Below are 72,089 nucleotides of genomic sequence, written 5' to 3'. Positions count from 1 at the left end.
AAACGTAGCAAAAACAATGTTTTTTTCATCATACCACCGACAAAAAAGTGGGATAAAATGCAATCAGAAAGTGATATGTAAATAGAAATGGTATCCCTGAAAAGATCATCTTGCCCCACAAAAACCGAGCCTTTATATATTTGTGTTTTAAAAATAAAAAAGCTATAGGTGTCTGAATAAAACGATGCAAAAACAATATTTTTTCTACCAAATAGTTGTTATTGTGTAAAAGCAGCAAAACATAAAAAAGCTACATAAATATGGTATTGTTGTAATTGTATTGAGTCAAAGAATAAAGCTGTTCAATCACTTTGACTACACTGTGCACTTACATTGGGCTTTACGTGTAAATCTCTGAAGTCTGTGATCCGGCGGTGTCCTTCTTTTTAAACATCCCCAAAAGCAGCATCAACAACAGTTTTGTGTACCTGTCCGTTTTGAAAAAACGGACACCACTGAACAGAGGCCAGATGAAGTCCAGAGTAACTGTGCTGCTTCATTATTGTGAATGGATCTATCGGGGGTTTCATCTGAATCACATATTTCAGAGATTTAGCTGGATACCCTGATGTAAGTGCTAAGGGTAAAGCACGGCATACATATGAACTGATCCAAAATGTTCTGTACCTCAAAATGCTGAACTATAGGGGGCTTCCACGTTACTGGTAGCACAACTACTCTGGAAAAACTCCATGGCTCCAACTCAAAAGAAATCTGGCAAAATCTATGCTCACAAATCCAAATGCACCCCTCCCTTCTGAATCCCACAATGAGCCTAAAACAGTTAGTGTCTACATGTTTGGCATTACTGTAGTGAGGAGAACCTGCCTAATTTACAGGGTCCATGTCTTTAGCAGCACAAATTGGGCACAATATCATGGACACTACAATGGCATATTTGCAATATTCATTCAGCAACATTCACTGCTTTTGACTTCATGGGTGTTTTCCAGAAACAATTGTCACCACACCATCGTGATCAGGTGAAATTGTGTAACAAATTGTATGATCCATTTTCTCTGGTTACCCTTGTGAAAATGAAAAATGTGGGCCTAAAGTAACATTTTTGTGGAGAATAACATAGTTTTCATTTTTTGTTTCCACATTCTTTTAATTCCTGTGACGCATCTGAAGGGTTAACAAACTTCTTAAATGAGGTTTTGAATACCTTGAATGGTGCAATTTTTAAAATGGTGTCACTTTTGGGCATTTATTTATATATATATATATGCCCCCAAAAGTCACTCAAATGTGAAGTGGTCCCTAATAAAATAGGTTTTGTAAATTTTGTTGGAAAAATTAACCCCTTTACGACCTATGAAGTATAGGTACATCATAGGCCGTCTCCCCCTTTTCAGGCACATGACATCGCAGTCCACCCTCAGCTTTTAATATGTTAAATGCCACTGTCAATCTCTGACAGCGGCATTTAACATGATCGCGCCGGAAGTGCGTCATTAGCTCTGCGCGATCGCGGGCCACCAATGGATTGGCATGACAGCCCGGGGTCTGCAAGAGGCCCCGGTGGTTGTCATTGCCGAACTGCTGTGAGTGCCACCCAGTGGCCGGCACTCATAGCAGATGAGCCCTGCTATGTGTAACACAAGCAATCAGATGATCTCAGCTTCTAGTCAAAATAAAACAATAAAAAAAACAAAAATACACATATTTGGTATTGCCACGTTCAGAATCACCCAATCTATTAATATATAAAAGTAATTAATCAGATCAGTAAACGGCATAATGAGAAAAAAATCGAAACGCCAGAGCTACGTTTTTTGGTCGCCGCAACATTGCAATAAAATGCAATAACGGCTGATCAAAACATCACATATATCCCAAAATGGTATCAATAAAAACATCAGCTCGGTGCGCAAAGATTAAGCCCTCACTTGGCCCCAGACCCCAAAATATGAAGACACTATGGGTCTTGCTGTTTTTTTTTCTTTTTTACAAACTTTGGATTTTTTCACCACATTGATAAAAAAGAGCCTATACATGTTTGGTATCTATGAACTTGTAATGACCTGGAGAATCATAATGGCAGGTCAGGTTTAGCATTTAGTGAGCATGGTAAAAAAAAAAAAAAAAAAAATTATGGAATTGCACTTTTTTTGCAATTTCACTGCACTTGGAATTTCTTTCCCATTTTCCAGTAGACTATATGGTAAAACCAATGGTGTCGTTCAAAAGTACAGCTTGTCCTGCAAAAAACTAGCCCTCACATGGCCATATTGATAGAAAAATAAAAAAGTTATGGCTCTGGGAAGAAGGGGAGCAAAAAACGAAAACGCAAAAATGGAAAAACCAAATGTGGTGAAGGGGTTAAAAATTGCTGCTAAACGTCTAACCCTTCTACATTTCTAACAAAAAATAAACATTTCAAAAATGATGCTGATGTAAAGTAGACATGTAGAAAAGTGTTACTTATTAATTGTTTACATTGATCTGTTTTAAGGGCATAAAAATTGAATTTTCGAAAATTGTGAACTTTTCAAAATTTTCAGAAAATTTCCAATTTTTTCATAAATGAATGCAAATCATATTGACCTAAATTTACCCCTTGTAAAAGGTACTGTACAATGTGTTGTGAAAAAAAACATTCTCAGAATCACTGGGATATGTTGAAGCATTCCAGAGTAATTAGCACAAAAAACTGACATTGGTCTGAACTGAAAAATTTGGCCTGGTCAAGAAGGGGAAAACAGGCTTTGGCGGTAAGGAGTTAATGCTTTCTATTTGCATTAGGAATTTATTATGGGTCATTTGGTCCTATTTTGATTCTCAAGCAAACAAGAACCTAGTGAAACTGTTTTTTTATTTATTTTTTACTTCCCCAAAAAAGTAGTAAAGGTTTTTTAATACAGTATATATATAGTAGTTCCATTAAAAAGTATAAAAGGTACAACTTATTGTATGTAAAACAAGGCATTAAGCTTGGAAAAATAAGAAGTTATGGCTCTCAGAACACAGTGATGGAAAAAAAAATTGCTGTGTCTGCTAAAACTTAAAGGGGTTGTCTGGTCAAAACCGATAAGTCTACAGTCACTCTGTGTAACTGCAGATTTATGAATCCCCCCAGCACACGCACTGTAGTGGACCCAGTAACGGAGGGCATGTATGAGTTATACATACCTCTGACCAGTGGGCGCGGCCTTGCTCTCCATACGCTTGTATTTATCAAGGCCGCGCCCTGTGGTCAGACACGCCCACTGGCCGTCGGTGTGACTAGATGGGGCATGACCTTCCTCAATACAAGTGTATGGACAGTGAGGCCACACCCACTGGCCAGGAGTATGTATAACTCATAAATACCCTCCGGTCCCGGGTCTGAAACCGACAAATCTCCGCAGCGCACAGTGCATGCGCTGGGAGGATTCATAAGTCTGCAGTCACACAGAGTGACTGCAGACTTATCGCTTTTGACTAGACAACCCCTTTAAGGTGTTTGTAGAATGCACAGTGATCAGTAGTGAGTAGTGGAGATGGTTGTGTGGGCAGTGGACTATGCAGCCGCTTCATTGCCGTATAATGTATGTGCTGGAATAGTGTTGCTTCATCTGTTACCATGTTAACTGCAGCATCAATTCTTCCATTTGTCCTCACGTTTATTTGTGAACCATGGTTACTGTGGCATCCAATTGAACGGGTCAATCATAGAAAGTGGAGCTTATATTACTGAGTGTTTTGTTAATATAATGGAAACCTATTTCATTTTTTAAGTGCATAACATATATAAGAGATGGCAGAGTTCATAAGAAAGCATGTATAGTAACCTGAGATAACTGAGGTATGCTGCGCTGTATGACTACCTATACAAAGAAAGTGCTTTTACTTAGCAGCATTCTAGTGAGTATCAAAGGGTTAAAGATGACAGACAGGTAAGTGTTTATGTAGCACCCTGAGGATTCGGCTGCTACAGGGGTATTGCACCTCAACCCAGAGGTGTGATATTCCACTCCCGGGTAAGGATGGAGTGTGGATCTGAGCTCGGTAGGCTGCATGCACTACATACATCCCATTTCCGAGGAGCAGACCGACGGTACTCCCACTTAGAAATGTGCAGGTACGACCGAGTCTGTTCCTGGCTGGAGTGGGAGGGGGGTGGAACATCCCAAGTAGTGTAGGGGCAGATAGGGGGAGCAGCCTGGGTAAAGATAGGAGCTCATTGGGTGCTGGTCACCTGAGCTCACACATAGAGGGTGTATATAAGGTGGGCACCAACTAAGAACAGGGTCAGTTGCAGAGAGAAAGTCAGCGAGCGGAGGAGAAGAGAGACCCAGAGTGAGAGAGGAGAGAGAGAGACCCAGAGGGGGAAACAGAAGAAAGGACTCTAAGACCCCAAATTAAATCCCTGGGTGAAGAGTCGGCACAGGGTACCGGAACCCAAGCTGATGGGGGCAAAAACACACCCCAGCCAGAGACCGGAGGCCGTGGGCAGCGTTTGCCACGGCCACCCACCACATCCACCACGAAGGCATACCACGTGGAGGGTCAGGGAACCCAAGGCCAAGGGTCTCCCAACAGAAGGCCCGAGGGAGCTGGACCTGGGTGGATCTCTAGTGGGGACGGCCAGAGGAAAGGACAGAAGGAGAGCTCAGGGTCACGCTCCGGACTTATTTGGGAGTTGGCTGGATCCAGAACCTGGTGGACGCAGCACGGCTCGGGAGGTCAATCGAAGCTGGAGTGACCAGAACATCAGCAGTGAGTAAACATCCTAAACTGCATAACCCGACTCTGTCTCTGATTGCCGTCTACACTGCATCACCACAACTCCCATCCTCTGCACCTGATCCCCCTGAGGCTATACCCCACCCGTTGGGGGTTATATCACCAAAGCTGCACCTACACCACCAGCCTCAGCGGACCCTGCTGCAGCGGCGGCCACAGTGACCGCAACACAACGGGTGGCGTAGTCGACAATAAAGAACTTATAACATCTGTATGACTGCCACATACAACTGAGTTTGACACCCTGGGCACGGACCGGGTCACAGCCACTCGGAAGACTACAACCCCCATCTGATCCGGCTCCGGATATTCCCCCTAAAAGAATATGGCCCAGGGGGCGCGTCAACTTTGGCGTAGTCGGCAGGATTACGTGCCCACAACACCCGGGTACTGCGTGCCTGAAGAAAAGTGCAAGTTTACCTCAAAAAGAAGTCTCCTGCCGGTTCCGGAGGGTCCCCGCCATCGGACCCCATCACCAGTCGATTCCAGCCGGTTGTCCGCCATTTACAGTGTTTTCCCGCCATCTGCAGAGTTTCCCGCCAAGGGGAAGCGATTCCCGCCATTTCCAAAGGTTTCCCGCCTTGGAAGAGCGGACGCCATTATGGGCGTGCCAGAGGGTGGCAAGAGGCCACCTCCCATCGTGGGCCAGGACCGAAAATGGCGCCAAAAGTGGAAACCGCCCCCACCAACAGAGACTGTGATGCTAGAGGTGTCTGTCAGCGTGAAAGAACAGCCCCTGGAGCTGACAGTCACCAAGTGGCCCCGGGACCGCCCTCGAAGGGGGAGGAGACGAAAGGAGAGAACAAAGATGGGTGCCGCTTGGAGCAGTCTGGAGCGAGCGCACCCGGAGGCAAGAAGCCTGGAGAGGAGTAGCAGAGAAGCTCACCCGGAGATGGCCAGAGAGCAGAGCAGCACCGGCCCGCTGGCCAGGAGCCTGCTGGAAGAAGAGCAGAGCAGCACCGACCCGTTGGTCAGGAGCCTGCTGGAAACCACGACCCCACTAGGCCTAGTGGAGGTCCTCGCACAGCTCCCCCGAGACCGGGAGTGTGCACAGACTGCCCTGGAGGGCCTCGCACGGAGGATGGCCCGGGTACAGCGAGAGACATTGGCGGAGTGGAGCCGAGAGATGGCCCAGCAAACCAAGACCCGGAGCACGCCAGCCAAGATGAGGAGACAGACCGCCTCTGAGGATGGCGCGGGAGGACCCAAGGCCGGAGACGGCGCCGAGAAGGGAGCCGAACGCATGGAGGCAGGTAAAGGGGACGTCTATACCCCAAACCAGGACACCGCTTACCTGCCCCAGCTCCCCGTCGCAGAGCCCGAAAGTCCCCCTGCTGTGCCCGAAAACGCCATGTCACCGACGCAGACTAGGCCCCAACCGGAAGCCGCCGCCGCGACCCCTGTGACGCCATGCGCACCGACCCCCAGCGTGGCAAAACAGGAAGTAACACCAGCCTGGTCGCAGGGCCTAGAATTCCCGGGCGTCGCATCACCAACAGCGCCCCCGACCTCCGCGGAGCCTCCGGCCTGGCCGCAAGGCCAGGTAGCCCAGGGCGCCGCCGTCCTGACGGTGCCCTTCACCTTCCAGGTGCCCCAGGCCTGGCCGCAAGGCCTGGGCAACCCGGGCGCCACCACCACCGCGCCCGCACCCGTAAAACCAAGGGTGCCGCGTCTGGGAGAGGACTTGTTTGCCCAGCACACGTGGCCGGACGGACAGCCTTTCATCTGGCCCCAGAGATATTATGAACTGGAGCACCAGAGGAGAGTTGGGGCCATGTGTGCACCCCTGATTCCGGCTCCGAAGCCCGTGATAAGGATCTCGCCCCCGCTTGAAGAGACCCAATTTGAGTGGGACCCCACCGGAGAAGACCTAATGGGGTTCACTCAAGAAACCAGGGCAGCTGCAGCGGAGCGTGCTGAGTGCTGCCGACAGCAGCTCGAGGAGTTTGCGAGGGAGCGGAGAGAGAGGCGGGTCCGGGAACAACAGGCCCAAATAAGGAGCGCCGAGCAGAAGAGCCGAACCAGGAGGGACCCCCGTGCAGCGCACAGTCCCCGCACCACCGGGACTGTAATTAAGTTCAACATGCAGCATGGGTGGGGCTTCATCAGAGACCACAACACCCCCGGCGACGTCTTTGTCACGCGCAGAGATGTGGAGTCCCATCTGCCGGAGGGGCACAGAGGTCGTGACCTTTATATCGGGGACGAGGTCACCTTTACCCGGCACAAGTGTGCCAAAGGACCTTACGCCCTCCATGTGCATCGCCTGACAGAGGAGGAGCTGCGATGTGAGGAGGAGGAGCAAGAGGATCCGGACGGGTCTGAAGCTGAGATCCCCAAAGAAGGAGCAGGAGGAAGACGTTGTTGAGTACAGCGGAGTAGGTGCTGTAAATAGTTACCCGATCGGGGTATAAAGAAACTGTTACTGCAAATATAGTCCCCGTTGGGACCAGCTGAGTGAACTGTTTACCCGTTTACCCTTAATCCCACAGGCTGAGGACTGTGAGCAGCCATTCCCTTTCCCTCCTTAACTGGCCGAGGACTGAGAGCGGCCATACCCTTGTATATAGTTGCGCGTCCTAAAGCGCCCCTACCGGTTTTATAGAAAAACCAGTTTTCTAGAAAGACTGTCGCACTTTACCCGGTCACACGTTGCACAGTGACCGGAGGAGGAGCCAGAGGCGACGAGAATGTTTATATGAAAAGTTTTTATATGATGTTTTATTATGTTGTTTTATGAAAAAAAAAAAAATGTATGTTTGTGGATGTTTTGTCTTACAGCCCGAGGACGTGCTGTGATTTACCAGGGGGGAATGTAGCACCCTGAGGATTCGGCTGCTACAGGGGTATTGCACCTCAACCCAGAGGTGTGATATTCCACTCCCGGGTAAGGATGGAGTGTGGATCTGAGCTCGGTAGGCTGCATGCACTACATACATCCCATTTCCGAGGAGCAGACCGACGGTACTCCCACTTAGAAATGTGCAGGTACGACCGAGTCTGTTCCTGGCTGGAGTGGGAGGGGGGTGGAACATCCCAAGTAGTGTAGGGGCAGATAGGGGGAGCAGCCTGGGTAAAGATAGGAGCTCATTGGGTGCTGGTCACCTGAGCTCACACATAGAGGGTGTATATAAGGTGGGCACCAACTAAGAACAGGGTCAGTTGCAGAGAGAAAGTCAGCGAGCGGAGGAGAAGAGAGACCCAGAGTGAGAGAGGAGAGAGAGAGACCCAGAGGGGGAAACAGAAGAAAGGACTCTAAGACCCCAAATTAAATCCCTGGGTGAAGAGTCGGCACAGGGTACCGGAACCCAAGCTGGTGGGGGCAAAAACACACCCCAGCCAGAGACCGGAGGCCATGGGCAGCGTTTGCCACGGCCACCCACCACATCCACCACGAAGGCATACCACGTGGAGGGTCAGGGAACCCAAGGCCAAGGGTCTCCCAACAGAAGGCCCGAGGGAGCTGGACCTGGGTGGATCTCTAGTGGGGACGGCCAGAGGAAAGGACAGAAGGAGAGCTCAGGGTCACGCTCCGGACTTATTTGGGAGTTGGCTGGATCCAGAACCTGGTGGACGCAGCACGGCTCGGGAGGTCACTCGAAGCTGGAGTGACCAGAACATCAGCAGTGAGTAAACATCCTAAACTGCATAACCCGACTCTGTCTCTGATTGCCGTCTACACTGCATCACCACAACTCCCATCCTCTGCACCTGATCCCCCTGAGGCTATACCCCACCCGTTGGGGGTTATATCACCAAAGCTGCACCTACACCACCAGCCTCAGCGGACCCTGCTGCAGCGGCGGCCACAGTGACCGCAACACAACGGGTGGCGTAGTCGACAATAAAGAACTTATAACATCTGTATGACTGCCACATACAACTGAGTTTGACACCCTGGGCACGGACCGGGTCACAGCCACTCGGAAGACTACAACCCCCATCTGATCCGGCTCCGGATATTCCCCCTAAAAGAATATGGCCCAGGGGGCGCGTCATTTACATGTAAAAGATGATAGCAGCTGCACAATTCTACCCGTTCACCTACAGTTATAATGAGTTTTTAAAGTAAAGAGAAACTCCACTTTCACAAAACTTTGACAAGTTATAAGCTTTCATCAGTAGGAGCTCAAATGCTGAGACCCCCATCAGTGGATGAACTTGGGGTTAGCTGAACAGAGGAGCTCAGCAAAAAGTATATGGGCCCGTTTCATCATTTGAAGTCACTTTGTTTTTGTCTTGCTGTATTCGCTGACGTTTTTTTGCACCAAATTTATCAAAATGGTGCTGTCACAGATGTGTCAGAAGTGACAGACAGTCGCCCTGCAGTGGGTTGCAGGAGATCTCTACTTTTGGCATTGCAGACACCTTCTTAGAGGCTCTAGGACCCAGCAGCTACCTTCCTCTGGCTAATTAACACCCTGGCCTGGGTGTATAAATACCTGCTGTGTCCCAGAGGGAGGTGCCGGCGATATTCATTACTCCTTGAAGACTTTAGCAAGAGCAGTACTTCTTCCTCTCTGGTGCTGAGGACGTGTGCGCATTTGTCTGGAGTCGTCTAAAGCTAAGCAATTTCCCCCTGTTTGTCCTTCCTTGTTGTCTTCAGTGGGAATCGACTAGTGCTCATCTCCTTCCTTCCCTAGCCTTAGCCAAACGCCAGGGAAAGACAGGGCGAGCGATGAGTGCGGTGATTGGTGAAGAGCCAATATAAGGACGTTAGGGGAGACAGGGTGATATTCTATCAGCCAGGAGGTCGCCACTTCCCTTTTCCCTTTGTGTTGCATTAAGTCTTTCCCACACCTTGCGTGACAGGTGCACACAGTTCATGAATTTTGCAAGGTCAAAAGTGTGTTCTCCTTTCCTGTACCTGGCCTGTATGGGTCTGCATACTATTTGTTTAACTGGATGGTAATACCCAGCAGACCATTCAGGATGGACAGCTAGGCATCCATCCTGAAAACAGCCACTGTCATATGTATACTTCTTGAGCATATGCAGTTGACATTGGTCACAAACGCAGTGTCCCTAGCCTAAAGCGTCAAATCATCCTGCAAAAAACAAGTCCTCAAACAGCGCCGTCACTGAAAATAAATAAAAAAGTTATTATTCTCAGAATATAGTGACACAATAGGTGTTTTTATTGTAAAAAAGTAGTTTAGGATCATACTTGGATAGGGCCTTTTTGCCCCATTCAATTTTCGACTATCTAGCCCTATTGGTATATATTTATACCTGTTTTAGTACTATATAGTATATTTTATACATGTTGTGCATGGACTGCACTTTGGGTCTGATTTTAATATTTCAAACAAAGTTTATTAGTTTTACCCCTCTGCTACTAATCGCCTGCTTATTTCAGAATCCTACAGGCCACTGTACCCTAGGGTCATCAGATGCATGGCAATGATTGGCACCTGCGATTACGATAGTGTGGGGTCGTTCTTGCCATAGGGGTCTTTTAACCCCATTTTAACCACTGTGAGGCAGTGACGGGGATCGTATATGAGGGACGGTATATATCCCCCAGAATGTGTACAGAGACCTATTAAACCCATTGAAGTGCATTGCAGTCATAGACACACCTGCGGCTGCAATGCAGGAATGAAGGTGAGCATTGACCTAGTCAGGCTATCTGGCTAAGGCAGATTAGTAAAACCCGGCAGGGCCTTCATTTCTTGGAGGAGGCTACAGGAAGGCAGTGGGACAGCCTCCTCCCTCCAACCCTGGTTTTCCAGTGGCTTTTGCCACAGGTCCTTTAAAAACCCTACATTAAGGATTAGCTTTGTTCAGTGTTGGGACCTGCTAGGAGTATAGCAGGAAAGCTCGGCGGGCCTGTGTGTATCTGAACCCACGCCTGGGAAGGCTCTGCAACCATCAGACTCTAAGCGGCCCGGCGTGGCGGTTGCCCACGGCAACTGTTATTTTTGGACTTCTGTTAACCCGGCGGCGAACCGGAGGACTTTCTGTTTACCTGTAATTTGCTGAATAAAAGCTGCTTATGTTGGACTTGCTTGGGTGACTGCCTCAGTTACTACAAGGTGTGAACACCGCTGCCTTATAGCTTGGTGGAGAATGCGGGCATTGTGACTGAGGCATACCCCACCGGCAGCTGCATGACCACAATCAGGCCTGCCACCTTTCAGCCCCAACCCGTGGACAAAATGGAGGAGCTGTTAAAGCAGCTGGTACTTACCCAGCAGCAGCAGTTGCAGTCTCAGCGGCGACAGCAGGAGCAGCACCTGAGTCTCCAACGGCAACAGCAGGAGCAGCACCTGAGTCTCCAGCGGCAACAGCAGGAGCGGGAGCAGCAGCATTACCAGCAGCAAAAAACAAATGAACTGTTGCTGCAACAGATTGCTGCCCTGCGGGAACCGGCCACAACACCGATTCCGGAACGTCGAGAGGCCCGGGACAAGGTTTGCTCAGCATTGAGGAAGATGGGACCAGAGGACGATGTGTAAGCCTTCCTGACCGTCTACAAATGCACAGCAGAGCTGGAAAACCTACCAGCCGGCCAGTGGGCGTAAGTGGTGGCTCCATTTTTGGTCAGCGATGCCCAGAAGGCCTACTTGGACCTCAGTCGAGAAGATGCCCAGGACTACCAGAGGCTCAAAGGTGAGATCCTTGCCCGGCTGGAGGTAAATACGTACGTGAGGGCTCAGCGTGTGTTTTCATGGGCCTTTGTGGAGACCCGGCCCGCCTGGTCTCAGGCTTATGACCTTTTGCAGCTGGTCAAGAGGTGGCTCCAGCCTGAGTCTTTGACTCCAGCCCAGATGGTGGAGAGGGTGGTGGTCGACCAGCTGGTGAGGACTCTGCCTGCCGCTATCCAACGTTGTGTGGTGCAACCTCGAGCGCTACTCGGCCACTCAGGACTTTATTCGGGACTCTGCCCCCTCGTGGCTGTCACACCGCTCCCTGTCAACCCAGGAACTGGGAAGGGGGTTGGGTCCCTCTGCTGAGGACAGTCAGCACTGTACCCGTGCTAAAGGGGTACCCCAGAGTGAGAGTAGCAGGAGACCGTTTCCCTCCCAAACGGTCATAAGAACTAACAGTGCCCCCACCATTAGGTGCTGGCGGTGTCAGGGGCCGGGACATGTGGTTGCTAACTGCCCCCTGACTATGGAGCCCATGGACTGCAGGTATAACCGCCGGGTCTCAATGTACGCCCAGACCGTCTGCACTGCGAGTGCCGACTCCTCGGACAGTGAACCCCAATTGTGCCAGGTACTGGTTAATGGGTACCCCACGGAGGTCCTCCTAGACTCGAGGAGCCTAGTGACTTTGGTCCATGGGTCGCTGGTGGCAGGAGACAACCCCAGTTGACGGACAGTCGGGATTGTGTGTATCCATGGGGACTTTCGAGAGTACTCAACCACGGAGGTAGTTTTGTCCACGCCATCTGGCGACATAAAACATGTGGTGTGGGTGGTTAAAACTCTTCCCTATGGGACTTTGTTGCGAAGAGACTTGCCCCTGTTCTGGATTCTGTGGAAAAACAAAATCCACTCTCCCCCAGTAAAATTTATTACAGGCGCTGTACCCGACGAACCCGAGTCAGGGGTACCTACAGTAGCGGGGTCCAACCTAGGGACAGAGTGTGACCCCGATTGGTCTCCCCTAGAGGTGCTGGCAGGAGAGGTCAAGGAGACCCTATCGATCTCCGAGCTGGAAGTGTCCCGGGGCACGTTTGAGACAGCTCAGTTACAGGTTCCCACCCTGACTCGGGCGCGGGAAAGGGTGTTAGAGGTAAATGGCGTAGCTCAACAGCCCGGTGCAGATACTGTATTTCCACACATGGTAGTCAATGGTGAGTTGCTCTATAGGGTTGAAAAAATCAGGGACGAGGTCATGGAACAGTTAGTGGTGGTACCTCAGTCATACCGTCGGCCGGTTCTGGAGATGGCACACACACACCTGCTGGGTGGACAATTAAGGGTTAAAAAGACGCAAGAACGTATGTTGCAGTGGTTCTTTTGACCTGGGATTTACGCTGAGATCCAAAAGTACTGCGAATTCAGCCCCGAATGTCAACTGACCACACCCACCGCCAGTTTCCGTAGCTCATTGGTACCTCTGCTAGTGATAGAGATACCTTTTGAGCGGATTGCAATGGACTTGGTAGGGTCCATTGTAAAATCCTTTCGTGGCCACCAACATATACTTGTGGTCATCGACTATGCTACCCGGTACCCGGAGGCTGTACAGCTATGCCATACCTCGGTGAAACTGATTGCACGGGAGCTGTTTGCCATGTTCTGTTGCCTTGGGCTACCTAAGGAGATCCTGACGGATCAAGGGACCCCTTTTATGTCCAAGGTAACGAGGGAACTGTGCAAACTGCTAAAAATAAAACAATTGCGCACCTCGGTGTACCACCCTCAAACCGACGGGCTAGTAGAACGGTTCAATAAAACCCTCAAGTCCATGTTAAAAAAGGTGGTTTCTAAGGACGGAAGGGATTGGGACATGTTGCTACCCTATTTGATGTTTGCCGTCCGTGAGGTACCCCAGGCTTTCACAGGGTTCTCTCCCTTTGAAGTTTTGTAAGGCAGACGTAGCCAAAGAGACATGGGAACAAAAGCCGACTCCACATAGGAGTATAATTGAGCACGTGGCTAGTATGCAGGACCAGATCGCGGCAGTCATGCCCATCGTGAAAGAACATCTGTTAGATGCCCAGGCAGCACAGAAGCGTACATATAATAAAAGAGCCACAGTCAGGTCTTTTAACAAGGGTGATCGGGTGTTAGTACTGGTACCCACAGCCAAGTGGCAAGGGCCATTTGAGGTTTGAGAAAAGGTGGGGGAGGTAAATTACCGGGTGTATCAGACCGGAAGAAGGAAACCAGAGCAGCTTTATCATGTAAACCTGCTAAAACCTTGGAAAGATCGAGAGTGTTTAGTTACAGACCTCACTTCGGGAATGCCGCCAGAGAATTCTCTACCTTCAGCCAGGGATGCGTCTAGGGGAGAGGTCAGGATAAGTGATGCTCTCACTAAAAAGCAGCAACGGGAGGCTCGCTCGCTGGTGCAGCAGAATACCGACGTGTTCTCAGAGCTACTGAGTAGGACTACGGTTCTCCAACATGACATTGTCACCGAACCTGGGGTAAGGATACGAATGAGACCGTACCGGGTATCCGAAGCCCGGAGGCAAGCCATCACGGCTGAGGTAAAACAAATGCTCCAGTTAGGCATCATCAAGGAATCATGGAGTGAGTGGGCTAGCCCCATCGTACTGATTCCGAAACCAGACGGATCGTTACTCTTCTGTAACGATTTCCGGAAATTAAATGAATTGTCAAAATTTGACCTATATCCAATGCCCAGGGTGGATGAGCTGATTGAGAGACTGGGGCAGGCCCAGTACTTTACCATGCTCGATCTCACCAAGGGTTACTGGCAGGTACATCTCACGGAATCGGCAAAGGAAAAGACCGCCTTCATAACTCCGGAGGGTCTATATCACTATATGGTCTTACCTTTTGGGTTACATGGGGCCCCGGCTACATTCCAGAGGCTGATGGACATAGTGCTCAAGCCTCATCAGGAGTACGCGTCCGCGTATCTAGATGATATTATCATCTTTAGCACCGACTGGCATACGTACCTATCCCAGGTACAAGCGGTGCTGGATTCGCTCAGAGCCGCGGGGTTAACGGCAAATCCAAAAAATGTGCGATAGGGCTAGAGGAAGCTCGATATTTGGGGTATGTGATTGGCCGAGGAGTTATCAAGCCTCAAATCAATAAAGTTGAGACCATAAAAAACTGGCCTAAACTGTCAAGTACAAAGCAGGTGAGGGTGTTCCTTGGCATCCTTGGGTAATACCGCCGGTTTATACCTAATTTTGCTGGCAGAACGGCGGCCCTTACCGATCTCTTGAAAGGAAAAAAATCGGTAATGGTTCGGTGGAACCCTCAGGTAGAAGAAGCCTTTCAGTACATGAAGTTGGCCCTGTGTGGACAGCCGGTCCTCATCAGCCCCAACTTCAAGGAAACCTTCATTGTACAGACAGATGCCTCGGAGTTAGGCCTAGGGGTGGTATTGTCACAAAAAGTGAATAGTGAGGAGCACCCGGTCACCTACTTGAGTAGAAAACTTATCCTGGCAGAGAAAAACTATAGCGTGGTAGAGAAAGAGTGTTTGGCTATTAAGTGGGCCTTGGAATCGCTACGTTATTATTTACTCGGGCGTCAGTTCCGCTGCTTCACGGACCACCCACTCTTGGTATGGATGAGGAACGCCAAGGAGAGGAATGCTTGAGTCACCAGGTGGTTTCTGTCACTGCAAAATTTCAGTTTCTCTGTAGAACATCGCCCTGGGAAGTCGCAGGCAAACGCGGATGCCCTGTCCCGAGTACCCTGTATGGTGACAAATGTTCAACCCCACAAGTTTGAACAGAGGGGGGGGATATGTGAGGCAGTGATGGGGATCGTATAGGAGGGATGGTATATATCCCCCAGAATGTGTACAGAGACCTATTAAACCCATTGAAGTGCATTGCAGTCACAGACACACCTGTGGCTGCAATGCAGGAATGAAGGTGAGCATTGACCTGGTCAGGCTATCTGGCTAAGGCAGATTAGTAAAATCCGGCAGGGCCTTCATTTCTTGGAGGAGGCTACAGGAAGGCAGTGGGGCGGCCTCCTCCCTCCAACCCGGGTTTTCAAGTGGCTCTTGCCACAGGTCCTTTAAAAACCCTACATTAAGGATTAGTGTTGTTCAGTGTTGGGACCTGCTAGGAGTATAGCAGGAAAGCTTGGCGGGCCTGTGTGTATCTGAACCAACGCCTGGGAAGGCTCAGCACCAGTCAGACTCTAAGCGGCCCAGCGTGGCTGTTGCCCATGGCAACCGTTATTTATGGACTTATGTTAACCCGGCTGCGAACCAGAGGACTTTCTGTTTACCCGTAAGTTGCTGAATAAAAGCTGTTTATGTTGGACTTGCTTGGGTGACTGCCCAGTTACTGCACGGTGTGAACACCGCCGCCTTACACCACTTAGATACCACTGTTGTGATTGACAGCAGTATTTAAGGGGTTAATCGGCCTTGATTAGTTCCAAAACAAGCTGGGGCCAATACCACAGGGTGCCAGCTGTCATGTACAGCTGTCACTTGCGGGAATTGCATGCATGGGGGGGGGGAGGCGCTATTCATTTATTCCTGACCAGTGGTGAGGAATAAGTTCCGTCAACTGCGGCCATTTTAATGCATATTGGCAGTTGTTAAAGAGTTAAAAGCAATGGCAATATTGTACCCTTGCATGTCCCCTCCTCCCTAAAAACTATACTAAATCAACAAGTCAGTAGAACTTAAACGTAACCTGTCATGTCAAAAAATGTTATTCTACAGATATAAAGTTACTCTGCAGGTTAATAGTGTTTTAATTTTTGTTTCATAAATTAATACTGCACAAGAAAATAAAAAAACTCTAATATATCTTTTCAGAGAAATTTGCTCCTTTCTCCACCTGGGTTAATATTTCACATTCAAAATTCTAAATTTACGGATAAAATCTGTATTCAGTGAAGACAGATTATATCTCAGTAAGGTAACAGAAGATGGCAGTTACTATTGATAAGATTCTATGTAGATGGGAGAGGGAAGGAGGAGGGAGGGAGCTCCAGCTTCTCCCTACTGTTCCCACCTTCCCTCTTCATAAAATTTCATCAGCAGCAATTTCTATCTAAGTAATGGGAAAATCTGTCTTCACACAATACAGATTTTACCTGTAAATTGATAATTTTGAGACTGAATGATCAGTCCTGGTGGAGAAAGGAGCAGATCTCTGTGATATAAGATATATCACAAAGTTTCTTATTTTCATGTGTACTATTGATTTATGAAATAAAAATTGAAACAACGGTTATTCTTAAAGCTGAGTGGCCACTACACTGACGGCTTGGATACTGGGAGGAAATTAACCTTATTCCTCCCGGCAGCCTCCGGATTTCAGTTATTGATGTACGGCCGGCATGGCTTCAGTCACTGCTTAGGACATGGTGAGTGGCGACTGTACTCACTCCCTGGCTCTGTACTGATACACATCTGTCCCGGCTGTGAATCAGTCAGAGCAGTGACTGAAGCAGCTTCGGCAGTGACTTTATGACTGAAAGCCGGAGGTTAATAACGTTTATTGACTTAACAGGTTCCCTTTAGTAAATTTACCATAAAATTGAGGCTTTGAAAATCATCATTCACTAAGCCAAAAACGAGCCCTCACATGTCTATATAGATGGAAAAATGTAGAATTCTATGACTCTGGAAATGCGATGTTGAAAATTATCCTTGGTCTCTAGAAGTGTTGGTCAAGGGGATTGTTTCATAAAAATAAAAAAGAGCAAAATGGACCCATGTAACACTCACTTATACAATCCTTGCTCTAAACAAAAAAATGGGGATTTTTACAACCCCTTTGAGGTTGGCCCGGTGACTAAGGAGTTACAATGATCAGGTTTTCAAGGGATAAACATTTGGAAAGGAGAAGGTGGAAATGATCACACAATCTCCTGCTAATTTGCACTGTATTGTGGTCTAAAAATAAAAAGTCAAAATCATTTTCAGACACTTTTTGCTGTTGGGTTTACATGAAATAGGACATGTCTCTTCACAATGTGCAGGAACGTTTATGAGAAAGCCTTGCACATGAATCATGGAGAGTAGTGGAGAAGACGGGTACAAAGCCCATGTGACGATATATACGATATGTAGTGAAAGTATAGTGAGGAAATCATGGAATCGAGTCCAAGGGGAGGAGATGTGTATAACTCAGTGAAGGAATTCACATCTGCTTGGGACAAACCCAAAACTATTCTAAGTATGAAAAAATTCAAGAAGAGAACATGGTGTGAATTTCCACAAATGTTTGGAAAGTAGAACTAAAGGAAGTCCCACCCAGCTCCCATCTGCCTTCAATATCAATATTTAGCTGAACTTCATATGGCACAGAAAGGGGGATAGATAACATTTCTCATTTCTCACTATATAAAACAAATGTACTAAAGTGGAGGGATTTTTTTACATACAGACCCATATATTGTATTCATGGATAACATTGGATATTAATAATTATAAGGATAGAAGACGGCATGTGTTATAGATTGCAGATATTTGGTGTACATTTTTTAATTTTAGTTAATTTGGAACATAGCAGTTAGTGTTCCATGTTTAAGGAATAAATAGAGACTATATAAGACTGCATTTTCCTATATAGAGGACCTTGGCAAATAGAATAACAAAATGTATACCATGAGCTATATCAGGGGCGGTCACTCACAGTTTGGAGCCCCTGTGCAAAAAATGTGTCTGGGCCCCTTTCATTTTTTGGACACCGAGCTACAGATATATATATATATATATATATATATATATATATATATATATATATATATATACATATATATATCAATCTATATATCTATCTATCTATATATATACTGTATATATATATATATATATATATATATATATATATATATATACACTGCTCAAAAATATAAAGGGAACACTTCAACAACAGAATATAACTCCAAGTAAATCAAACTTCTTTGAAATCAAACTGTCCACTTAGGAAGCAACACTGATTGACAATCAATTTCACATGCTGTTGTGCAAATGGAATAGACAATAGATGGAAATTATTGGCAATTATCAAGACCCACTCAATAAAGGAGTGGTTCTGCAGGTGGGGACTACAGACCACATCTCAGTACCAATGCTTTCTGGCTGATGTTTTGGTCACTTTTGAATGTTGGTTGTGCTTTCACACTCGTGGTAGCATGAGACGAACTCTACAACCCACAGAAGTTGCTCAGGTAGTGCAGGTCATCCAGCATGACACATCAATGCGAGCTGTGGCAAGAAGGTTTGCTGTGTCTGTCAGCATAGTGTCCAGAGGCTGGAGGCGCTACCAGGAGACAGGCCAGTACACCAGGAGACGTGGAGGGGGCCGTAGGAGGGCAACAACCCAGCAGCAGGACCGCTACCTCCGCCTTTGTGCAAGGAGAAATAGGAAGAGCACTGCCAAAGCCCTGCAAAATGACCTCCAGCAGGCCACAAATGTGCATGTGTCTGCACAAACGGTTAGAAACCAAGTACATGAGGGTGGTATGAGGGCCCGATATCCACAGATGGGGGTTGTGCCCACAGCCCAACACCATGCAGGACGCTTGGCATTTGCCACAGAACACCAGGATTGGCAAAGTCGCCACTGGCACCCTGTGCTCTTCACAGATGAAAGCAGGTTCACACTGAGCACATGTGACAGACGTGACAGAGTCTGGAGACGGCGTGGAGAGTGATCTGCTGCTTGCAACATCCTTCAGCATGACCGGTTCGGCAGTGGGTCAGTAATGGTGTGGGGTGGCATTTCTTTGGAGGGCCGCACAGCCCTCCATGTGCTCGCCAGAGGTAGTCTGACTGCTATTAGGTACCGAGATGAGATCCTCAGACCCCTTGTGAGACCATATGCTGGTGCGGTTGGCCCTGAGTTCCTCCTAATGCAGGACAATGCCGGACCTCATATGGCTGAAGTCAGCAGTTCCTGCAAGATGAAGGCATTGAAGCTATGGACTGGCTCGCCCGTTCCCCAGACCTGAATCCGATTGAGCACATCTGGGACATCATGTCTCGCTCCATCTGTGGCACCCCAGGGGTCTGGTTGCCACAGTAATAGAAATATTATGTCTGAGAGCAGATGGGAGGTTTCTCTGGTCAGGAGCCCTAAGCATGCAACACTGCCCGCCCAGACCTGGGAGGGGAGGAATCTGCCCTTATAAACTGGGTCTGGGGCGGGATTAGAGAGTTAGAGCTTGGAGAGGGAAAGATACAGCAGGAGCTCTGTAGGAGCAGGAGTGAGAGCCAGAGGCTGGAAGCTAGATAGCTCGCCTTGGCTGAAGACACTAAACCCGGACACGGAGTCCGAGGCTGTGGGGACATCCAGGTCCAGCAGCAGAATCCAACCGGCAGGGGATTCCAGGTCCTCTGGCCTTAGAAGCCCGGAGGCACGGTCACAAGCAAGGGACGATCACCGCCATCCCGGAGCGGAGGCTAACAAAAGGCCCCAAGTCACCAGCCATACGGGTGAGCACCGTGAGCACCACACGGTATACTCAGGGATGTGGGCTACTTGTAACCGCTTACAGCAAGGTAGCCAGGGAAGAGTGCAGATAGATGGGGAGGCCTACAACTCCGCCTGGCTAGGGGAGATCCTGCTTGCTCACAGACTAACCAGGCCTCTACTGCTAACCAGTACTCCCGGGAGGGTCTGCTTTATACCATCAGTAAAGACCCTGAACTGCGCCACACGTCTCTGTGTTTCATCGCCGCACCAGCACCATTAGTACTGGGACGCTCACACCATCACTCCCATCATCCACACTAGCTGCCCTGTGGCAATACTTCTCCCGTGGGGAGTTATCCCATACTCGGCTGCGCAAACAACATCAGCCTCAGCGGTCTGCAGCGCAGCGGCGGTCCTCACTGACCGCAATCCACGGGTGGCGTAGTCGGACATTTGTTATTACACTAAGACTGCCACTGGTTTGACCGCCCTGGGCACGGACCGGGTCACAGCCACGGAGGACTACAACCCCCAGCGATCCGGCTCCGGGTATCCCCTGCACAGCACAGGCCCAGGGGGCGCGTCACATCCACCAACGTCACATTGCACCACAGGTTGTCCAGGAGTTGGCGGATGCTTTAGTCCAGGTCTGGGAGGAGATCCCACAGGAGACCATCCGCAACCTCAACAGGAGCATGCCCAGGTGTTGTAGGGAGGTCATACAGGCACGTGGAGGCCACACACAATACTGAGCCTCATTTTGACTTGTTTTAAGGACATTGCATCAAAGTTGGATCAGCTTGTAGTGTGCTTTTCCACTTTAATTTTGGGGGTGACTCCAAATCCAGGCCTCCATTGGTTAATAAATTTGATTTCCATTGATGATTTTTGTGTGATTTTGTTGTCAACACATTCAACTTTGTACAGAACAAAGTATTTAATGAGAATATTTCATTCATTCAGATCTAGGATGTGTTATTTGAGTGTTCCCTTTATTTTTTGAGCAGTGTATATATATACAGTACATACATACATACACACATACACACGTAAATATATTTCTAAAGGTGATATTGACATGAAATTCTCACCGGATGTCGGTAACAAAACATTCACTCCACACAGGCGAAGAAATCAAACCACAGATGTCCTTAAATTAAGTTATGCGTAATGATGAGAAATAACGGAAAAAGTATTGAAAAAATGAAGAAAGAGAGGTGCTAAAAGCCATGGAAAGTCTGGAAAGTCATGACACTAACTGAAATCTATCAGTAATTAGAAAACAATCATGCCACTTAGTGAAGATACATACAGTGGCATGTAAAAGTTTCGACACCCTTAGTCAAAATTACTGTTATTGTGAACAGTTAGGCAAGTTGAAGATGAAATATGACGCATTTCCTTTATATTTTAGGCAGAAAATATAGTATATATATTTTTCCATCTTTTACATTTTAAAAATTCCAAAAAGGAAAATTAGCCTATGTAAAAGTTTAGCCACCCTGCTTGGTTAGTATCTAGTAGCACCACCTTTTTAAAGGATCACAGCTTGTAAACGCTTTTTGTAGCCAGACAAGAGTCTTTCAATTTTTGTTTAACCACTTCGCACCAGAGCCTATTTTTGCCTTCGTGACCGGGCCAATTTTTTCAATTCTGACCACTGTCAATTTATGAGGTAATAACTCTGGAACGCTTCAACGGATTCCCCTGATTCTGAGACTGTTTTTTCGTGACATATTGTATTTCATGATAGTGGTAAAATTTCTTCGATATCACTTGCGTTTATTTGTGAAAAAATCGGAAATTTGGCGAAAATTTTTTACATTTTGCAATTTTCAAACTTTGAATTTTCATGCCCTTAAATCAGAGAGATATATCACACAAAATAGTTAATAAATAACATTTCCCACATGTCTGCTTCACATTAGCACAATTTTGGAACCAAAATTTTTTTTTGTTAGGAAGCTATAAGGGTTAAAAGTTGACCAGCGATTTCTCATTTTTACAACAAAATTTACAAAAAACATTTTTTTAGGGACCACATCTTATTTGAAGTGACTTTGAGGGGCCTTTATGAGAGAAAATACCCAAAAGTGATACCATTCTAAAAACTGCACCCCTCAAGGTGCTCAAAACCACATTCAAGAAGTTTATTAACCCTTCAGGTGCTTCACAGGAATTTTTGGAATGTGGAAGAAAACAATGAACATTTAACTTTTTTTCACAAAACTGCTACTTTAACCTCAAATTTTTAATTTTCACAAGGGCAGCCAGAAAAAATGGACTCCAAAATTTGTTGTGCAATTTCTCCTGAGCACGCTGATACCCCATATGTGGTGCAAAGCCACTGTTTGGGCGCACGGCATGGCTCGGAAGGTAAGGAGCGCCATTTGACTTCTGGAATGGAAATTTGACTGGAATCGATAGCGGACGCCATGTTGCATTTGGAGAGCCCCTGAGGTGCCTAAACAGAGGAAACCCCCAACAAGTGACCCCATTTTGGAAACTAGACCCCTCAAGGAACTTATCTAGATGTGTGGTGAGCACCTTGAACCCCCAGGGGCTTCACAGAATTTTATAATGTTGAAGTGTGAAAATAAAAAAAAACATTTTTAACACAAAACTGCTACTTTAGCCTCAAATTTTTAATTTTCACAAGGCCTTCCAGAAAAAATGGACCCCAAAATGTGTTGTGCAATTTCTCCTGAGCACGCTGATACCCCATATGTGGTGCAAAGCCACTGTTTGGGCACACGGCATGGCTCGGAAGGTAAGGAGCGCCATTTGACTTTTGGAATGGAAATTTGACTGGAATCGATAGAGGACGCCATGTTGCATTTGGAGAGCCCCTGAGGTGCCTAAACAGAGGAAACCCCCAACAAGTGACCAAATTTTACAATCTACTCCTCTGTATAAATTAATCTAGTGGTGGGAAAATAAGTAGATAGGTAAATGGTCACTAAACCCATAGATGAATTCCCAGAGAGGTGTCATTTCCAAAATGGGGTCACTTCAGGGGGGGATTCTGATGTTTTGGCACTTTTCAGAGGCGCTAAGTATCAGAACTAAAGAATCCCCCCTGAAGTGATCCCATTTTGGAAATGACACCCCTCTGGGAATTCATCTATGGGTTTAGTGACCATTTTAACTCAATGGATGATTTCCAGAAGCAACCCCCTGGAAATTAAGTGAGCTCTACTCGAATGTGTCATTCACTAAATGAACCAAATGTTTGAATGACAAATTGGGACACATTTTTACAGTTTAAAAACGTGGTTCTGTGTGGAAGATTCTAAAGCAGTCAGTGACGCATAAAGCTGGCAATGATGGGCATTGTGGGCAATAGTAGCGGGTATCATGCCTCATTCCTCTCTTAGTACACACACAACATCTTTTCTGGGAGTTCCTTCTTGTTTCCGTTGCTGGAATAAGTGCAATAAAATGTCGCTCAGTGAGTCTTTTCACATCCTCAGATTCTAATGGATGAGCGGGGCTAACACTTTGAAAAACAAGATTTTCAATTACCTTTTCTTGATAATCCAGAAAAGGATCGGAATTTCCTGCTTTTTTGTACAACACAAAAGAATTGTATGTGGCCACCTGAAACAAATAAATAACCAACTTTTTATACCAGGTATAGGACTTTCTTGATACCTGGTATGTCTGTAGAACCTGGTCTGCAAGGTCCACACCCCCCATGTGTTTGTTGTAGTCAATGACTGACACAGGTTTTTGCTTCGGAGTGGTGGATCCTAGTTCTACGGTGGCCCTTGTGGCATCTGTGTGGATCGAGCTGAGGACAAAAATATCCCTCTTATCCCTATATTTCAGGGCAAGCAGCTCTCTGTTGCGTACAGCCCCTGACTGCCCCTTTTGAAACTTTTGGTTGATCAATGGTTGTGGAAACCCCTGACGGTTTTTACGGATGGTCCCACAAGCCCCGATGTTGTGTTCAACCAGACTTTTAAATAGGGGTATGCTGGTGTAATAATTGTCCACATATAGATTGTAGCCTTTTTGAAAAAATGGACTTCCCAAACAATTTTTCCAGATGTCCCCAGATAAGTAGGGCATCCTGGTGGGTTTAGTTGGCTATCTTTCCCCTCATATATGCGAAAAGCAGATGTGTATCCGGTTGAACTTTCGCACATTTTATAGATCTTTATTCCAAACCTTGCCCTTTTAGATGGGATAAATTGCTTGAGGTGCAGTCTTCCTTTGAATTTTACAAGGGACTCATCTATAGAAATATTTTGTGTTGGGGTATAGAGCCTTAAGAATTTTTCTGACAAATTTTCAATGATGGGTCTAATTTTATATAACCTGTCATGTTCTGGGGCATTTCTGGGCAGGCATTGACTATTTTCGTTAAAATGCCAAAACCGCATGAGCATTTCATAACGGGTCCTAGTAAGAACGACTGAAAACATAGGGGTGGCTTGAACAGGGTGGTTGGACCAGTAGGATCGAATGCTCGGTTTTTTAACAAGCCCCATGGCAAATGTAAGTCCTAAAAATTTTTTTATTTCCGGGACATTAGTTGGTGTCCATAAATTTGCCCTAGCATAGTAACATCGGGGATTCTGGCTTATGAATTGGGATGCATATAAATTTGTTTGCACGACAATATGCTCTAGCAAGCTGTCTGTAAAAAACAAATTAAAAAAATGAATTGGTCGAAAATCTTCCACCTCCACATTTATACCAGGAATGGCGTTGAAATCAGGGCTGAATGGAGCAGCCGAATCCGAAGCCTCCCATCTGGGAAATGCTAGATCATGTGGCAAAGCCCCTTGTACACTGGCGTGCGCCAATTCACTAGTAACAGGGACAGCGCTTGTACTGGGCAGTGTTCCCTGATTTGGAGACATTTCTCCAGTAGCGTTATTTGCCCCTATTGCTGTACTGGTCCTTGGGCTTGAGGATGGACCAGAATCACTGCTCATTTCTGAGCTCTCAGTGTCGCCGCTACTAAAGCCCTCAAAATCCATATCTCCATCTGAGACTGCACTGTCATCAGTGTCAGAACATAGCAGGGCATACACCTCCTCTGCGGTATAAGTCTGACGGGCCATTTTATTTTTATATTTTTTGACTGGACTGAACGGACCGGACTTTACGGACCGGACTGAACGGACGGGACCGGACTGGACTGACCGGACTGGACTGACCGGACTGGACTGACCGGACTGACTGACTGACTGACAGGACTGACTGATCTGACAGGACTGACTGACTGACAGGACTGACTGATCTGACAGGACTGACTGTTCTGACAGGACTGACTGACTGACTGACAGGACTGACTGATAGGACTGACTGATCTGACAGGACCGACTGACTGACAGGACTGACTGATCTGACAGGACTGACTGACTGACAGGACTGACTGATCTGACAGGACTGACTGACAGGACTGACTGATCTGACAGGACTGACTAACCCTAAACTTACTTTCTTTTTTTTTTTTTTTTTTTTCACTTTTACAGTGGCAAGGCTGACAGCTCTTGTCACACTGTTTCTCCTCTGCTCTCTCACTGAGATCGGAGGAGAAACAGTGTATTTATCAGCCAGATCGCCCGGGAAAGTTTGTTGCTAAAACAAATTTCCCTAGTGATCTCTCTGATTGGCTGGTGTGACGCTGACATCATCGAGACCTGAGCCAATCAGGTCTCCATGATGTCAGAGGTCACAGCACCGGGATCCCCCCACTGCTAAGGTATGTGTGGGGTCCCGATTGCCGACCACTGGCTGTCACTATCTTTTAAATGCCGCGATCGCTATGGATCGTGGCATCTAGAAGATAGGAACAGGTTAACATCATAGGGACCTGATCCAATCAGGTCCCCATGATGCCACATGTCAGAGCTATCGCTCTGAACCGGTACCGTAGCGCTTGCAGGACCCTGGGGGTCCTGAGTGCTGCGGGACCACCCACCGTTTTTAAACGTCGGCGCTGCACAGAGCCCAGCAAGCGCCGACGTTTATCTACAGTGGGGCGTCGCGAAGCGGTTAAGGGATTTTCATTCATTCATCCTTGGAAAATTCTTCCAGTTCTGTGAAATTCCTGGGTTGTCTTGTATGACCTGCTATTTTGAGGTCTAGCTACAGATTTTCAGTGATGAGGACCATTGTAAAACCTTCAGATTGCGCCTTTTGAGGTAGTCTATTGTGAATTTTGATGTGTGTTTAGGATCATCATTATCCATTTGTAGAAGCCAACCTCTTTTCAACTTCAGCTTTTTTACAGATGGAGTTTTGTTTGCATCAAGAATTGGTTGAAATTTCATTGAATCCATTCTTCCCTCTAACCGTGAAATATTCCCCGTGATATTAGCTGCAACACAACCCCAAAGTATGATTGATCCACCCCCATGCTTAATGGTTGGTGAGATGTTCTTTTCCTGAAATTCTGTGCCCTTTTTTCTCCACACATACCTTTGATCATGGTGGCAAAAGAGTTCTATTTTAACCTTATTGGTCCACAGTACTTGTTTCCAAAATTCATCAAAATGCTTGTTTAGATGTTCTTTTGCATACTTCTGATGCTCAATTTTAAGACGAGGAGACAGGAGAGGTTTTCTTCTGATGGCTCTTCTATGAAGACCATATTTGTGCAGGTGTCTCTAAACAGTAGAACAATGTATCACAACTCCAGATTCCGCTAAATCTTTCTGAAGGTCTTTTGCAGTCAAGCGGGGGTTCTGATTTGCCTCTCTAGCAATCCTACCAGCAGCTCTCCCTGAAATTTTGCTTGGTCTTCTAGACCTTATCTTGATCTACACTGTTAACTGCCATTTCTTAATCACATTTCGAACTGAGGAAAGGGCAACTTGAAAATGCTTTGCTGTCTTCTTATGGCCTTCTCCTGCTTTGTGGGCCTCCACCATTTTCATTTTCAGAGTGCCAGGCAGCTGCTTAGAAGGACCCATGGCAGCTGTTTTTGGCACAAAGTTAGAGGAGGCTGGGTTTCTATAAAACTGGGAAATTTGCATCACTTGGCCTTTCCTAATGATGATAGTGAACAAGTCAAAACCCTAACAGGCTAATTAAGGTCTGAAACCTTGGTCAAAGTTATCTGAGCACAAAAATCTTCAAGGGTGCCCAAACTTTTGCATTGGCCCATTTCATTTTTTGTAATATTTTTTTTTGCCTAAAATACAAAGGAAATGTGTCATCTTTAACTTTAGGACTTTTAGAGATAATTTCATCTTCAACTTGCTTAACTGTTCACAATAACAGTAATTTTGACCATGGGTGCCCAAACTTTTACATGCCACTGTATATATACATGTGTGTATATATATATATATACAGTTATATGAAAAAGTTTGGGCACCCCTATTAATCTTAAGCTTAATGTTTTCTTAAAATTGGTGTTTTTGCAACAGCTATTTTAGTTTGATATATGTAATAACTGTTGGACACAGTAATGTTTCTGCCTTGAAATGAGGTTTATTGTACTAACAGAAAATGTGCAATCTGCATTGAAACAAAATTTGACAGGTGCATAAGTATGGGCACCCTTATCATTTTCTTGTTTTAAATACTCCTACCTACTTTTTACTGACTTACTAAAGCACTTTTTTTGGTTTTGTAACCTCATTGAGCTTTGAACTTCATAGCCAGGTGTATGCAATAATGAGAAAAGCTACTTAAAGTGGCCACTTGCAAGTTGTTCTCCTGTTTGAATCTCCTCTGAAGAGTGGCATCATGGGCTCCTTAAAACAACTGTCAAATGATCTGAAAACAAAGATTATTCAACATAGTTGTTCAGGGGAAGGATACAAAAAGCTGTCTCAGAGATTTAACCTGCCAGTTTCCACTGTGAGGAACATAGTAAGGAAATGGAAGAACACAGGTACAGTTCTTGTTAACACCAGAAGTGGCAGGCCAAGAAAAACATCAGAAAGGCAGAGAAGAAGAATGGTGAGATCAGTCAAGGACAATCCTCAGACCACCTCCAGAGAGCTGCAGCATCAACTTGCTGCAGATGGTGTCACTGTGCATCGGTCAACTATACAACGCACTTTGCACAAGGAGAAGCTGTATGGGAGAGTGATGCGAAAGAAGCCGTTTCTGCAAGCACGCCACAAACAGAGTCGGCTGAGGTATGCAAAAGCACATTTGGAGAAGCCAATATCTTTTTGGAAGAAGGTCCTGTGGACTGATGAAACTAAGATTGAGTTGTTTGGTCATACAAAAAGGCGTTATGCATGGCGGCAAAAAAACACAGCATTCCAAGAAAAGCACTTGCTACCCACAGTAAAATTTGGTGGAGGTTCCATCATGCTTTGGGGCTGTGTGGCCAATGCCGGCACCGGGAATCTTGCTAAAGTTGAGGGACGCATGGATTCCACTTAGTATCAGCAGATTCTTGACAATAATGTTCAAGAATCAGTGATAAAGTTGAAGTTACGCAGGGGATGGATCTTTCAGCAAGGCAATGATCCAAAACACCGCTCCAAATCTACTCAGGCATTCATGCAGAGGAACAATTACAATGTTCTGGAATGGCCATCCCAGTCCCCAGACCTGAATATCATTGAACATCTGTGGGATCATTTGAAGAGGGCTGTCCATGCTCGGCGACCATCAAACTTAACTGAACTGGAATTGTTTTGTAAAGAGGAATGGTCAAAAATACCTTCATCCAGGATCCAGGAAATCATTAAAAGCTACAGGAAGCGACTAGAGGCTGTTATTTTTGCAAAAGGAGGATCTACTAAATATTAATGTCACTTTTCTGATGAGGTGCCCATACTTATGTACCTGTCAAATTTTGTTTGAATGCAGATTGCACATTTTCTGTTAGTACAATAAACCTCATTTCAAGGCAGAAACATTACTGTGTCCAACAGTTATTACATATATCAAACTGAAATAGCTGTTGCAAAAACACCAATTTTTATAAAACATTAAGCTTAAGATTAATAGGGGTGCCCAAACTTTTTCATATAACTGTATATATATATATATATATATATATATATATATATACACATATTTAAATATATATTGTGGAGTTTCTACTCACTTGGGTGCGCCGGGAGGCAAACAGGAAGCATGTTCCTTTAAATGTCCATGTCGGTTTATTACTTCATGAACCAGGCAAAAGCAAAAAGAATACAAACAGCCTTTAGTTCAGGCAAAAACAAAGTAAAGTGTCCTTAAGGCAAAAGATGGCACACAGGCGGGATAGCTCAGCCATCACTGTCTCAGTTGTGAGACCACAACACACAGGAGGCCTTCTCCCTCCAAACACACAGACCATGTGCCAAACAACGGCCTCCATTTTATATCTTAACCACACCCAGAGGTGAGGTGTGTGGGTATCTAGACCTACCCATCTCTCCAAATACCCATAACCCGGACCCAGGTGCACTAAACAGTCCTCTTAGTGCTTACGTGCACTACAGCAACATTCCGGGTTACATCACAGAGGACAGCCATCTCTGTGATACATACCTCCCATCAACTATGTGTCCGTTAGCCACCTTACAATATATATATGTAGCGCCCCGAGGGTTCGGCCGCTACAGGGGTATTGCACCTCTGACAGAGGTGTGATATTCCACTCCCGGGTAAGGATGGAGTATGGACCAGGGCTCAGGTAGCTGCATACAGCACACACACCCCATTTCCAAGGGACAGTTCAACGGTGCTCCCATTAGACAGTAATGCAGGCACGACAGACCATGTCCCTGGCTGGAGTGGGGAGGGGGGAGGAAAACCCAGTGATGTAGGAGCAGGAGGGGACGGTTCCTGAGCGTAGATAGGAGCCCATTGGTTGCTGGTCACCTGGGCTTATGTTCTAGAGGGAGGTATAAAAGGTGGGCACCATCTTAGATCAGGGTCAGTTCAGTCTGTTCAGTCAGAGGAGAAGACAGGGAGCAGAGGCTCTGTAGGAGCTCTGCTCAGGAGTGGGCCTAGAGAAAAGGCCGAGAAAGGAGGAAGAGAAGGAACAGGAGAAGAAGGAACAGAAAAGGAGGAGGAGAGATAGAGAAACAGAAGGGCTCAGGAACAAGAAGGTGGAAGGGACCCTAAGAACCCATGAGAATACCGGGTGAAAGATCAGGCAGATTAAGGGTACCGGATCCCAAGTTGGTGGAGGAGAAACTACCCTCAGCCCAAGATCGGACGTCGTGACCATTTATTGGTGCGACACCTCATCAAACCTGCTAGGAAGGCACCATAAAGGACAGCGGGGAACGGGGCCCACGTTTACCCGCGCAGATCCGCGGCAGCTGGACAAAGTGGGTCACTGGTGAGGCAGGCCAGAGAAAGGACAAAAGGGGGACCTGAGCCAAACTTCTGAACTGCCTGGGAGTTGACCGAGCCCCACACCTGTTGGACGCAGCACGGCTCGGGCGGTCACTACCTGTACAGAAGTGACCCGGAGCACATGAACTGTGAGTAAAAGACATTGGATTGCAGTACGTTGTCTGTGTACTTTCTCGCTTCTCCAGCACTACTGGTACTGGGACTCCCTGCACCATCACCCCCATCATCCATTGCACAACCCTGGGGCTACACTCTTCCCGTGGGGAGTTAAACAACCTCAGCTGCGTACACCATCAGCCTCAGGGGATGACCTTGCAGCGGCGGTTCATAATAACCGCAATCCACCGGTGGCGTAGTCGGACATTACCTAAAACACATCATAGACTACCACTGGTCTGACCACCCTGAGCCACGGGACCGGGTCGCCACTACTACTCGCAGCATTGCCTTGATGCCCGGTTCCGAGTGCCCCACGGCCCAGGGGGCGAGTCATATATATTTATAAAAAAATGCAAATGGTGCAGCACAAGCAAACTTTGAGAGAGATGGCAGGTGCAGAACCTAACAGGCATAACCAAACCTCAGATATATTCAATGAAGATAAAGGCAGCACTCCAATTGTTCAGTAGAAATTCTGTGTTTTATTGACACATAGTCATAGTGGCGACGTTTCGTTCCAAGTGTGAAACTTTTTCAAGCAGTGCAATATCCATCAAGTGAATACCATATAGGTGCATCAATTAAAATTACAATAATCATGATTATATGAATATCATAAAAATGTATACATACAATACATGATTATATATAAAAAATCATTAACATGTTCATAGTGAATCACATCAATTCATTGTCTTAGTGTATAACCATATATAAAGTGCTGATATCGTCAAAATGTCATTAATTAGTAATTTCATCCCACCTGTGTATGATTTAGATATGGTAATGTCTCACCCATCAATGTTATTATGACTGCGCCGTGTTTGGCGTCTCTGTATCCCTACTGCGTATGTCCGCAGCTCATGGGAACATGGGAGTGACTCGCAAGCCTATTGCGTACGTGCCATTTTGGAGTACTTTCTCTATAACATGAAGACATTCAACTAATGCACATGTCCACACCTATTTATTGCATCAATGGAAACTAAATTCATACAATTGTATTAAGGTATACCGTGATTTCAATAAGATATAACGCCATTCACTGCGCCTGCTCTCTAATTCATTAGGAATACTTAAAAAACATCTCAAAAGGATCAAATCAGCATCAATATATTATATTGTATAGTCAGTTATTTAACCCCTTTCTGACATGGGACGTATCCATACGTCCCTGTGGCCTGGTACTTACTGACATGTGACATATGGATACGTCCTGGCGATTTTACACGTACAGAGGCTGTGTGCGTGCGAACGCCACCAGATGTCTGCTGATTCTGACAGCTGACACCCGGCACTCAGTGCAGGGAGCGGTGCCTGCACTGCTCACGGCACTGTAACCCCTTAAATGCTGCGATCGCAGCATTTAGCGAGCAAGCAGAGGGACAGACGCCCCCCTGCTCTTGGATCGGAAACCCCGCGACGTCATCACGGGTCCCCGATCTTTGCCAAGGTGACCCATGGTGACATCCGGGTCACCAGGTACTAGCAATATAGTTAGATCATGCGAAGTGCATGATCTAGCTAACTTGTGTCTGCAGGGCTGACAGCTATAATACATAGCAATGATCCTGCACTGCTATACCTTATAACAGCGATCAGACTGCTGAAAGTGAAAGTCCCATAGTGGGGCTAAGTAAAAAAGTGAAAAAAAAAGTTATACATTTTTTTTAAAAAAAAATCACAAAATAATAAAATATAAATACAAACATATTATACCCATAAATAAATATTATTATGAAAAAAATAAAATAAACAATATAAGTACACATACAGTATTTGGTAACGCTGAATCGGGAATGACCCGACCTATAAAACTGTTTCACTAGTTAACCCCTTTAGTGAACACGGTAGAAAAAAAAAAAAAGGAGGCAAAAATCAATGCTTTATCATCATACCATCTAACGAAAAGTGGAATAAAATGTGATCAAAAAAACAAATGGAAATAAAAATGGTACTGCTGAAAACGTCATCTTGTCCCGCAAAAAACAAGCTGCCATACAGCTCCATCAGCCGAAAAATAAAAAAGTTATAGCTCTCAGAATAAAGCGATGCAAAAATAATTATTTTTTCTATAAAATAGTTTTTATTGCGTAAAAGAACCAAAGCATAAAAACCGATATAAATATGCAACTGCTGTAATCGTACTGACCCAGAGAATAAAGCTGCCTTATCAATTTTACCACATGCTGACGGCACAAAAAAAAAAACCCAAAACAATTCCTGATTTATTGTTTTTTGTTTATTCTTCCTCCCAAAATTTGGAATAGAAAGAGATCAAAAAATGTCATGTGCCCAAAAATTATAGCAATAAAAAAATCAACTCGTCCCGCAAAAAACAAGCTCTTACATGACTCTGTCGGCTGAAATATGGAAAAATTATAGCTCTCAAAATAAGGCGATGCAAAAACTAGTTTTAGTAAAAAAAAAGGTTTTTAAATAGTGTGTGACAGCTGCCAAACATAAATACCTGATATAAATCTGGTATTGCTGTAATCACACCGACCCGAAGAATAAAGTCGTCTAATTACTTATACCGCACGAGAAACAGCGTAAAAAATAAACAAAACCAATTCTTCAACTGATTCTGCTGATTTCTTTATTCTGCCTCCCAAAGATCGCAGTAAGACTTGGCTCACATTTATCCTGCGCTCTGCGCTGAACACTTGCACCAGGATTTCCATGTAAATCTCTGAAATACGTGATTCAGACAGAACCTCCCGGTGGAAGATTCCCTATAATGAGGCAGATGGAGGCACTATGGACGCCATATGGCCTGTGATTCCACGGTGTCTGTCTTTTTATTAGGCGTGCATAAAAGTGCAGTCGGCCACAGTTTTGTGAACCTCTGAAAAAAACTACACCACTGAACAGAGGCCAGATGAAGTCCAGATTAACTCTGATGCCTCATTATAGTAAATGGATCCCTTGGGGTTTCATCTAAATTACGTCACTCGGAGATTCAAATGAAAACCTAGAAATCAGTGCTCAGCATAGAGTGCGGGATAAATGGGAACATTTCACATAACATTTTAGATCACAATAAAAGCTTTGACTCAATCCACAAAGAAACAAGTCCCCACTCAGGTCCATCATCTGTTAACGGAAATATAGGGGCTTCCACGTTACTAGTAACACAAAAGCTCTGGAAAAGCAAACTGACCCTTGCCCCCCAAAAGAAATTCAGAAAATTCTGTGCTCCCAAATCCAAATGTCCCCCTCCCTTCTGAGCCCCACAGTGTGCCTAAACCGCAACTAGTATCTACATGTTTGGCATTTCTGTAGCGATGAGAGCCCGCCTAATTTACGGGTGAATGTCTCCAGAAGCATGAGCTGGGCACAATGTACTTGTCACTACAACGTACTGCTTATTCCAGCTGCAGTTTTCAACTTTCACTCAGCAACATCCACTGCTGCTTGTTTCTGGAAAACACCCATGTAGTTTAAAACCTCACCACACCTGTAGATAAATTCCCAAAGTGGTATAATTTCCAAAATGGGGCACTTGAGGCGGGATTCTGCTCTTCTAGCACTTAGGGTCTCTGTATATGGAGTCTGCATACTATTCTAGGAAAATCTGCGCTCCAGGAGGCAAATAGCACTCCATCCCTCCCGAGTATCGCCGTGTGGCTAAGCAGTACTGTACAGCCACATATGAGGTATCTCTACATTCAGCATAATTTGTGTGACAATTTTTGGTGCCATTTTTACCCATTTCCCAGTGTGAAAATGTAAAATCTGGGACTAAAACAAAAATTTGGTGGTGAAAATGTAATTATTCTTTCTTCACCGCCCAATTGTGTAAAATTCTGTAAGGCACATGTGGTGTCAACACGCTCACTGCACCCCTAGATGAATTCATTTTGAGGTGTAGTTTTCAAAATGGGGTCACTTATGGGGAGTTCTGCTGTTCTGGTATCTCAGGGGCTCTACAAATGTGACATAGCACCCTCAAACCAGTCCAGCAATGTATGAACTCCAGTATGGCGCTTCTTCCCTTCTGACATTTGCACCGTGCCTCAAAAGTAGTTTTCGATCACATATGGGGTATTGGCATACTCAGGAGAAATTGCACAACAAATTTTGGGGTCCATTTTCTCCTGCCATCATTGTGAAAATGAAAAAAATTGGGACTAAAACAACATTTTTGTGGGAAAAATATATATTTTTTCATTTTCACAGATCAACGTTGTAAAATTCTGTGAAGCATCTGTGGGTTCAAGGTGCTCACCACACATGTAAATAAATTCCTTGAGGGGTATAGTTTCCAAAATTGGGTCACTTGTGGGGGTTTTCCACTGTTTAGGCACATCAGGGGCTCTCCAAACGTGATATGACACCCGCAGACCATTCCATCAAAGTCTGCATTCCAAACCGCCATTCCTTCTTTTCTGAGCTCTGCCGTGTTCCCAAATAGTGGTTTTCCCCCACATATGGGGTATCTGCGTGGTCAGGAGAAATTGTAAAACAAATTTTGGGTTCCATTTTCTCCTGTTACCCTCGTGAAAATAAAAAAAATTGTGCTAAAAGTATCCTGTGAAGCACATGAAGGGTTAATAAACTTCTTGAATGAGGTTTTGAGTATCTGGAGGGGTGTAGCTTTTAGAATGGTGTCACTTTTGGGTATTTTCTGTCATATACGAGACCCCTCAATGTCACTTCAAATGTGATGTGGTCCCTAAAAAATGGTTTTGTAAATTTTGTTGGAAAAATGAGAAATCGCTGGTCAACTTTTAACCCTTATAACTTCCTAACAAAAACAAATTTAATTTTAAAAATTGTGCTTATGTAAAGTAGACATGTGGGAAATGTTATTTTTTTAACTATTTTGTATGACATATCTCTCTGACTTAAGGACATAAGAATTCAAAGTTTGGAAATCGCAAAATTTTCCAAATTTTTGCCAAATTTCTTTTTTTTCACAAATAAACGCAAGACATATTTAAGAAATTTTACCACAATCATGAAGTACAATATATCATGAAAAAACAATCTCTGAATCAGTGGGATCCATTGAAGCGTTCCAGAGTTATTACCTCATAAAGTGACGCTGGTCAGAATTATAAAAATTGGCCTGGTCATGAAGGTACAAACAGACTTCGGGGGGTAAAGTGGTTAAAGAGGCAGTACGCATTATACTCATAATGGCACCAAAGCAGAGAAATCACTCCTTTTATATTAACAATATCAAATATTAATTAGTTTACATCATGATTTGATGGAATCCATTGAGCAGTAGGGAATAAACAACTCACGGTTACTGAAGAGAGATGAGGCACACTGACTTCTGCCTCACATACTTTATGTGCCAGAGACTGCCAGTGCCACTCACCTGCTTCATCTTTAGCAACAGCCAGCAGCACACATTGTCACACACGCAGTGACCGGAGTCACAGACAGAGACTGGTGGCGGCGGAGCCAAGCACTGCCCGGCAGTTTCCATTGAAAGTGCAGGAGCAGCACAGCTCCTTTCTCATTGAGGGGAGCCAACTTCTTCTTTGCAGGGCGATTCCTCAACCCTGCTGCACCCGGCAGCGGTGGCGACCTCTGCGACTGCGAAAGCTATGCCCCTGCCTCTCTTTCTTACATAGTCCTCTATTAATAGGTATAAAATGACTGCTGATGGGGTAGCATCTGATCAGAAGACCAGTCCATCGCCTCCTCCAACAGAAAAGAAGCTTTAACAAAAACCATCAGCGGTCATTTCATTGTATATCTAACAAGAACAGACACTATGAAATAAAGACTAACTTTCTGGCAGGAAGCAGTCACTTTCTCTTTATACTAGCTCCTCCCACTATGGGCTAGTCCCTATTATTAACTCTAACTGTTCTTATAGTCAAACTACACATAGCACAACATTATTTACTATAAGACACAGGACACAATTCACATGGCATAATATTTAAAATAACGCGATTGGTGTCTTCAGGGAATAGGAATGCTGCAGCAACAGTTCACCTCCTTACATACGTAATAATGGGTGGGCACGATACATAACTAGAGAGGATGCTATGTAGTAAGTGTTATACATAATAAAAGAGGAGACTTTGTCATTAAGGATGGCGCTATATATAACAATAAATTATGAGGGCCCGCACTATACATAATAAGGCTACATTCCTGTATTCATGTGACAATTACAAAGTGATTACAAAGTGTCCTGTCCCCCTCACCCTCTCCTTCCACACCCCCTAATTCATTATACGTCCCTGATAGTGTCATAATGAATTGGACAGTGGGGGACGATGCTATTAGTAGACTTAGCATTCTCACCCATTCCCCAGTTCATTATAAATTCCTATATAACATCCTCCACCCCCTATTCTTTCTAAGTCTCTGATGCCATCCTCTATCATCCCTTACTTCCATTTCAACCACCATGCTCCCCCTCTTCTTGCACTCCCCATTGTGTTGTACAAAGAAAATAACTCACCTCTCCGGACAATCCGGCATCGCTTCTTTCCTCTTCTAGCCTTACTTTCTAAATGACGCAGGTTCTCCCAATGTGCTGTTATCACGCCGCGCCCATCTGTGTCAGAGAGAAAGCGCTGGCAGGAAGCTGAGAAGGATGGTTTCCTATGGCCCTGCTGCCATTGTCTACTGTAGGTAGTGGAGTTGCAGGATCGCTCCTTGATCTGCATGCCGCTAATGATGAGGGCAACCTGGCTATGAGCCCCAGGAGACTTGGTATGTCCGCCGTTGCGCTATATAATAATCTACAATGGGACCTTATGTGCCTATGTGTTCATTAGAGCATTCTGTTTGTGTTGTACTTTCAGAAATCCTTCTAATTTAAATCGCCAACAGAAAGCATAGAAACAATGTGCATATTTTTTTAGGGCAGGAGAATGGATGTTGTTGTTTAGCCATGAGTTGTATACAGTTAGGTCCAGAACTTTTTGGACAGTGACAAAAGTTTTGGCATTTTAGCTGTTTACCAAAACAAATTCAAGATACAGTTATATAAATATGACCTTAAAGTGCAGACTCTCAGCTTTAATTTGATGATATTCACAGTCTAATTGGAGTAAGGGTTTAGGAATTACAGCTCTTTAATATGCAGATGCCTCTTTTTAAAAGTGCCAAATGTAATTGAACAATTATATCAAAACTTCTTTAATAGGCTGCATGGGCTTTTCCCTTATTAATTCATCATCAATTAAGCAGGTAAATGGTCTAGAGCAGATTCAAGGTGTGGCATTTTCTTTGGAAGCAGTTGCTGTGAACCCACAACATGCTGTCAAAGGAGTTCTTAAAGCAAACCTGTCAGCAGAATGTTGATAAGTAAACTACAGGTAGTGTCATGTTGGGGTTGCTGTACTGATTAATATGATACTTGAGGTGAAGACTCCGTCTTGTGGTTCTTGTGTAATAAGTGTTTGCAGTTTTGAGTTAATGATATGCCCGTGTTCCGGGGTGGGACTGTAGGCAGGGTCTTATCCTGGTGCTCTGGGACAGATCAGCAAGAAAAGACCTGTCCACAGGCAGGAAACACAAAGGAGGAAACCCAGTATTTGATGATGTCCATGGCTCCAGACTTCAGGCTGCTATTGCCTGCAAAGGATTCTTTATAAAGTATTAAAAATGAACATTTTATTCTATTGTAAATTTAATTTATCCAATTAGTTTTGAGCCCCTGAAATGAGGAGGCTTTGTCCAAAAATGGTTGCAATTCCTAAATGTGTCACATAATATTATTGTTCAACACCTTTAATTTAACCTGAAAGTCTACACTTCAATTGCATCTCAGTTGTTTCACTTTAAATAACAAATAGAGGCATGCAGAACCCAAATGACAAAGATTTGGTCACTGTCCAAATATTTCTGGACCTAACTACACTGCTCAAAAAAATAAAGGGAACACTCAAATAACACATCCTAGATCTGAATGAATGAAATATTCTCATTGAATACTTTGTCCTGTACAAAGTTGAATGTGCTGACAACAAAATCACACAAAAATCATCAATGGAAATCAAATTTATTAACCAATGGAGGTCTGGATTTGGAGTCACCCCCAAAATTAAAGTGGAAAAACACACTACAGGCTGATCCAACTTTGATGTAATGTCCTTAAAACAAGTCAAAATGAGGCTCAGTATTGTGTGTGGCCTCCACGTGCCTGTATGACCTCCCTACAATGCCTGGGCATGCTCCTGATGAGGTTGCGGATGGTCTCCTGTGGGATCTCCTCCCAGAGCTGGACTAAAGCATCCGCCACCTCCTGGACAGTTTGTGGTGCAACGTGACGTTAATGGACGGAGTGAGACATTATGTCCCAGATGTGCTCAATCGGATTCAGGTCTGGGGAACGGGCGGGCCAGTCCATATCTTCAATGCCTTCATCTTGCAGGAACTGCTGACACACTTCAGCCACATGAGGTCTGGAATTGTCCTGCATTAGGAGGAACCCAGGGCCAACCGCACCAGCACATGGTCTCACAAGGGGTCTGAGTATCTCATCTCGGTAACTAATGGCAGTCAGGCTACCTCTGGCGAGCACATGGAGGGCTGTGCGGCCCTCCAAAGAAATGCCACCACACACCATTACTGACCCACTGCCAAACCAGTCATGCTGAAGGATGTTGCAGGCAGCAGATCGCTCTCCACGACGTCTCCAGACTCTGTCACGTCTGTCACATGTGCTCAGTGTGAACCTGCTTTCATTTGTGAAGAGCACAGGGCGCCATTGGCGACTTTGCCAATCCTGCTGTTCTGTGGCAAATGCCAAACATCCTGCACTATGTTGGGCTGTGAGCACAACCCCCATCTGTGGATGTCGTGCCCTCATACCACACTCATGGAGTCGGTTTCTAACCGTTTGTGCAGACACATGCACATTTGTGGCCTGCTGGAGGTCATTTTGCAGGGCCCTAGTAGTGCTCTTCCTGTTCCTCCTTGCACAAAGGCGGAGGTAGCGGTCCTGCTGTTGGGTTGTTTCCCTCCTACGGGCCCCTCCACGTCTCCTGGTGTACAGGCCTGTCTCCTGGTAGCGCCTCCTGCCTCTGGACACTACGCTGACAAACACAGCAAACCTTCTTGCCACAGCTCGCATTGATGTGCCATCCTGGATGAACTGCACTACCTGAGCAACTTCTGTCGGTTGTACAGTCCGTCTCATGCTACCACGAGTGTGAAAGCACAACCAACATTCAAAAGTGACCAAAACATCAGCCAGAAAGCATTGGTACTGAGATGTGGTCTGTGGTCCCCACCTGCAGATCCACTCCTTTATTGAGTGGGTCTTGATAATTGCCAATAATTTCCATCTATTGTCTATTCCATTTGCACAACTGCATGTGAAATTGATTGTCAATCAGTGTTGATTCCTAAGTGGACACTTTGATTTCACAGAAGTTTGATTTACTTGGAGTTATATTCTTTTAAGTGTTCCCTTTATTTTTTGAGCAGTATATATATATATATATATATATATATATATATATATATATATATACAGTACAGACCAAAAGTTTGGACACACCTTCTCATTTAAAGATTGTTCTGTATTTTCATGACTATGAAAATTGTACATTCACACTGAAGGCATCAAAACTATGAATTAACACATGTGGAATTATATACCTAACAAAAAAGTGTGAAACAACTGAAAATATGTCTTATATTCTAGGTTCTTCAAAGTAGCCACCTTTTGCTTTGATGACTGCTTTGCACACTCTTGGCATTCTCTTGATGAGCTTCAAGAGGTAGTCACCGGAAATGGTCTTCCAACAATCCTGTAGGAGTTCCCAGAGATGCTTAGCACTTGTTGGCCCTTTTGCCTTCACTCTGCGGTCCAGCTCACCCCAAACCATCTCGATTGGTTTCAGGTCTGGTGACTGTGGAGGCCAGGTCATCTGGCGTAGCACCCCATCACTCTCCTTCTTGGTCAAATAGCCCTTACACAGCCTGGAGGTGTGTTTGGGGTCATTGTCCTGTTGAAAAATAAATGATGGTCCAACTAATCGCAAACCGGATGGAATTGCATGCCGCTGCAAGATGCTGTGGTAGCCATGCTGGTTCAGTATGCCTTCAATTTTGAATAAATCCCCAACAGTGTCACCAGCAAAGCACCCCCACACCATCACACCTCCTCCTCCATGCTTCACGGTGGGAACCAGGCATGTAGAGTCCATCCGTTCACCTTTTCTGCATCGCACAAAGACACGGTGGTTGGAACCAAAGATCTCAAATTTGGACTCATCAGACCTAAGAACAGATTTCCACTGGTCTAATGTCCATTCCTTGTGTTCTTTAGCCCAAACTTGTCTCTTCTGCTTGTTGCCTGTCCTTAGCAGTGGTTTCCTAGCAGCTATTTTACCATGAAGGCCTGCTGCACAAAGTCTCCTCTTAACAGTTGTTGTAGAGAAGTGTCTGCTGCTAGAACTCTGTGTGGCATTGACCTGGTCTCTAATCTGAGCTGCTGTTAACCTGCGATTTCTGAGGCTTGTGACTCGGATAAACTTATCCTCAGAAGCAGAGGTGACTCTTGGTCTTCCTTTCCTGGGGCGGTCCTCATGTGAGCCAGTTTCTTTGTAGCGCTTGATGGTTTTTGCAACTGCACTTGGGGATACTTTCAAAGTTTGCCCAACTTTTCGCACTGACTGACCTTCATTTCTTAAAGTAATGATGAACACTCGTTTTTCTTTACTTAGCTGTTTTTTTCTTGCCATTATACAAATTCTAACAGTCTATTCAGTAGGACTATCAGCTGTGTATCCACCTGACTACTGCACAACACAACTGATGGTCCCAACCCCATTTATAAGGCAAGAAATCCCACTTTTTAAACCTGACAGGGCACACCTGTGAAGTGAAAACCATTTCCGGTGACTACCTCTTGAAGCTCATCAAGAGAATGCCAAGAGTGTGCAAAGCAGTCATCAAAGCAAAAGGTGGCTACTTTGAAGAACCTAGAATATAAGACATATTTTCAGTTGTTTCACACTTTTTTGTTAAGTATATAATTCCACATGTGTTAATTCATAGTTTTGATGCCTTCAGTGTGAATGTACAATTTTCATAGTCATGAAAATACAGAAAAATCTTTAAATGAGAAGGTGTGTCCAAACTTTTGGTCTGTACTGTATATATATATGTTTCACTGTAGCCACCATCACAAGATTGATAGACATGTTAAAGGTGTTGTCTACTTTCAGTGAGTAGCTAGAGTGGTAAAATGCATGAACACTGCAGCCAAAACACTGAGAAGAGGAGAGCCGCCACTGGTCCCAGGAAAGGTGAGTACAGACTGCTGAGTACCTGCTGACTTTGTTATTTTAGGTATTATACAAAGTTTGGGCCAATTTCCTGGAAGTAGCACCCCTTTAAAGTGCTCGATGGGAGACAAATGCAGGCAATGGTAGCAGGCTGCAAGCAATGGTATTGCGTTTAAGGCATGCCGGCTGCCCACAGTAGCACAAGCAACATGCACCTTGGTGTTGTCATGTTAAAGAACAGCTGCTGGGCACTTTGGACAAATGGCCATAGCACAGGTTGCATCACCAAATCAATGTAACACTAAGCTGTACCAATATATATTTATACTGTATACCATGAATTATACATGTATATAGAACCCAGTACAATTTTGTGGACATAAAACTTGCATGCTACATTAAAATGAGTCTACACAGAGGAAAAATTATAAGGGAACCTGATGATAAATGCAGCATCAAGTAAAATATTTCTGCATGTAGAAGTGCCCAGTACAAAAGTAAACTAGCATAGAAGCAGGATTAGGGTACTAAAATAATGGTGAATCCATGCAAAGAATTGTCACAGATAATCAAAAGTAAGAGTATAAGTACACTCTGTTGGAAATATTTAGTTTTTAAAGTAGTTTCATATTATTCCAAGCTTTAGCTCACTCATCACACTTCTACTAGTGTTGAACCCAAGAAGTATATTCATATAAGTCATAGAGTGGGAGTAAGGGATGGTCTGAAATAGCAATTAACTTTTGTGCAATTTACGACAACCCTTCCTGCAATTTGACGTGTACATTGATCAGCCATAAAATTATAACCACCTGCCTAATAATATAATAGCCCTCGATGCCACCAAACAGCTTTGACCCATTCAGTTATGAACTCTACAAGAGCTCTGAAGGTGGAACATTGTATCTGGCACCTTTCCTGTAAGTTGAAGGGTAGGGTCTCCAAAGAGTGGAATTCTCTCTCTCTCTGTATATACACACGTGGTCAAGATTGTTGGTATCCATCGTTTAATGAAATAAAAACCCACAATGGTCACAGAATTAACTTGAATCTGACAAAAGTAATAAATTAAAAATCTATGAAAATGAACAAATGAAAGTCAGACATTGCTTTTCAACCCTGCTTCCACAGAATTTAAAAAAAAATTAAACTCATGAAATAGGCCTGGACAGACATGATGATACCGCTGAAAATAATGTGACAAAAGGGACATGTTAAATCAAGTTGTGTCCACTAATTAGCATCACAGGTGTCTACAATCTTGTAATCAGTCAGTGGGCCTGTATATAGGGCTACAGATACTCACTGTGCTGTTTGGTGACATGGTGTGTACCACACTCAACATGGACCAGAGGAAGCAAAGGAAAGAGTTGTCTCAGGAGATTAGAAAGAAAATGACAGACAAGCATGTTAAAGGTAAAGGTTATAGGACCATCTCCAAGAAGCTTGATGTTCCTGTGACTACAGCTGCACATATTATTCAGAAATTTAAAATCCATGGGACTGTAGCCAAACTTCCTGGATGTGGCCGCAAGAGGAAAATTGATGACAAATCAAAGAGATGGATAATACGAATGGTAACAAAAGAGGCCAGGAAAACTTCTAAAGAGATTAAAGGTGAACTTCAAGCTCAAGGAACATCAGTGTCAGATCGCACCATCCGTCGTTGTTTGATCCAAAGTGGACTTCATGGGAGACGACCAAGAAGAACACCATTGTTGAAAAAAAATTATAAAAAAGCCAGACTGGAATTTGCCAAACTACATGTTGACAAGCCACAAAGCTTCTGGGAGAATGTCCTATGGAAAGATGAGACAAAAATGGAAGTTTTTGGCAAGGCACAACTGCTCTATGTTCACAGATGGAAAAATGAAGCATATCAAGAAAAGAACACTGTCCCTACTGTGAAAAATGGAGGAGGCTCTGTTATGTTCTGAGGCTGCTTTTCTGCATCTGGCACAGGGTGTCTTGAATCTGTGCAGGTTACAATGAAATCTCAAGACTATCAAGGGATTCTAGAGAGAAATGTGCTGCCCAGTGTCAGAAAGCTTGATCTCAGTCGCAGGTCATGGGTCTTGCAACAGGATAATGAAGCAAAACACACAGCTAAAAACACCCAAGAATGGCTAAGAGGAAAACATTGGACTATTGTGAAGTGGCCTTCTATGAGCCTTGACCTAAATCCTATTGAGCATCTTTGGAAAGAGCTGAAACATGCAGTCTGGAAGAGGCAACCTTCAAACACGAGACAACTGGAGCAGTTTGCTCATGAGGAGTGGGCCAAAATACCTGTCGAGAGATGCAGAAGTCTCATTGACAGTTACAGGAATCGTTTGATTGCAGTGATTGCCTCAAAAAGTTGTTCAACAAAATATTAAGTTAAGGGTACCATCATTTCTGTCCAGGCCGATTTCATGAGTTTAATGTTTTTAAAATTCTGCAGAAGCAGGGTTGAAAAGCAATGTCTGACTTTCATTTGTTCATTTTCATAGATTTTTAATTTATTATTACTTTTGTCAGAATCAAGTTATTTGTGTGACCATTGTGGGATTTTCTTTCATTAAATGAGGGGTACCAACAATTTTGACCACGTGTGTATACACAAGCTATTGAACTCGTTCTATGCCTGGATGGCGAGCAGTTTTATTGGTATATTTCTGACGCCATTTTTTTTCAAGACACTGTGTCTGCAAATTTGCATATACAGTGTCTTCAATAAAATGGCGCTGGGGATCGCAGTATGCACACGCGCTGACTCTGGCTCCTATTTATTGATGTAATGTACTACATCGTCAACATAGTGGTGCACAAGCGCCAGACATAGGGATAATAATGATGAGTGATGTGTGCACACTGCTGTGTTGAAGCTGTAGTACATTACTTCAATAAATAGGCACCGGAGTCAGCGCATGCACATACCTCAATCTCCAGTGGCATTTTATTGAAGACCCTGTATATGCGAATTCGCAGACATAGTGTCTTAAAAAAAATGGTGCCGGATAGCACGGTATGCGCACAAGCTGACTCCAGTGCCATTTTATTGAAGTATAGTACTACAAGTTTAAAGGGAACCTGTCACCAGAAATAATGCTGTTAACCTGCAGATATGCGGTTAATCTGCAGGTTAACAGCATTATTATACTGCCCGGCGCCTGCACACAGACGAATGCAGCTGGAAGAAAATTAACTTTATTCTCCCCGCCAGTAGTCGGTTTCAGTTACGGGGCGGAGTCGGTTCAGTCACTACTCCGAGTATGCAGAGCGGCCGCTGTAACCGCACCTCTGGCTCTGACTGACACTGGCTCTACATTGAGGCCAGCTGTCAGTCAGGGCCGGGAGCGCGGTTACAGTGGCAGCTCTGTATTCTCAGAGTGATGACTGAACCTGCGGCGCCCCCAACCCCATGACTGAAGCCGAATGCTTGCGGGGAGAATAAAGTTAATTTTCTCCTCGCTGCAATTTGCTGCGTGCAGGCACCGGACAGCATAATAACACTGTAAACTTGCAGATTAACCCCATACCTGCAGGTTAACATCGTTATTTCTGGTGACAGGTTCTCTTTAATATAGCACAAAAATGTAGCTAATAAAAATGCTCGCCACCCGGGCGTAGAACGGGTTCAATAGCTAGTTACCGTAATTTGTGGATTATAAGACGCACCCAGGTTTTAGAGTATGTACGCACGTTCAGGATTTGATTGCAGAAATTTCTGCAAGGTTTCTGCATCTCTTGGCAGCAAAAATGCTGCGACAAAAACGCACATTTTGCCTCAATTTTGGTGCCTTTTTAATGCATTTTTGAATGCATTTTGTACAGCAATGAATGCTTTTTGGAGCTAAATAAAGATATTTAAAAAAAGAAATGTGGGACATCGCTTTAACCCTCGGATTACCATCAGATCTGTCTTGAGTATATTGGTTAATTTACATGATTAAAGAATGTGTCTGTTGTATTTCAAATCAAGTGTTTTATTCTGTGTGTGTGTTTATTTAACTCTTTACTTTCCTTAGGTTTAGTAATGAAGATGTCTGATTGATACGTCTTCATCAATAAACAAAGGGCTTGCTGTCAGATAATCTCATAAACCTTAATCCCATTAGCATTCCCATTCATGTCATTTCTGGGGCAGCTGAGAGCAGCTATCTATTTTTAGCCTAGGAAGGTGCCAATAGGAACATGATCCCTGGCTATTAATAACAGGCCACAGCTGTTTCATTAGATGCTACGTCCCCACGATCAACAACTAGCAGCGCTTTGGACGCAGCGTATTTTCGCTGTGTCCAAAACACTGTGTTCTAATGCCACGCTTTTGTTGTCAGTACATGCGGATCCACCGCATGCAATGACATTTCAATCGGTAAAAATCTGCAGTTGAAACTAGCACCATATGATATACATATATATATACAGCATCACGGACGCCGTGATTTTGGCGCTATATGTAAATTTAATCTGGGGTGAGTCATGTTATCAGTTTATTTACACAGCTGCTGTACATGATCAATTATATTATATTATGGATTCTATTGCTAAAAGCATGTGATTATTCTATGTTTTGCACTTGGTCACTTTACTCTCTACTTGCACTGTAATGTTGTATAACACTTTGCATCAGATGATTTTTTATATCATGGATTTGTATATAATTGCTGTCAATTACCATTGTGATTAGATTGCCTTAAATGCTCTGCACGTGCACTTTACCATTGCTTGAGAAAGGTCCACAATATTGGACCAAAACGTTGCCATATGGGCTATTAAACTACACCACTTTTTCACTATATTAGTATGCTGCCTCCATGTTTTTTGGATATGTACAGTACAGACCAAAAGTTTGGATACACCTTCTCATTTAAAGATTTTTCTGTATTTTCATGACTATGAAAATTGTACATTCACACTGAAGGCATCAAAACTATGAATTAACACATGTGGAATTATATACTTAACAAAAAAGTGTGAAACAACTGAAAATATGTCTTATATTCTAGGTTCTTCAAAGTAGCCACCTTTTGCTTTGATGACTGCTTTGCACACTCTTGGCATTCTCTTGATGAGCTTCAAGAGGTAGTCACCGGAAATAGTCTTCCAACAATCTTGAAGGAGTTCCCAGAGATGCTTAGCACTTGTTGGCCCTTTTGCCTTCACTCTGCGGTCCAGCTCACCCCAAACCATCTCGATTGGGTTCAGGTCTGGTGACTGTGGAGGCCAGGTCATCTGGCGCAGCACCCCATCACTCTCCTTCTTGGTCAAATAGCCCTTACACAGCCTGGAGGTGTGTTTGGGGTCATTGTCCTGTTGAAAAATAAATGATGGTCCAACTAAACGCAAACCGGATGGAGTAGCATGCCGCTGCAAGATGCTGTGGTAGCCATGCTGGTTCAGTATGCCTTCAATTTTGAATAAATCCCCAACAGTGTCACCAGCAAAGCACCCCCACACCATCACACCTCCTCCTCCATGCTTCACGGTGGGAACCAGGCATGTAGAGTCCCTCCGTTCACCTTTTCTGCGTTGCACAAAGACACGGTGGTTGGAACCAAATATCTCAAATTTGGACTCATCAGACCAAAGCACAGATTTCCACTGGTCTAATGTCCATTCCTTGTGTTCTCTAGCCCAAAAACAAGTCTCTTCTGCTTGTTGCCTGTCCTTAGCAGTGGTTTCCTAGCAGCTATTTTACCATGAAGGCCTGCTGCACAAAGTCTCCTCTTAACAGTTGTTGTAGAGATGTGTCTGCTGCTAGAACTCTGTGTGGCATTGACCTGGTCTCTAATCTGAGCTGCTGTTAACCTGCGATTTCTGAGGCTGGTGACTCGGATAAACTTATCCTCAGAAGCAGAGGTGACTCTTGGTCTTCCTTTCCTGGGGCGGTCCTCATGTGAGCCAGTTTCTTTGTAGCGCTTGATGGTTTTTGCAACTGCACTTGGGGACACTTTCAAAGTTTGCCCAATTTTTCAGACTGACTGACTTTCATTTCTTAAAGTAATGATGGCCACTCGTTTTTCTTTGCTTAGCTGCTTTTTTCTTGCCATAATACAAATTTTAACAGTCTGTTCAGTAGGACTATCAGCTGTGTATCCACCTGACTTCTGCATAACACAACTGATGGCCCCAACCCCATTTATAAGGCAAGAAATCCCACTTATTAAACCTGACAGGGCATACCTGTGAAGTGAAAACCATTTCCTGTGACTACCTCTTGAAGCTCATCAAGAGAATGCCAAGAGTGTGCAAAGCAGTCATCAAAGCAAAAGTTGGCTACTTTGAAGAACTTAGAATATAAGACATATTTTCAGTTGTTTCACACTTTTTTGTTAAGTATATAATTCCACATGTGTTAATTCATAGTTTTGATGTCTTCAGTGTGAATGTACAATTTTCAAAGTCATGAAAATACAGAAAAATCTTTAAATGAGAAGGTGCATCCAAACTTTTGGTCTGTACTGTATATATCTATAATATATATATATATATATATATATATATATATATATATATATATATATATATACGAACCCAATTTAAAAAAGTTGGGACACTGTGTAAAATGTAAAGAAAACAAAAATGCAATTATTTGGAAATCTCTTATAGGTAGAGGTGAGCTGATTGTTTGAAATTCATATTTGCCAGCATTGCTGATTTTTGTTGCCAAGAATTGGATTGGCAATACTGTAAAGCCTCTAATTGACCAGAAAATATGTGTGTAACACTATGAGGTCTTCTATGAGTGTATTGAACCCATTTTGAGGTGTATAATGCAAACAGTGATCTCAACCTGTCTAGGCATAAACGGATGGTAAATAGTGGTAACCAGCAGCCTATTTAACTACACACTGCAGTTTCAGATTTTTTAGGCTACTTACCGTAAATTGTAGAACTAGTCCAAAGATTGATTATCAGTATCACTTTTTAAGGGGCAGATGCCATCCTTGCTGGTGTTTATTCACATGCGGTGCACACAGAATAAGCTGTAGCTTTTTCACATGGGGAGTGTAAAAATTATCCTTCTTTGGAGAGTATCAACCTTGACCTTCTCTAGAGCTGCCCACAAAAAGAGCTGATTTTGCCCCAGGGGATCTTTTAGCCACACGTTGCCTGCACTGTGAATTGCCAAGGCTAACCCCTTCCTCCTCTAATGAGCTCACCTCCTTGGCACCCCTGTCTTGTTCCAAGGTGTTGTTCACCACAGAATCATCATTGTTACTACTGATTTGGCTGACAGTTGAATGGACTGAGCTACTTGCCCCCCACCTGCATGACTGCCACCTTGAGATTTGCTCTAGTTCAGTGGGCTGCTACCACATCCAGAGTCCCTGCTACCAGTGCTATCAGAGTTAGCAACACAGTTTGTCATTAAAATCATGTTCCCTATCTCCTCTGAGCACATAAAAACAAATGCAATGATGTAGGAACATCATCTAGAAATGTTGCAACAGACATAGACCACAGTATAGATTGGTGGTGTACCGTTGCCAAACTGGATGATTAAAGTAGGTATGCAAAAAGTAAAATGTTTGTAACTGTATGACTTTTCTCACAAATTTTATTTTTACTTTTTTTTTCTTTTGGGAGTTGGGGGGAGGATAGCTAGATATTTTATGTTTTAAATTCTCTCCCCTTTGCAAAAATTGCTTAACCCTGTAACGTCCCATGATGATTACATCCATCTTGGGGTGTACGAGGGCAGATGCTTGTTTTGTTGCAAAACCTTAACTTTCTTTAAAAGTTAAAAAAACAAAAAACAAAAAGAAAGAAAGCCACGTGCTTTCACATAATAGGACAGAGGAAGAAAATCCAGGAAGATTTACAGTGCTGTGCAAATTAATTGGGACAAAGCCAAAAAAACCATATTTTTGAATATTTAATAATAAAATGTTATAATGCACTGTTACATACTAATTTTAGTAAGAAATATGTCCTCCTTTAGCAGATATGAGATTTTCAATGCGTCTTGGCATTGATTCTACCAAGTTTTTGCATAAATTCTTCAATTCTTCATCTTGGAACCACACTTGTATGGCACTGTTTGTCATGCGTTCTTTGGTTGTACAGTCCATTTTGCCAAGACGTCTCTTCACAATGCTCCACAAATTTTCTATAGGATTTAAGTCTGGAGAATTGCCAGGCCAACCCAGCACTTTTACTTTATTTTCTTCCAGGAATTTCTTCACACACTTGGAATTGTGGCATGGAGAAAAAGTACACTAAACCACTCCTCACAGAAACAAGCTCTCAACTGAAGCTGAGGGGGCGGCTAGCTGTTATTTTCTGACTAAAACCAGTCAAACCACATTTTGTTACTCACGGTTGTACACTCACACCTGTCCAAAGCAGTTAAAACTGGTTTGAATCACTGACTGGTAACCAACTTACGATTTTACTTAAAAAATGCTTTGTCCCAATTAATTTGCACAGCACTGTATATCCTAAAAGCAAGCACCTGCAACAGGCCGCTGTAACCAGGTGGTGTGTGTATTCGACTATTATAACAATGAATGGCTTACTTGAGCTTGACTTAGGATGCCTATTAGTGTTGAGCGAGTATGTTCTATTAACCCTTTCGCCGGGTATGCTCGGGCCGAGCTCCGAGTATTTATAGCTGCTCGGTGATGTGTTTGAATCGCTCCTGTGTGCATGATTTGCAACTGTTTGACAGTTTTATTACATGTGAGGAATATGTATTTCTTACACATTCTTCACATGTAATAAAGCTGTCAAACAGTTGCAAATCATGCACACGGGAGCGATTCAACCATATCACCGAGCAGCTGTAAATACTCGAAGCTCGGCCCGAGCATACTCGGAACAGAACATACTCGCTCAACCCTAATGCCTATGTTAAGGCTTCACAGGCATACTATCCTGGTTAAACTTCACAGATATTGTTTTTTACAACGTGCACACTTTGTGAGATAGACAGTTGTGGTTACATTTTCGGATTTTTATTCAGGATGTAAAAAAGAAAATATGGCTTTCCCATCTTACATTACAGGAAACACACTTAAGGATTTTGTTTTAGTAGCAAAAAAAAACATGATGGGTTTAATACAGCCCTTGTTTTCCGTGTGAAGAATAAAAAATGAATAAATAAATAAATAAAAAGTCAGTTATTAACACCATCAGTATAGCGCAATTTTTGTTTTTTTGCAGTTTCCTTTATTCCTCCAATTCTTCAAAAAACCATAAGACTTTTACTTTTCCGTCCACATAGACTTATGAGGGCTTGTTTTTGCTGCACGAGTTGTACTATTGAATGATACCATTCATTTTACCCTACAAAGAACTGAATAATGGGAAAAACATTCCAAGTGAGGTGAAATTATAAAAAATATGCAATTCCTCCTTTATTTTTTGTTTTTACATTGTTCATTACATGCAAAACTGAAGGAAATGAATTGGAGTAGAAGTTGATATACACACAGTGTGTAGGAGCATGTTCACACTGGCCATTAAACAAACAAAACTTAAAATAGAAACAAAATGAACATATACCCTGCTGTAAGTCAGTAGAAAGCAATATTGCATATAAATAACAGCATAAAATAAAGCATAAAAGCCACCCCACCAGAGACAAGGTGTAACCCAATCGGGATGGTCTTAACCTCTAGTAATAAAACCTCAACTTGTGTCAAAAATAACCTCAATGTAAATAAGGGCCAAGCAGGACCAGGGCCCGACTATGGACACCTAGCAATGGGAAGGAGGTGGGATGCCTCTGTGGCACCCCAGGGATCTGGTTTCCACAGTAACAGCAATGTTATGTCTGAGAGCAGGTGGGAGGTCTCTTGGTCAGGGATCCTGTGCATGCCACACCTCCTGCCCAGTCCTGGGAGGGGAAGAACTTCCCCTATATAAACCTAGGGCTGAGGCAGGGTTAGTGAGTAGAGAAGAAGTAGAGACAGAGAAGAGAAGCAGATATAGGAAAGAACATCAGGAGCTCTGTGGGAGCAGTACTACAAGGAGTCAGGGGCTGGCAGCTGCAGAGCTCGCCCTGACTGAGAAGTTATCTCCGGACCCGGAGTCCGAGGCTGTGGGGACTAACTCCTATCCAGCAGCAGAAACCGACCGGCAGGGGATTGCAGGTCCTCTGGCCCAGAAACCCGAAGGCACGGTCACACGCGTGGGACCAGCACCGCCGTCGTGGAGCGGAAGCTACTAGAAGGCCCCGAGTCACCGGCCATACGGGTGAGCACCACACGGTACACTCAGGGACGTGGGCTACTTATACCCGCTTCTAGCAAGGTAGCCAGAAGAGTATCGTTAGTTTGGGAGGCCTACAACTCCGCCTGGCCAGGGGAGATCCCATCTGCTCAAGGACTGACCAGGCCCCAACCGCTAGCCAGTACTCCGGGAGGGTCTATCTTTGTCACCAGTAAAGACCCTGAACTACACCGCATCGTCTCTGAGTGGTTCCTGCTACCCCCATCATCCACGTCGGCTGCCCTGAGGCCATACCCCTCCCGTTGGGGGTTATACCATCCACGCTGCACCATCCTTCCACCGGCCTCAGCGGTCTGCCCTGCAGCGGCAGCTCCATAGCTGCATTCAACGGGTGGCGTAGTCGTCCATCATCTACCGCTGATACAGCGCCACTTAGTCTGACTCCCTGGGCACGGACCGGATCACCGCCACGAGACTACAACCCTCAAGAGATCCGGCTCCGGGTAAGCTCCCGCGTGCGCAACGCAGCGCGACACAGGCCCAGGGGCGCGTCAACTTTTGGCGTAGTCGGCAGGATTTCGTGCCCGCAACCACCGGGTACTGCGTGCCTGAAAAAGACTGTTCAAACTTACCTGTGGTGAAGATTCCCGCCATCCGGCGCCATCTTCCGCTTCCTTCCCGCCATCGGTGGAGTTTTCCCGCCATCCGGCGCCATCTTCGGCCTTCTTCCCGCCATACGTGGAGTTTTCCCGCCATTGGACGCCATCTTGAGGACGCCGCGCGGGAAGAAGAGGGGCGTGGACTCCGAAAGCGCGCGAGAACTGAAGCCCCGCCTCACGTCCGGACGTTGCGTAAGGTCCTGGAAGGAGCCCAGCAGACGCCGACGTCACAGGAGCGCGACGGAAGGTCCTCAACCCTGACGATCCACTGCGGAGCCGCGGCCTACGGAAGAGGATCATCGCAAGGTAGGCCACGGTCCACTAGGGGGGAGAAGGATGTCGGATACGGAGGAGAGCTTCACCGCTTCAACCCCCGACAGCGCCACCGCTGTTGCGGTCATGCCTTTCACCATGCCCTATATCCCGGGGGCAGCCTGGCTACCCCAGTACTCAGGGGAGTCACATACCCTGCATGACTTTAGAGAAAAGCTGGATAGCCTCTTCCAGGTGTACCCCCTCACAGAGGAGCAAAAAGTGAGCATCCTGGTGGCCCAATTAACCGGAGCAGCCCAAAGGGAGGTAAAGTCCTGGCCACCTGGGGGGAGGACTGTCGCAGGGATACTAACCCGGCTGAGGGACACCTTTGATACCCGCACCTCAGCCGAGATCAAGCTTAGATTCTACGGGTGCAAACAGCGGGCACATGAGAGTATAAGGGACTATGCCCTGAACCTACAAGAGGCCCTGAGAGCCATTAAGCAGACCGACCCTGACGGCGTGGGAGACGAGGACAGGCTGTTGACTGAACAATTTATAGAGGGTTTATATTGCAATGCCCACCGAACCCAGTTGCGGGCAATGGCCTTACAGGACCCTCATCTGGGATTTGCACAGTTCAAGGACAGAGCCATCCGGGTGCTTCGAGAACCGGCACCAGGTGGCATTGTGACCCCCAGACGCCCCACTACCACTTACCACCAGGAGGCGGCGCCCTTGTCGGCAGGGCCTGTGGGAGCTGATGCGCAGGCTTTGAACAATGACCCGGCTCCAGACCTGCACCATCAGGTCCAAGAGCTAGCTAAAAGCGTTGCTGCGCTAACCTGAACTGTGCAGTCTTTACAGGTCTCCACTCCAGGGAAGATCCAGCTGGCATCCGGACCGGAGGACATCCCGTGGCGTCGACCAAGGAGGACCCCACCGGCCAGAGGAAGACCCAGCGACCGATACAACGAGGACGGACGACCCATCTGCCGCCGCTGCAATCAACCCGGACATATGGCAAGGTACTGTCCTTTAAACTGGCACAACCTGGGGTAGAGGGCCAACCCCCAGGAAAAAGATCACCAGGCCCATCGAACTGGCGCGACAAATATGTGGGAGGACGTCCAGTCTTACCCGTGGTACTGGATGGCATTCCTATGAGTGCCCTACTGGACACCGGGTCACAGGTCACCACCATCCCGTACGTGCTCTTCAAGCAGTACTGGAATGACTCGGATATCACCCGCTACCCTGACGACGACTTGAGTATCATCGCCAGCAATGGTCAGCCCGTGCCACAGATTGGATTTAAAGAGGTGACCATTAAAATCGGTAGAGTCGAACTGGCAGCACAGGGACTGATCATTGTAGACATTGACAAACACGAGAGTCACCCAAAGATAACTCTAGGAACTAATGTAATTGAAAATTGTCTTGCAGAGGTGATTTTCCTTTTACAGCAGGTTGCCAAGAACGCCAGCTCCGGCCAGCAGCGAGTGCTCCAGAAAGAGATCCGGGCACTGATGCGACGGCAACAGCTAGAACTCTCCGGTGGTGAGATTGGTAGCGTAAGAATGTGTGACCCTTTCCCTATTGCCATGCCCCCAAAAAGTGAAATGATGATTTGGTGCTGGGCAGCTATTGGTCTGAGAGGTAGAGATTACCAGGCAATGGTAGAACCAGTTTACTCAGACAGTAGGCCCACCATTTTGACAGCACGGGGGGTGGTCAATGTACGCCATGGGAGGGTGCCTGTTCGCATAATAAATATCGGGAAGAGGGAAGTGTACCTGCCCCGGTATGCTACGCTAGCCAAATTGTATACCATCAATCAAAATCCCATACAGTCCGTAGAACCCTTGCCTCCATCTTCCCCGGAGGAAGGTAACGGCTCTAAAGAAACAATGGAGGACTGGTGTCAGCAACTACATTTGGGTACTGACTCCACTCCCTCACACCAGAAACAGGGAGTCTATCGGGTGGTTCAAGAGTACGAGAGAGTGTTTAGTAAACACCCGTTAGACTTCGGGCGAGTCAAGGGGGTAGAACACCACATCCCCACGGGAGACCATCCTCCCATAAAAGAGAGGTATCGACCCGTACCCCCTGCACACTACCAACACGCCAAGGGGATGCTTAGAGACATGAAGGAGGCTGGGGTGATCAGGGATAGCTGTAGCCCCTGGGCAGCTCCACTAGTCTTAGTCAAAAAGAAAGACAACACCATGAGGATGTGTGTAGATTACCGGAAAATCAACCGTATCACACACAAGGATGCGTACCCCTTACCAAGGATAGAGGAGTCTTTGGCAGCTTTAAGATCTGCTAACTTCTTCTCTACCTTGGATCTCACTAGTGGGTACTGGCAGGTTCCTGTAGCAGAGGCGGACCGGGAGAAGACCGCATTCACCACCCCGATGGGACTTAGCGAGTTTACCTGCATGCCGTTCGGACTCTGCAATGCACCAGGAACCTTCCAACGATTAATGGAGTGTTGTCTGGGCCACAGAAACTTTGAGACGGTCCTGTTGTACCTGGACGATGTCATCGTATATTCCAAGACGTATGAGGACCACCTGAAACACCTGGCGGAAGTGTTCGAAGCTCTGGCAAGCTACGGCCTAAAGGTGAAACCCTCCAAGTGTCACCTCTTGAAACCAAAGGTGCAGTACCTGGGACACGTGGTGAGCGCTGATGGAGTGGCTCCCGACCCTGATAAGATCACCGCAATTAAGGAATGGCCAAGTCCCTCCAGTGTAAAGGAAGTGCGGCAGTTCCTCGGGTTGGTAGGCTATTACCGCAGATTCATCCCCGGTTTCACCAAAAAGGCAGCTCCTATGCAGGACCTCCTGATAGGCCAGTCCCAGAAGGCCAAGAACCAGAAGCCGCCCTTCAAATGGGAGAAGTTAGAAGAAGAGTCCTTCCGCCAGCTGAAGATGGCCCTCACGGGGGATGAAATCCTGGCGTACCCTGATTACAGCCAGCCCTTTATCCTCTACACCGACGCAAGTAACATCGGGCTAGGAGCCGTACTGTCCCAGATCCAGCAGGGGAAAGAACGAGTAATCGCTTACGCTAGCCGAAAACTGCGACCCACCGAAAGAAACCCTGAGAATTACAGCTCATTTAAGCTAGAGTTCCTGGCAGTGGTGTGGGCAGTCACCGAACGCTTTAAGCACTACCTCGCTTCTTCCCGGTTCACCGTGTACACGGATAACAACCCGTTGACACACCTGGACACGGCAAGACTCGGTGCCCTAGAGCAGAGATGGATGGCCCGTCTGTCCAACTACGAGTTCACAATCAAATACCGGGCAGGACGCTCCAATACCAACGCGGACGCCCTGTCCAGGATGCCAAACCTACCAGACGTAGGAGACGATCCAGAGGGACTGGAAGAAGTCGAACTCCCCGCGTTCCACCGTCATGGGACTATCCAGTATTCCCATCGGGTAAGGAGTAAGCAAGCCGCTACGTTTAACCCCTTGCCTCACTACGACTGGGAGGAAACGCAAGACAGTGACCCTGCCGTCCGGCTGGTAAAAGAGATGCTGACTCGGCCAGAGGCTCGCCTTGACCCAGACGCTCCGGAGGAAGCCAAGCAACTGTGGGCTGAGAAGAGTCGACTGTTCCTTTACAAGGGGAAGTTGTGCCGCAGAATGGTTAACTCCCGGACGCATGAACTAATCTGGCAAGTAGAGACGCAGCCATGGTGATGGAGGCATACCACGACGGGGCTGGACACTTCGGATGGAAGAAGCTGGAGTTCCTGCTGCGTGGGCGGTTCCACTGGGTAGGCATGAGGGGAACCATCGAGAGGTGGTGCAGAGACTGTGGCCCGTGCAACCTAAGAAGGAAGGACCGTGCCAGCCAGAAGACTCCCCTGCAGTCCATCGTCACCCGGCAGCCGTTGGAACTGGTAGCCTTGGATCATGTAAAACTGACCCCAAGCAGAAGTGGCTACGTCTACGCGTTAACCATTGTGGATCATTACTCCCGGTTCTTGTTTGTCGTCCCCGTCAAGGACTTAACGGCTCAAACAGCAGCTAGAGCCTTCCAGCAGCACTTCTGACGTCCACACGGGTACCCGGACCAAGTGCTGACGGACCAGGGACCTGCCTTTGAAGCGGAGGTCTTCCAGGAATTCTGCAATCTGTATGGCTGCCGGAAGATAAGGACGACACCCTATCATCCGCAAACTAATGGACTTTGTGAGAAAATGAACCAGGTGGTAATGGATCTCCTGAAAACGTTGCCCCTGGAAGAACGCAGTCTGTGGCCTGAGAAGCTGCCCGATCTGGTGGACCTATACAACCACATCCCGGTAGGTTCCACCAACTGTACCCCGGCTTACCTAATGAGGGCGAGACCTGGTAAGTTACCTGTTGACCTGGAAATGGGAGTCCTGACACCCGAGGACACTTCACCAGAAGCAGACTGGGACACAGAGAGGCAGCAGCAGTACCGGAAAGTACAGGAGAGCGTGGAGCGAAGTCTCTGTCAGGCTAGGGAAAGACAAGAGAAAACTTACAACCAGTATGCTCCCGCTGTTCCCCTGGTACCCGGAGAGCAGGTCTTGAAGAGGAAAAGACGGCTCCACAAGTTGGACGACCAGTGGGAGAAGGACCCGTACACCGTACTGCCCTCAAGCCACGAGAACCCGAAAGTCTGTACCATCAGTAAAGACGGAGGGGAGACCATAGCCATTGTATCCCGGGATCACCTGAAGAAGTGTCCTGAACAGCTACGGAACCCTGAAGAGGAACAAGAAGACCATCGACCCGTAGAGGAAAGGGAAGATATGGTTAGTACTGTGCTCGGAGACTTCCCTCGGTCCTGGACTCAAGTCAATGGTGCAGTTGTGGTACCCGTCCTCACGTTCCTCCAACCAGCATCCCAAGTGCCTACGGAGCAACAGGTAGAGCTGGAAGAGCAGCCGGTCCAGGAGGCAGAAGACTCCACACAAGCAGAACAGGAGGATCAACCCTCTGCTTATAGTGAGCCTGCCGTACCCCTAGTGAGCCAAAGAGGCGGTAGACAGCTGCCCAGTTTACCCTTGACAGCTCCTACACCCTGTAGTTCAGGGCTAGACAGTCAGCTCCGTAGGTCCACTAGGGCCACTAGAGGCCAGTTACCCGCACGTTGGAGGATCTAAGTGTTTAAGTTATCTTATTAATGTTTGTCTGTTATTGTTGCTTGTGTATAATTTTGTGTTTCTAGTTATTTACAGGAGTCTTTGGTGGATTTACCGGGAATCCTTTGTGTATAGTTGGAGCGTAACCCAGGACGGACTAAAGACTGTTAAGGACTCGGGGCAGGACAGACCCCTACCTGGTTACGTCTCCCTGTTTTGGTGAAATGGACACCTTGCTTTGCTTCAAAAACTGCACCCGGTTGCGGACACGCCGTGACCATCTTTATATGTTTTTCTTATTGTACTATTATTATTGTTTATACCTTGTTATGTTTTTCTAAAAATATGTTTAGTCCCGGAGTACTAAATTTCACTAGGGGGGAATGTGGCACCCCAGGGATCTGGTTTCCACAGTAACAGCAATGTTATGTCTGAGAGCAGGTGGGAGGTCTCTTGGTCAGGGATCCTGTGCATGCCACACCTCCTGCCCAGTCCTGGGAGGGGAAGAACTTCCCCTATATAAACCTAGGGCTGAGGCAGGGTTAGTGAGTAGAGAAGAAGTAGAGACAGAGAAGAGAAGCAGATATAGGAAAGAACATCAGGAGCTCTGTGGGAGCAGTACTACAAGGAGTCAGGGGCTGGCAGCTGCAGAGCTCGCCCTGACTGAGAAGTTATCTCCGGACCCGGAGTCCGAGGCTGTGGGGACTAACTCCTATCCAGCAGCAGAAACCGACCGGCAGGGGATTGCAGGTCCTCTGGCCCAGAAATCCGAAGGCACGGTCACACGCGTGGGACCAGCACCGCCGTCGTGGAGCGGAAGCTACTAGAAGGCCCCGAGTCACCGGCCATACGGGTGAGCACCACACGGTACACTCAGGGACGTGGGCTACTTATACCCGCTTCTAGCAAGGTAGCCAGAAGAGTACAGTTAGTTTGGGAGGCCTACAACTCCGCCTGGCCAGGGGAGATCCCATCTGCTCAAGGACTGACCAGGCCCCAACCGCTAGCCAGTACTCCGGGAGGGTCTATCTTTGTCACCAGTAAAGACCCTGAACTACACCGCATCGTCTCTGAGTGGTTCCTGCTACCCCCATCATCCACGTCGGCTGCCCTGAGGCCATACCCCTCCCGTTGGGGGTTATACCATCCACGCTGCACCATCCTTCCACCGGCCTCAGCGGTCTGCCCTGCAGCGGCAGCTCCATAGCTGCATTCAACGGGTGGCATAGTCGTCCATCATCTACCGCTGATACAGCGCCACTTAGTCTGACTCCCTGGGCACGGACCGGATCACCCCCACGAGACTACAACCCTCAAGAGATCCGGCTCCGGGTAAGCTCCCGCGTGCGCAACGCAGCGCGACACAGGCCCAGGGGCGCGTCAACTTCAGTTGTTTTTCACTGGTACCACTTACTTTTCTAGACTTATTCTTACCCTGTCCCAACTTTTTTGAGATGTATTGTTGCCATCAATTTCTAAAAGAAGAGTAACCTTTCAATCATTGGCTTTAACTGGGAAAAGAAAGAGGGAGAGAGGCTGGAAAGCTGTAAGTGCAGGCAAAACCCCCACTTTCCAGCTCATTTGCATAAGAATTCACCAATAGATTACGAGACAACGGAGACACGAAATTATATTATACAGGTATGAAATGAATCATCATTACAGGTACTTTCCTGTGATGACGTTACTTTGGGGTCTAAAAACCTGCTGACAGATTCCCTTTAATAGTGAAACAACTGTTAAAAGGAATGTACTACATTTTTCCCAAATTATAATAAAGCAGTGAAAGATATTTTTTTCTACTATATTTTTTGAGTCTCTTGTAACGTACTCTCCTGGTCTTGCTCTGGTGACGTCTTCTTCTTTCGCCAGGCACTTCTGCATGGATTCTGTTGGTGGTGCTGGCAATGGAGGAGGCAGAAATGCCGGTATGGCTGGATGATGTTATCTATATAGTTATCTATATATGAGTGTTAGATGTCAGTGTAATCTTGCTTATGATGATAATGACTGGTGAAATCGATCTGTACTGAATATGAAGTGTCAGCCTATTATGAGACTCAATGAACAGAAAGAAAACTACAAGATTTCAGGATTTTTTAAGTGTAGATATCATATGTAAAATATAAAAGAAGCAACAGAACAACAAAAATTCTTAAATAGTTTAGCTTAAAATCTTAATTCAAACAATAGGTTATTTTCTGATGACATTTTAGGTAAATTGTTTGTAAAGCATGTCTGAAGTTCAAATCTTTTTTTATTTATTTATTCTTTATGTGGTGGAGGGCCAGCACTGATGACATTATTACAGGAAGGGGCAAGGACAGGGTACTTTATTAAACAATTGGGCAAGGAAGGGGAACATAATTAAACATATGTATACGTACACGATGCGTCAGCAGAACACTGTGACTAATTAATACATGAACTCCGATAATGCTGTAAATGTTAAACACATAAGGTACTTATTATGCATTTTTTGATCAGAGTGCAAAAGCCAACCAATCACGTCAAGGTGTACCTTATTATATGGATGGTCCCTAACCGCTAAATGTCGATTTGACGGGACCTTAAAAAGTAACCGTCGTTTTCATTTTTATTTCATAACTCAATAGTACATGTGAAAATCAGCAACTTCTTTCTCCACTTAGACTGATCGTTCATTTTCAAAACTCTCAATTCTTGGATAAAATCTGTATGCAGTGAAGACAGATTGTAAGAAGACAGATTGTTACATTACTGAGATAGGAGACGGCAGCTACTGATAAGATTTCATGCAAAGGGAAAAGAGAGGAGCTGGAGACTAAGCTCCTCCTCCTGCCATCTACATAGAATCTCATCAATAGCAGCTGTCATCTCCTATCTCAGTAATGGGAAAGTCTGTCTTCACTAAATACAGATTTTACCCAAGAATTGAGAATTTTGAAAATGAATGATCGATCCAGGTAGAGAAAGAAGCAGATTTCTCTGATAAGACATATTACAAAGTTGCTTATTTTCTTGTGTACTATTGATTTATGTAATAAAAATTAAAACAGTGGTTAATCTTTAAGATAAAAAACTACCAGTTGTTTAAAAATGAAAAAATAATCTAATTTCCAAACCTTCGCCTGTTTCTGAATTTTATGTGTTTTGAGCAAAAAACTTTATCTGGCAATTCTACTCATATTTTTTTGTTATGTAAGTTCACTTATTTCACATACAGTACAGACCAAAAGTTTGGACACACCTTCTCATTTAAAATTTTTTCTGTATTTTCATGACTATGAAAATTGTACATTCACACTGAAGGCATCAAAACTATGAATTAACACGTGTGGAATTATATACTTAACAAAAAAGTGTGAAACAACTGAAGATATGTCTTATAGTCTAGGTTCTTCAAAGTAGCCACCTTTTGCTTTGATGACTGCTTTGCACACTCTTGGCATTCTCTTGATGAGCTTCAAGAGGTAGTCACCGGAAATGGTTTTCACTTCACAGGTGTGCCTTGTCAGGTTTAATTAGTGGGATTTCTTGCCTTATAAATGGGGATGGGACCATCAGTTGTGTTGTGCAGAAGTCTGGTGGATACACAGCTGATAGTCCTACTGAATAGACTGTTAGAATCTGTATTATGGCAAGAAAAAAGCAGCTAAGTGAGGAAAAACGAGTGGCCATCATTACTTTAAGAAATGAAGGTCATTCAGTCCGAAAAATTGGGAAAACTTTGAAAGTGTCCCCAAGTGCAGTTGCAAAAACCATCAAGCGCTACAAAGAAACTGGCTCACATGAGGACCGCCCCAGGAAAGGAAGACCTAGAGTCACTTCTGCTTCTGAGTATAAATTTATCCGAGTCACCAGCCTCAGAAATCGCAGGTTAACAGCAGCTCAGATTAGAGACCAGGTCAATGCCACACAGAGTCCTAGCAGCAGACACATCTCTTCAACAACTGTTAAGAGGAGACTTTGTGCAGCAGGCCTTCATGGTAAAATAGCTACTAGGAAACCACTGCTAAGGACAGGCAACAAGCAGAAGAGACTTGTTTGGGCTAAAGAACACAAGGAATGGACATTAGACCAGTAGAAATCTGTGCTTTGGTCTGATGAGTCCAAATTTGAGATCTTTGGTTCCAACCACCGTGTCTTTGTGCGACGCAGAAAAGGTGAACGGATGGACTCTACATGTCTGGTTCCCACCGTGAAGCATGGAGGAGGAGGTGTGATGGTGTGGGGGTGCTTTGCTGGTGACACTGTTGGGGATTTATTCAAAATTGAAGGCATACTGAACCAGCATGGCTACCACTGTTAGAACTCTCCTGTTAGGTTTTTTCTATCTTGCTGGTCACATGACCTTTTTTGCCTATTTAATCCTGCTCCGCCCTCCTGGCCTTGCTGGACTTCATTGTAATTTCTACTCTTAAGTTAGCCTGGTGCTTAGTTACCTTTCTCAGTCAGTTTAGCTAGGTCTTCGGACCTTTATGTTCTATGTTGTGTGTTTGTCTTTTACTGCTACAATTTCTGCTAGGAGGTGTCCAACTTTATCCCAGTCCCTAGTTTTTGTAGGGATCCCTCCCTTGCATCTATAGGTCTTCGTACAGACTAGCCGAGGACTTTAGCGGGTCTGATCGCAGGATCAAGTTCCCCGTTACATCGTAGGGATCTAGCTTAGTTCTATTGTAGGGACAGATCTCCTTTCTTTCCTTAGTGCTTGTAGCAGATCATAACAACCACAGCGTCTTGCAGCAGCATGCTATTCCATCCGGTTTGCGTTTAGTTGGACCATCATTTATTTTTCAACAGGACAATGACCCCAAACACACCTCCAGGCTGTGTAAGGCCTATTTGACCAAGAAGGAGAGTGATGGGGTGCTACGCCAGATGACCTGGCCTCCACAGTCACCAGACCTGAACCCAATCGAGATGGTTTGGGGTGAGCTGGACCGCAGAGTGAAGGCAAAAGGGCCAACAAGTGCTAAGCATCTCTGGGAACTCCTTCAAGATTGTTGGAAGACCATTTCCGGTGACTACCTCTTGAAGCTCATCAAGAGAATGCCAAGAGTGTGCAAAGCAGTCATCAAAGCAAAAGGTGGCTACTTTGAAGAACCTAGAATATAAGACATATTTTCAGTTGTTTCACACTTTTTTTTTGTTAAGTATATAATTCCACATGTGTTAATTCATAGTTTTGATGCTTTCAGTGTGAATGTACAATTTTCATAGTCATGAAAATACAGAAAAATCTTTAAATGAGAAGGTGTGTCCAAACTTTTGGTCTGTACTGTATATGATTTCAAAGAAATACTAAAATGAGGCAGGGAAAGTCATCGAATGTTTCAATCTGTCATTTTTTCCCCTCTTATTAGAAATAATAAAAAATTCATGCTGTCATTAAGTAACCATAAAGCACTTATTATCTTGCCAGACGATATCTCCAGGGAACAATTTCCTAAGGAAGTAAAATAATCATTAATGGACTAAAAGCTACTTTCATAGAAAATGTCAGTGTTGTTGGTGCGCTATAGAGCTGTGTGATAACATCTGGAATCTTCATGCCCGTTGCAGTTACTGTTTCGCACTTTTCATTAGGATTATGCATTTATCACATTGGAGGAAATTTAAAAAAGGGAAATGCAGCAAAATTCTGGTTCAAATTATGGTTAAAATACTATCATATACCCTGTGCAATGTCCACGCAATTTATTATTTGTTTTAGTCACTTTTATGTCTCATTCAGCGGTTTTGACAAGTGGACGTGGAGTCATAAAAAACACACAAAAAATGGAGAGCACTGTGAACCATTCTTTCATTTTTTCGGAGTAAAATATTGGTGTAAAGTATATATGAACCAGAGAAACCATAGGTATTTTCAAAACCCCAAAGTAACATAATCAAAACACCATATGTTAGACTAAAAAAGATCAATGCTTTATTTATATATATATTTTTTTAAAAAAGATAACACATAGGTATAAATAACATGTGTGAAAGGACATAACATGGTCATGTGAGGCAGCATGTGATGCTTGTACTTTTTATGTGTTGCTGAAAAAACTTCTGATGGTTGTCTATACTGTGACTTGTTACAGGTCACTTGATCTATGTCATTATAACTCTTTCTGCAACTTTCTCTGCACACATTGTTTGTGACTTGTGGATTGTATGGCGTGGACTATGTGCCCTATTATAGATCCAATGTGAATTTGATACCAGCTGTGTCGGGGCCTCCCCTGGCACTGCTGGTTATCTGTTTACTTTCACTAAGTATGTCTTACTTAACCCTTTCCATGTGATGCTTGTACTTTTTATGTGTTGCTGAAAAAACTTCTGATGGTTGTCTATACTGTGACTTGTTACAGGTCACTTGATCTATGTCATTTTAACTTTTTCTATAACTTTTTCTGCACACATTTTTTATGACTTATGGATTGTATGAGGTGGACTATGTTGACCTATTATAGGTCCAATGTGAATTGGATACCAGCTGTGTCTTTATCTACCCCCTGCTGCCTCACATGACCATGTTATGTCCTTTCACACGTTATTTATACCTATGTGTTATCTTTTAAAAAAATATATATATAAATAAAGCATTGGTCTTTTTTAGTCTAACATATGGTGTTTTCATTATGTTACTTTGGGGTTTTGAAAATACCTATGGTCTCTCTGGTTCATATAATGTTTAGTGGTTTGCCCCTTATTACATTCAAGGTCCTATTGGTCATTGTTATTTTGTTGCATTGGTGTAAAGTATACTAGCCAAAAGGTGAAGTAAGAAGGAGCAAACTAACATGTCTAGCAAGACTTTCCACTACTGTGATAACATTATGCTATTTACTGAAGGATTAGGGGCTCATGGAGATGTGCAGAGATTGGACCAAAATTCAGGGGCTTGCCGCGGGACTCCCAAAACGAGAATGGCAGGCTCATAGAAACACATGAAGCTGTCACGCTCAGGTCAGGAGTGCCTCGGCCAGCCCATGCATTGCGATCCGATCTCAGACAAATTTGCAAGAACCCTTAGTTTTTACTGTCAGAGTTTGGTCAGAATTTCATTAGCTTGTGTAGGATGAAAAACTGATTGAGGTTTCTCCAACTTCTGTCAGTCTGTGATAAACAGACAGAACATGGATGGCATCTGGGTGCAGTCATATTTTTGCACGGATCTATAGATTTGCATTGTCGAGTTCTTTCTGACACTCGGATCAATATCGAACAAGTCTTTGTGCTTTTGTGTGGATCACTCAGTCCAAGGAAAAAAAATCATACATGTGAACTATCCCATAGAATATCATAGGTGCGAAAAAACACTTGTTCGAGAAAAACTGATGTCTGAATGAGCCCTAATACATGGTCATCTTATTCATCCAACCGACTTCACATTGATGACAATTCAGAAGTTGAGATGTTTTTTTATTTTAGAAAGGGCAGGCGATAAATGTGCTTTGTAGAGTAAATATATAAAACATTAACACGTTTCTCGTTTACTTATATGGTGCTTGAAGGTTTTCAGTAATGTAATCATGCTTAATAAATCCAGTCTGAAAATTCTAGACTCTACTGTCAATGTCTCACAAATTGCATTGCTGAGGGTTGTGAAAGCTTTTAGCAATATGTTTCCCTGAGAGAGTGCTCAGTACTGCACACACCTGTACACTGGTGTCCTACGTCACATCACAAAAATGTGCCAGCGCTGAGTCTATTAATGGAACCATTAGTTTCGAGGTATTAGCGTCTTGCTAGCTATAGAAACACAAGAATCTATATTTCTGTATGACCAATGCCAAGTTGCAGTATTTCCTGTTCTATGTCCTCAGTTTTCCAGATTCTTTTTGTGTTGAACTAAATCCATAAATTATTTTTATATGTTCAATTCTTACTGAAAATACAGTTCATCTGCAATAATAATAGAGTAGGATATTAGTATGATTTAACCCCTTGGGACCACATTTTTCTTTTTAATTTTTCTTCATTGCATTCTAACAGTCATATTTTAGTTTTATTATTGTTCGATGTTGCGCTTTAATTTGATATTTTTATGGCATAAACCGATTATCATGATATCATAAATTTATAGTACAAGTTGCTAAGGTCATGATGATACCAACGTCCAAGACATAGGAGATAGATTAAAACTTGGGGCCGAATTCATCAAAGCTTTTAAGACAAAATTCTGGTGTAAAAAGCTTTGAAAAGTTGCAAAATTTTTGAGCAACTTGAGGCTTGACTAATATTTTGAGACTTTTACTTTCTAATGCCATTTTCACTTATCTCCAACAAAGTGGGCAGCGCTGAGGTGGCTGTGTAATGTTGTACCATCTTAGGTATTTGCTGGGACTGTTCTATGTGTTTATTGTCTGTTTGGTGGTTCAATAAAGTATTGCAACACTGTTTTATCATCATCCAGATAAGTGAAAATGGCGTTAGAAAGTAAAAGTCTCAAAATATTAGTCAAGCCTCAAGTTGCTCAAAAATTTTGCAACTTTTCAAAGCTTTTTACACCAGAATTTTGTCTTTGATGAATTCGGCCCCAAGTTTTAATCTATCTCCTATGTCTTGGACGTTGGTATCATCATGACCTTAACAACTTCTACTATAAATTTATGATATCATGATAATCGGTTTATGCCATAAAAATATCAAATTAAAGCGCAACATCGAACAATAATAAAACTAAAATATGACTGTTAGAATGCAATGAAGAAAAATTAAAAAGAAAAATGTGGTCCTAAGCAAAAGCATTATCTATAGATAAGTAATTTCATATTCTAAGTTACGGAGGGGTTATAAATTATATAAATAACAATCTGATATCATTGGACACCTGGCAGCATCTCTTTTGTGAGTCATAATTAAATTAACCAGGAATCAGCAAGTCTACAGTAGACCAAAGTTTCTCTGCATGTTTCCACAATAGCATAGAGGTGCTAATAATGCACTAGTCATCTCCAGTCAATACCAGGGACATCATATGGTAATGGGAATGCAATTTTTCCACTCCATACCAAAAATAATGTAATATTAACACCATCCATTAATATATCTGTGCTCTTAAAACATAATCACTTCTGTGAGTTCAAGTGCCAGGATTTTAGGCCTTGGGAAACCACAGAAATGTAATATTAACTAAGAGTTATGGGTATATCATAGTCAATGTTTAGTGTGTCTAGGATGATGAAAGGATTCTCGGAAATATGACAGTCATATTATTCTGTAGGAGGTTCCTGCGGAAAAATATGACATCAATTAGAATCATGTCCTTGCATACATCTTTCCGTGCACACAATTTCCCATCCTCCTTTTACCTGACCATGATTAGGGGTGAGGAATGTGGATATAATATTATAGCGAATCCAGAAAAACGAATTGTCAGATCCAAAAGGCACAATTGCAAAGAATTGCCTCTGATCTAATAGTAAGAGCCTTTCTTATTTCTCCCTATTTGTCTTATACTGTTTTTGCCTTGCGTGTATGTCTTTCTTATTTCATATTTTCAGCATTTTTATAAGCAATGTACTTTTTTTGTATATTAAATCTAAAATGTAATATCTTTGTTCTTGCTGCTGCAAACATACCTACAACCTCAAAGATGGAAAGCTTAGCCTGATTGTGTTATCCTGTGTAGTCCAGAGTGCAAGAAGAGTGCTTCTAAATCTGGGCGTGTGTATGTACTAGGGAGTTACCCAGAGCAGACATCTCGCTGATGTATCAATTTTTTATTTTACCATTTATGGAGCAAATGAGCAAATTGTTTTTTTGTGAGGTGAGCGTACATTTTTATTGATACCAATTTGGGGTATATACGATGTTTTGATAACTTTTTATTGCATTTTTATTGATATAAAGCAGAGGTGATCAAAGAAATGCAAACTCCCATTGTTCGTTTTTTTACTCTTCCTAATGCTGGAAGAAGAGGTTAATGATAAAAATCCTTTACACTTTCCATAATACAGTTGAAGAATTCCACTTTTAAAATTAACAAATATTATTAAGCAGATTTCTAAATACCTGTGAATAATTGGGGCCAGTCTTAATGAAGGCAGCGCTGAAATAAGATGTGCCTAATTCATGAAGAGGCGCACATATATTAATGAATAAGGTGTATCGTACAAGTATCAGCCATCTCCAGAAATGTTACTGCAGTCATGAACTGGATTACATTTCTGGCACAATTTATGTTACTAAACTGATGTCGATTTTGAAGAATTTGATGGACGTGCTTTGCCATCTCCCATCCTGCCCAATCTCTGCCTATTTTGGCAGGACTGGTCAAGACTTAGCCTAAACAAGTCAAAAAACAAAAATTGTTTGTGCAACTTCAAGCTGCTCAAAATTTTGCAACACTTGATTTTTTCCATTAAAAATGTTGGTGAAATCACCTTTGAGTCCTTTGATTTCCTTATATTGCATATTGTGAGCTCTGTGAACTTTTCAGCTCCTTTTTTTTAAGAAATCTCATGATATATCCAGATACCAGAACTCATTCCATTGGGAGTTCAGATGACAGTTACCAGTTAGAGCTACAGTTGTGCTCAAAAGTTTACATACCCCGGCAGAATTTTTCCTTTCTTGGCCTTGTTTCAGAGAATATGAATGATAACAAAAAACTTTTTCTCCACTCATGGTTATTGGTTGGTTGAAGCCATTTATTGTCAAACTACTGTGTTTTCTCTTTTTAAATTTTAATGACAACCAAAAACATCCAAATGACCCTGATCAAAAGTTCACATACCCCAGTTCTGAATACCGTATATTGCCCCCTCTAACATCACTGACAGCTTAAAGTCTTTTGTGGTACTTGTGGATGAGGTTCTTTAATTTCTCAGATGGTAAAGCTGCCCATTTTTCTTGGCAAAAAGCCTCCAGTTCCTGTAAATTCCTGGGCTGTCTAGCATGAACTGCACTTGAGATTTCCTCAGAGTGGCTCAATGATATTGAGGTCAGGATAATGAGATGGCCACTCCAGAACCTTCACTTTGTTCTGCTGTAGCCAGTGACAGGTCGACTTGGCCTTGTGTTTTGAATCGCTGTCATGTTGGAACGTCCAAGTACATCCCATGCGCAGCTTCTGGGTTGATGAGTGCAAATTTGCCTCGAGAGTTTGCTGATAACGTGCTGCATTCATCTTTCATTAAACTTTTACCAAGTTTCCTGTGCCTTTGTATCTCACACATCCCCAAAACATCAGCAATCCACCTCCGTGCTTTACAGTAGGAATGGTGTTCCTTTCATCATAGGCCTTGTTGACCTCTCTCCAAATGTAACGTTTATGGTTGTGACCAAAAAGTTTAATTTTGGTCTCATCACTCCAAATTACCTTGTTCCAGAAGTTTTGAGGCTTGTCTCTGTGCTGTTTGGCATATTGTAGGCGAGATACTTTGTGGCATTTGCGCAGTAATGGCTTTTTTCTGGCGACTCGACCATGAAACCCATTTTTCTTCAAGTGCCTCCTTATTGTGCATCTTGAAACAACCACACTGCTAGTTTTCAGAGAGTCCTGAATTTCAGCTGATGTTATTTGTGGATTTTTCTTTGCATCCCGAACAATTTTCCTGGCAGTTGTGGCCGAAATTTTTGTGGGTCTACCTGACCGTGGTTTGGTTTTTACAGCACCCCTGATTTTCTATTTGTTAATCACAGTTTGAACGCTGCTGACTGGCATTATCAATTCCTTGGATATTTTTTTGTATCCCTTTCCTCTGTTATACAGTTTAACTACCTTTTCCCGTAGATCCGTTGACAACTCTTTTGCTTGCCCCATGACTCACAATCCAGAAACGTCAGTGGCTGGATGAAAGATGCAAGAGTCTGTCTCAATGCCAGAAACTCATTCAGCTTTTATGCACACACACTGATTACAAGCAAACAGGTCACAGGTGAGGATGTTACCTTTAGTAGCTATTCAAACCCATTTGTGTCAAATTATGTGCATGTTATCAGGCCAAAATCACCAGGGTATGTAAACTTTTGATCAGGGTCATTTGGATGTTTTTGGTTGTCATTAAGATTTAAAAAGAGAAAACACAGTAGTTTGACAATAAATGGCTTCACTCAACCAATAACCATGAGTGGAGAAAAAGTTTTTTTTGTTATCTTCATATTCTCTGAAACAAGGCAAAAAAATTCTGCTGGAGTATGTAAACTTTTGAGCACAACTGTAAGTTGCTAGGCAAATTTGCTAGGCTTACAGCAGATGAAGAGTTAATTACAAAGCAGATGGATAACAGCAGTGATCAGGCAAACTTACTTGTAGAGACAATGCACTTTGATAAAGCATCATTGCAGTGTGAACTAGTCCAGAGATGAGTTTTAGTGTTGAGCGAACGTACACGGATATCTTGTTATCTGAGCATGCTTAGTCTTATCATAGTATCTTCGGTGTGCTCTTCTAATATGTTTGCCTCCTTGCGGCTGCATGTTTTCCGTTATTAGACAGAAGCAACACATGCGGGGATTGCTTGTTTTTTATGCAATCCCGCATGTGTTGAGTCTGTCTACCATCGGAAAACATATTAGACGACAATGTGGAAGATACTCGGATAAGACTGAGCATGCTCGGATAACACGTTATCCGAGCACATTCGCTCAACACTAATGAGATTGTTATGCTTACAGCAGATAAAGGGTTAAGCAGCAAGTCTAAGCCAGAAAGTAGATGCAGATTGTAGAAAGCACAGGCATTTGCAGAGAAGATGGCCATTTGAGAGAACTAAAGAGGTAACCTCTGAAGCACTTGGAAACTGAATACTAGCTTATGCAATGCTTGGATACAGATGAGTCGGCTTTAAAAGACCACGGATGACAATGTCACTGAGGTACACTGGGCAGCTTGTGAAACCTAGCATAGAGCACAGCAAACAGTGGCAGCCATAGCTGGAAGATGTGTTGCTGGTCAGGAAATAGAGCTGGAGTGACAGAGGTTTCAGATCTACAAGTAGCTCTTCAGCCTCATTTGCGTATCAATTCAAACACTGATTTCTCAGTAATGGAGGAATGGACTGGCCATGTAAATGTATTGCTGGGTTTGTCTTTGAAAGACTTACACGCTCATATAAGTAGTTTTGGAGGGTCAAATCCTGTTGACAGATATGTAAAGAGAAGACATACACACATGGTCAAAATTGTTGCTACCCCTCTTTAATGAAAGAAAAACTCACAATGGTTACAGAAATAACTTGAATCTTACAAAAGTAATAATAAATTAAAAGTCTATGAAAATGAACAAATGAAAGTCAGACATAGATTTTCAACCCTGCTTCCACAGAATTTAAAAAAAAATTAAACTCATGAAATAGGCCAGGACAGAAATGATGGTACCCCTGAAAATAATGTGACAAAAGGGACATGTTAAATCAAGTTGTGTCCACTAATTAGTATCACAGGTGTCTACAATCTTGTAATCAGTCAGTGGGCCTATATATAGGGCTACAGATACTCACTGTGCTGTTTGGTGACATGGTGTGTACCACACTCAACATGGACCAGAGAAAGCAAAGGAAAGAGTTGTCTCAGGAGATTAGAAAGAAAATTATAGACAAGCATGTTAAAGGTATAAAGGTTATAAGACCATCTCCAAGCAGCTTGATGTTCCTGTGACTACAGTTGCACATATTATTCAGAAATTTAAGATCCATGGGACTGTAGCCAACCTCCCTGGACGTGGCCGCAGGAGGAAAATTGATGACAAATCAAAGAGACGGATAATACGAATGGTAACAAAAGAGCCCAGGATAACTTCTAAAGAGATTAAAGGGGTTGTCCACTACTTTTACATTGATGCCCTATCCGCAGGATAGGGCATCAATGTATGATCGGCCGGGGTCCCGCACGACCGCCGATCAGCTGATATCGGTGGCGGTAGCGCCGCCGGCCGGAAGTGCTTACCTGTGGGGCTCCGCTGTCAAGTGGTAGTGGCTGCCGCGGTGTACTGCAGATCCGCCTCCCATTCAATTGAATATGAGGTGGATGTGCAGTATACCGCGGCAGCCACTACAACTTGACAGTGGAGCCACCACAGGTGAGCACTTCCGACCGGCGGCCGCCAGCAGCGATAACAGCTGAACGGCGGGGGTGCCGCGTGTGGGACCCCGGCCGATCATACACTACGGATAGGGCATCAATGTATAAGTAGTGGACAACTTCTTTAAAGGTGAACTTCAAGCTCAAGGAACATCAGTTTCACATCGCACCATTCGTCGCTGTTTGATCCAAAGTGGACTTCATGGGAGACGACCAAGGAGAACACCATTGTTGAAAAAAAATCCAGACTGGAATTTGCCAAACTACATGTTGACAAGCCACAAAGCTTCTGGGAGAATGCCCTATGGACAGATGAGACAAAAATGGAAGTTATTGGCAAGGCACATCAGCTTTATGTTCACAGATGGAAAAATGAAGCATATCAAGGAAAGAACACTGTCCCTACTGTGAAA

The sequence above is a fragment of the Phyllobates terribilis genome, unplaced genomic scaffold (genome assembly GCF_046119375.1).
Source record: "Phyllobates terribilis strain yellow unplaced genomic scaffold, ASM4611937v1 Scaffold_2__4_contigs__length_985480577, whole genome shotgun sequence".
Taxonomy (NCBI): domain Eukaryota; kingdom Metazoa; phylum Chordata; class Amphibia; order Anura; family Dendrobatidae; genus Phyllobates; species Phyllobates terribilis.
This window is presented reverse-complemented; position numbering follows the sequence as displayed.